The sequence below is a fragment of the Aotus nancymaae genome, unplaced genomic scaffold (genome assembly GCF_030222135.1).
Source record: "Aotus nancymaae isolate 86718 unplaced genomic scaffold, 86718_ANA_hifiasm-v0.15.2.pri h1tg000028l, whole genome shotgun sequence".
NCBI lineage: Eukaryota > Metazoa > Chordata > Mammalia > Primates > Aotidae > Aotus > Aotus nancymaae.
Genome location: NW_026988441.1, coordinates 34,405,504 through 34,466,451, shown reverse-complemented (window position 1 = coordinate 34,466,451; position 60,948 = coordinate 34,405,504). Strand labels below are relative to the sequence as shown.

The window sequence follows — 60,948 nt, the reverse complement described above, 5'->3', positions numbered from 1 at the left end:
GGCGGGAGGATCTCTGGAGCCCAGGAATTCAAGACTAGCAGGTTACTTGGGAGGCTGAACTGGGAGGACCATTTCAGCACAGGAGTTTGAGGCTGCAGTGAGCTGTTTGTGCCACTGCACTTCAGCCTGGGTGACAGAGAAAAACCCTGTCTCTAATAAATAAATAAATTAATCAATTAATTAAGAAAATAATTTCAGCTGGGCACTGAGCCTCACGCCTGTAATCCCAGCACTTTGGGGGCCAAGATGGGCAGATCACGAGGTCAGGAGTTCAAGACCATCCTGGCCAACACGGTGAAACCCAGTCTTTACTAAAAATATAAAAATTAGCTGGGTGTGGTAGTGTGCGCCTGTAGTCCCAGCTACTGGGAGGCTGAGGCAAGAGAATTGCTTGAACCAGGACTGGCAAAGTGGAGGCTGCAGTGAGCCGAGATTGTGCCATTGCACTCCAGCCTGGGTGACAGAGCAAGACTCTGTCTCAAAATAATAATTTCAAGACAATGACATCAGTACGTTAAATCTGGGAGTGTGGAACAGGTTGCAGATACATGAAGCTGGCCCTGGATACAGCTTAGAATAAGAAAAACTCCTGCCCTGGTGGAACAGAGGGTCTGGGGAGAGGGAGAATGTCAGGGGCAGTGAGAATTGAGAAGAAAAATAAAGGGGCCGAATGAGAGGTTGAGGGTAACAGTGCAGTGGGGAGGCATCTATCTCAGGGAAGGCTTCTGGAGGGACGAGACTTTGAGCAGGAGCCTGAAAGAGGTAAGGGAGTCAAGCAGAGTCATTCATTCACTCATTCATTCAAGAGATATTTGATGGCCAGGTGCGGCCCCAGCACTTTGGAAGGCTGAGGTGGGAGGATCACTGGAGCCCAGGTGTTCCAGCCCACCAGTCTGAGCAACATAGCGAGACCCTATCTCTACCAGAAAATTTTAAAATTAGGACAGGCGTGGTGGCTCACGCCTGTAATCCCAGCACTTTGGGAGGCTGAGGCGGGTGGATCACGAGGTCAGGAGTTTGAGACCAGCCTGTCAAGCATGGTCAAAACTCCGTCTCTACTAAAAATACAAAAAATTAGCCAGGCATGGTGGCGTGCGCCTGTAATCCCAGGTACTTGGGAGGCTGAGGCAGAAGAATTGCTTGAACCTGGGAGGCGAAAGTTGTAGTGAGCCGAGATCGTGCCACTGCACTCCAACCTGGGCAACAGAGCCAGACTCCATCTCAAAAAAAAAAGAAAAAGAAAAAGAAAAGAAAAATCAAGCTGGGTGCAGTGGCTCAAACCGGTAATCCCAGCACTTTGGGAGGCCAACGCAGGTGGATCACGAGGTTAATTGATCAAGACCATCCTGGCTAACACAGTGAAACCCTGTATCTACTAAAAATACAAAAAATTAGCTGGGTGTGGCGGCATGCACCTGTAGTCCCAGCTATAAGGGAGGCTGAGGCAGGAGAATCACTTGAACCTGGGAGGCGGAGGTTGCAGTGAACTGAGATTGCACCACTACACTCTAGCTTGGGTGACAAAGCAAGACTCCATCTCAAAAAAACTTTTTTTAAAAATGAAAGTAAGTTAACACAAAAATTAGAGTCAGGGCGATGGATATCTGAGGTCTGAATATTATCTAGGTGTTTGATGAACAGCAAAGAGGCTGGTGGCTTGGCCAGACACAGTGGCTCACGCCTGTAATCCCAGCACTTTGGGAGGTTGAGGTGGGAGGATCACCTGAGCCAAGGAGTTCCAGACCATCCTGGGCAACGTGGCAAGACCCCCTCTCTACAAAAAATTTAAAAATTAGCAGGCCATGGTGGTACTCGCCTGTGGTCCCAGTTACTTTGAAGACCGAAGCGAGAGGATCACTTGAGCCCAGGCGTTCAAGGCTGCCCTGAGCTATGAACGCATCACTGCACTCCAGCCTGGGCAACGGAGTGAGACCCTGTCTCAAAAACAAAACAAAAAAAACTTGGCAGGGCGCAGTGGCTCACACCTATAATCCCAGCACTTTGGGAGGCCAAGGCAGGTGGATCACAAGGTCAGGAGTTCGAGACCAGCCTGTACAACATGGTGAAAACCTGTCTTTACTAAAAATACAAAATTTCGCTGGGTGTGGCAGCACATGCCTGTAGTCCCAGCTACTTGGGAAGCTGAGGCAGGAGAATGGCTTGAACCTCAGAGGCAGAGGTTGCAGTGAGCCAAGATTGCACCACTGCACTCCAGTCTGGGCAACATAGGAGACTCCATCTAAAAAAAAAAAAAAGAAGAAGAGGAAAAAACTTAAAAACTTTATTGCTGCCTGGGGTTGGTGACTCACACCTCTAATCCCAGCACTTTGGGAGGCCGAGGCCAGTGGATTGCTTGAGCCCAAGAGTTCAAGACCAGCCTGACCAACATGCTGGAACCCGTTTCTATCAAAAAATCCAAAAATTAGCCAGGTGTGGTGGTGCATGCCTGTAGTTCCAGTTACTCTGGAGGCTGAAGAGGAGAATCGCTTGAACCCAGGAGGTGGAGGCTACAGTGAGCTGAGATCATGCCACTGCACTCCAGCCTGGGTGACAGAGTGAGACCCTGTCTCAAAAAACAAAAAAAAAAAACCCAAAAATTAAAAACAAAACAAAAAACAAAAACAAAGAAACTTTTATTGCTAAAAAAAAAAAAAAAAAAGGTAACTATCTCTGGGTGCAGTGGCTCACGCCTGTAATTCCAGCACTTTGGGAGGCCAAGGCGGGCGGATCACAAGGTCAGGTGATCGAGACCATCCTGGCTAACACAGTAAAACTCTGTCTCTACTAAAACTACAAAATATTAGCTGGGTGTGGTGTCAGGCGCCTGTAGTCCCAGCTACTCAGGAGGCTGAGGCAGGAGAATCTCTTGAACCTGGGAGGCAGAGGTTGCAGTAATCTTTTTGCTGGTGGAGGGACGTGCCTCAATGTTGATGGCTTCCAATTCATCAGGGTGGTGGTTGCTGAAGACTGGGGTGGTTGTGGCAATTTTTAAAAATAGGAAAACAGGCTGGGTGCGGTGACTCACACTTGTAATCCCAGCACTTTGGGAGGCCAAGGCAGGTGGATCACTTGAAGTCAGGAGTTCGAGGCCAGCCTGGTCAACACGGTAAAACCCTGTCTCTACTACAAATACAAAAATTAGCCTGGTGTGGTGGTGGGCACCTGTAATCCCAGCGACTTGAGAGGCTGAGGCAGAACTGCTTGAACCTGGGAGGCAGAGGTTGCAGTGAGCTGAGATGGTACCACTGCACTCCAGCCTGAGTGACAGAGCGAGACTTGTCTCAAAATAAATAAATAAATAAGATAATACTAATCATTCTTGAAAGTCAGATGTCCTCCTTGATCGATGGGCTGCAGAACGGATGCTGTGTTAGCAGGCATGAAAACCTCTCCTTGTACCTCTCCATCAGAGCTCTTGGGTGACCAGTTGCATTGACAATGAGCAGTCGTATTTTGAGATGAATCTTTTTTTCTGCGCGGGAAGTCTCAACTGTCAGCTTAAAATATTCAGTAAACAGATGTGCTGTCGTCAGGCTTTGTTGTTCTATTTATAGTGCAGAGGCCAAGCACACTCAACGTCATTCTTAAGGTCCCCAGGATTTTCAGAATAGTAAATGAGTGTTGGCTTCAACTGAAAGACACCAGCTGCATGAACCTTTAACAAGAGAGTCAGCCTGGCCTTTGAAGCTTTGAAGCCAGGCATTGACTTCTCTCTAGGGGGAAAGTCCTAGCTGGCATCTACTTCCAATAGAAGACGATTTTGTTGGGTGGGCGCCGTGGTTCACACCTGTAACCCTAGCACTTTGGGAGGCGGAGCCAGGAGGATTGCTTGAGCTCAGGAGTTTGAGACCAGCCTGGGCAACATGGCAAAACCCCTTCTCTATAAAAACACAAAAAATTAGCTGGGTGTGTGGTGCGAGCCTGTAATTCAACTACCCCGGAGGCTGAGGCACGAGAATCGCTTGACTTGGGAGGTGGAGGCTGCAGTGAGCTGAGATCGCACCACTGCACTCCTGCCTGGGCAACAGGCTCTTCCCATCCCCCTGACTGTCTCAAAAAAGAAAAAAAAACTATTTTGTCTACACTGAACAATTTGTGGTTGATTGTAGCCACCTACATTGGTGATTTTAGCTAAATCTTCTGGGTAACTTGCTGCAGCTGCTTTTTTTTTTTAACTTTTCTTATGAAAACACTTTTACAGCCAGGCACAGTGGCTCACACCTGTAATCCCAACGCTTTGAGAGGCTGAGGCAGACAGATCACGAGGTCAAGGGATTGAGACCATCCTGGCCAACATAGTGAAACCCTGTCTCTACTAAAAATACAAAAATTAGCTGGGCGTGGTGGCGCACACCTGTAGTCCCAGTTACTCGGGAGGCTGAGGCAGGAGAATAGCTTTAACCTGGGAGGCAGAGATTGCAGTGAGTCGAGATCATGCCACTGCACTCCAGCCTGGCTACAGAGCGAGACTCCATCTCAAAAAAAAAATTGCGATTTTTTAGGCTAGTCACAGTGTACCATGCCTGTAATCCCGGCAATTTGAGAGGTTGAGGTGGGAGGTTTGCTTGAGCCCAGGATTTTCAGACCAGCTTAGGCAACATAGTGAATCTCCATCTTTATTTAAAAAAACACAAAAATTAGCTGGGCATGGTGGTGTGTGCCTGTAATCCCAGCTACTAAGGAGGCTGAGGTGGGAGGATGGCTTTAGCCCAGGAGGTCGAGGCTGGGGGCCACGTGAATGGGTACCATTTCTTGCTCTGTTTGCTGGAGAATACAGGTTATAGTCAGAGTGGTGAGTGCTTTAATGGAGGTAGAAAACCTGCAGTGGGGGCCCAGAGTAAGGACTAGGGGAGTCTGGCTGAAAAATGGAGGTGACCTTTAAGCTATCTTTATACATTCATCCATTTGTTCAACAAATGTCTGTTGAGGGCCCACCAGTGCTAAAGGCTAGGTTGAAGAGATGATGTTTACATTCGTTTCCATTAAGTGACATTGATTTGAAGTGCTAGCTAAGGCAATAAGGGAAGAAAAAGAAGTAAGAACCAGACTGGGTGCAGTGGCTCATGCCTGTAATCCCAACACTTTGAGAGGCTGAGGTGAGAGGAGCGCTTCAGCCCAGGGGTTTGAGACCAGCCTGGACAACATGGCAAGACCCCATCTCTACAAAACAACAATAAAAATTAGCCAGGCATGATGCATGTGCCTGTCGTACCAGCTGCTACTCTAGAGGCTGAGGTGGGAGGATAGCTTGAGCCTGGGAGATAGAGACTGCAGTGAGCTGTGCAATGGTACCACTGCATTCCAGCCTGGACAACAGTGTGAGACCCTGTCTCAAAAAAAAAAAAAGAACCAGGCTGAGTGTGATGGCTCACATCTGTAATTCCAGCACTTTGAGTTTGAGTTTTAGTTTGAGCTCAGGAGTTCGAGATCAGCCTGGGCACCATAGAAAGACCCTCTTCTCTATTTAATAAACAAGAACAGGTGGGGTGCAGTGGCTCACACCTGTAATCCCAGCAATTTGGGAGGCTGAGGTGGGTGGATCACCTGAGGTCAGGAGTTCGAGACCAGCATGGCCAAGATGATGAAACTCTATCACTACTAAAAATACAAAAATTAGCTGGGCATGGTGGCGGGTACCTATAATCCCAGCTACTCGGGAGGCTGAGGCAGAGAATTGCTTGAACCCGGGAGGCGGAGATTGCAGTGAGTCAAGATCGCGCCCTGCACTCCAGCCTGGGCGACAGAGCAATACTCCATTTCAGAAAAAAAAAAAAAAAAAAATCAAACAAGTTTTCATGCCCTCCTGCAGCTAATATTCCAGTGTGAGGAGACACAAACCACCACACTCAGCTAATTTTTGTATTTTTAGTAGAGACGGGGTTTCACTATGTTGGCCAGGCTGGTCTTGAACTCCTGACCTCAGGTGATCCGCCCGCCTCGGCCTCCCAAAGTGCTGGGATTACAGGTGTGAGCCACCTCGCCCAGCCACAATAAATGTAATAAATAAATTACATAGTGTGGTATGAGGGGGGAAGATCGGGAAAGGGGAACCAGAAGTCCCGAGAGGTTGTATTATAATTTTAAATGGGGTGGGGTAAGAAAGAAAGAAATGCCTGAAAGGATGAGATATAAACAAAGTCCCAAAAGAGGTAAGGGACCTGTGGATTTTTTTTTTTTTCTTTTAGACAGAGTCTCCCTCTGTTGTCCAGGATGGAGTGCAGTGACCAGATCTTGGCTCCCTGAAACCACCACCTCCCGGGCCCAAGTGATTCTCCTGCCTAACCCTCCTGAGTAGCTAGAATTACAAGTGCCCGCCACCATGCCCGGCTAATTGTATTTTTAGTAGAGGTGGGATTTCACCATGTTGGCCAGGCTGGTCTCAAACTCCTGACCTCAGGTGATACACCTGCCTTGGCCTCCCAAAGTGCTGGGATCACAAGCCTGAGCCACTGCGCCTGGCCAACCTGCGGATATTTGAGGGAAGAGTTCCAGGTGGAGAGAATTGGAAGCGCAAAGGGCCTGAGGAACCAGCATGCTTGCTGTGTCCAGAAACAGCTAGACCAGTGTGGCCGGAGCTGAGGGCAGGTAGGTGACTGGGCATATCGGGCAGGACTGTGTGGGCCACGTTAGGACTCTGACTCTTCCTCTGAGTGAGGTAAGAACCATTGAGGGCTCTGGGTAGAGGAAGGTCATGATCTGAATCGAGTTCTAACAGGCTCCCACAGGGTCAGATGTTAGCATTTATTAAATATTTACTGAGTACCAGACACTATTCTGTTCAATATGGTTTGATCTCATTTCATTCTCACATGAACCCTATAGGGAATATCATTCCATTTCACAGAAGAGAAACTGAGGCTCAGAGGGTTTAAGACATTGACCCACGGCCACACAGCAATAATCTTCAGCGCCTGGGTGCCAAGGTAAAGTAAGCCAGCCTCTCCCTCCCCCAAGCATTTCAGACAAGGATCGGTGGCTGCAGAGCGCACCCGTCTTCGGGAACGGCGTCTGTGTCCCTGTCTGTCTGTTTCTATTTCCACACGTCCCTGTCTGTCTCCACGCGCCTCTGCCTGTGCGTCCCCCATCTGTGCCCAAGCCGCCGTCTCTCTGCGCCCGGCCCCCGCACATCGGAGCTATTTTGGGTTTAAGGCTTAAAAGCCCAACAGCTCGGAGGAGACGCTTCCTCCGGCCCCCGGCTCGGACCACGCGCCGCACGCGGCCAGCTCTGGGAGCTCCCAGTTTTTTCTGCGGGATCCCCGAGCCGGGGAAGCCCCCGCGGGAGGAAGGGTGGGGGCTGGGGCGACCCGGGCCCGGAGGCTCTAGGCCCCCCAGTGGCCAACCCGAGCATTGACGCCGTCAGGAGTCCAGCCGTGCGTCAGCTGTCGCCCTGGCAACGGGCGGGCGACGTCACCCATTGGTGGTGCGTCAGCCACCCGCTGACGTCATGCCCCAGGAGAGGCAATAGGCAAGGGGCGGGGGCGGGTTCTAGGCCCGGCCGGCAGGGGGAGCCGTGGGGCATTGATGGCAGATCCGTTTGGCTTGGTCCTGCAGGAGGCCCTGGCCCTGCCGACATGGCCCCCGCATCCCCAACGGCGCGCTAGGTTGGCAAAATGAAGAGGAGTCGCAGTGCCCTGACCGTGGCCGGGTCCGGGGACGAGGTGCGAGGGGAGGGGCTTGGGCTGGGGGCGGGGCTTCGCTCCCCTGGGAGACTATCGCCCTCTAGTGACTATGGCTATTTCCTGAACGTGGCTTCACTACTTCCAAGCAGCAAGGAATTTGGTCCCCTTGTGCCTCAGTTTACCCCCTTGATGCCATTTTTCTCCTGCTGCCCAGATTAAGAGGCTCTCAGCCGGCTCAGGGAAAAATGAGGAGAGGATTTTGGCGAGGAGATGGGAGGGGGCCATTGACATTAAGACCAAGAGGGGGCCTCTTAGACGTGGAGGGTGGGAAGAGACCCTAAAAAGGTGATGTGTTTGAGAGGTCTCACACGTGAGATAGAATGTAAAGATGTGACAAACCCAAAGGCTAGGGCATCGAGGCGGGACCCCACCAAAATTATGACTGAGAAGGGGCAGCCATAAGGATGGTTAGGGAACCCTCTGTGGGAGGGGTCAGCGAGTGGTTCACACAAGAAGGGCGCCTATACCCCCATTAGGTACTCCCTTAGATAGGTAGGGGTGTTCTTGGGGAGAGGGGCTCACAGCTTCCGAGCCAGGCCACGCCCCCATTCCACTTTGTCCCTCCCCAGAGACCGAGGGACACCCTCGAACCCGGCCGTGCCAGTATGCTGGGGGCCGACCTGCGTCGCCCTCGCCGCCGCCTCTCGTCCGGTCCTGGCCTGGGCTGGGCCCAACCTGAGCCCTCGGACCCTGGAGTCCCTCTGCCGCCACGGCCCACCACGCTGCCGCTGCTGATCCCACCGCGGATTTCCATCACCAGGGCAGAGAACGACAGGTAGGTAGGAGAGGGAGCAGAGTGGGAGGTGGGCTGGGGAGTCACCGTGCCAGCTGGGCTAGGTCCAGCCACCAGCGCTTCCCGATCTCCATGCTCCTGCGGTTTGCGAAACTAGCTGAAACTTGTCCTGTGGCGGGCTGTGACACCCCTCCCCCAAGGCACCCTTTGCGGGCTCTAGGAACCCTTTCTTTCATTGTCCAGCTGCCTGAGTCAGCAAGGGGCAGGACTGAGGAAAGAGGTGTCATGTCTCCAACCCCCAAGATGCCCCCATGTTCACAGAGCTGGAGCAGGTTGATCAGGCGGCTGTGCACCCGCCTCCGTGTCCCCTGCTGGGAGGATCAGGTTTCTTCCCCGCCTTGAAGGGGATGGTGGGGTCTTGTAAGGGGTCTGAACTGGCATTTTTCTTTCTCCTGGGGAGATGTGAGAAATATCTTTGAGCTCTGGGTTCACACAGCATCTCTTGCTGATCCTCATCTGGGGACCTACCAGGTACCCAACCAGTTTCCCAGGGTAATCAACCCCCCTCTTGGATCAAGAATGAGCAGTAAAGTCAGACAGCTGAGCTGGTCCTGGCTTCTGGCCGGCCCCTGCACCCTGCCCCCATGCCCTCCTCTGTTCTCTGCTCTCTGCAGTTCCAATCCACCCCCACCCCCATCTACTCAACTGGAGTGTTCTAGGGTCTCTGTTTCCGTCATGGTCCAATGGTTCATTTCCAGATAGGGAGAGCGAGTGACTGTCACTCGCCCCTTGAGCTGCTTAATTATACCTCCCCTTGCCCATCCCAGGAGCCTCAGGTCCAGTCGGTTTATCCCCCGCTCACCCCACTGCTCCTCGTTTCCTCTTTCTTCTACAACCCCAGCTGTGGCTTGACACCCCCACCCACCTCACATTACTCACCCACACCCCCTTCCAGATCTCTAACCAACGTTACAGCACCCCTCCCCCCCCAGAATTTGGCCCAGCCCAGGACTTTCAAATATGATCCGGGGAGAACTCGCAGCCCCTGCAAATTCCCTAGAAGCCGTTTGAGTGTGTACTGAGGGGGGTGTTCCTGAGAGAAGTGGGGGACACAGTGCTGGCCCCTGGGATACCCCGCGACTGCTGGAGGGGACCGGTTTTTGCTCGGCGTTCGCCCACGCCGGGAGCCCCCTCTGGCGGGGAGGAAAGTGGCTGTGGGGGTTGAAAAGACGGGCAGTCTTTTTTTTAATAAGGCGAAGGGCGAGGGGGTAGGGCGGTGGCAGACAGCATCGCCTGCCCTGGGGAGCCCGTGAGAGGGGGCGCACTGGGGCGGGGGCCTGGTCCTTGGGTCGCGCAGCAGAGCAGTTTCGCGTTTAAGCTCTTATGGGCGTGGTGGGGGCGGGACACGGGGGTGCGTGCACTCCCCCCGCCCAGCAGCCAGCCTTGGGGGGGTTGAGGGGGATGGGGGCGCACTCGGATCCCGCTCGCTCTCTGCTCGCTCGCTCGGCGCGGCGCTGGGGGAGGCGGGAGCGTGAGTCACGGCGACTCCCGATTTAGGTGCCGGAAGGGGGGCTCTGCCGGCGGGGGCCGCCGGGAGGAGGCTCGCCTGTTTACTCGCCTGAAAAGGGCACGGGGGTGCACTCCGCGGCTACCCGGGACCTTCCTCAGTTTACCTCCCGCAGAAGCGCTTTAGAAGAGGCAGCGATGTATAGAGCGGTGGGCGGGCAGCCGGGGTATCCGCCACAGGGTGTCCTCCTGGAGCCACAAGGGAATCAGTGGGACACACCCCAGAAACACCCCAAAGAGGCCCCAGGCCGACCACACACACATGCACACACACTAACATACATAGACGCCCTCGGACACTACAGTCAGACGACAGAGGCAGAATCGCGTGCACAACTCCGCAAGCACGCACAGACCACAAACGCATCCAAGCGCTTGAGAACACATTCACAGTCCCCAGGCCACCTGAAAAAAGACCCCGTAGGGATGCACATCATCCAAATAGGTAGCACATGTGCCCACACATCCTTCACCCACAGACACACACAGATATACACACAGCCAAATCCAGAGAAACGGGCAGACAACAGCAGCCAACCACGTGCGCACACACACTTCCAGCAGGCACTGAAAACACAGACAACCCTCGGAAGAGGCCACGTGCGCGCACATCCCGCCCCGGGCCCGCACCATCACTATCCTCCGACGCACAGACAGGAGATCCCACACACTCTGCCGCCGCCCGCTGCAGGCACCGCGCCGTTGGCACCGGGACCACTCCCCAAAAGCTCCCCCAGGCCAGGGGTAGCGGCGAGGACAAGCCAGCACCGGACTCCGCCCTCGCCATGATGGACCGACTGACTGACACTCTGGCAACCAGTCCGGTGTCTTCTTCCAGATCGGATTAACCGTTTAACTCCTTCGTGCCCGTGCGCGCCGCAGCCAAGCAGGGTGCTTTGGAGAGAGCGGAGTTCCAGCGCCCCCTCCCCGCCCGGAGCGGGGCTCTGCGTGGGCGGGAAGGGCCCCCCTCCTTAGGTGGCTGCCCCCCACTGGCCCGGACGAAGGAGGAGGGGGGCGGCGCTGACAGCCTCGGCGGGCGGAGGCCGGGGAGGGGCGGGACGGGGCGGGGGAGCCGGGGCTGGCGCCGAGCGGGGCGCGGAGCGCGGAGAGCGCCGCCCGGCACGGAGCACAGCTCCAAGCGCTGAGAGGAAGCCTCAGAGCCCGGCCCGGGGGCGATTGGCCCGCAGCGCCCCCGGGTCTGTCCCCGGGGCGCCATGGCCCTACTGCGGCCGGGCGCACCCGCGGGGCCCTGGGCTTGTTTGCTTGAGCGCAGCTGAGCGGGGTGTAGGTTGGAAAGGCCAGGCCCCCCGGGGCACAAGTGAGGGCCGGCGCCATGGAGCCCCCGACCGTCCCTTCAGAAAGAAGCCTGTCTCTGTCACTGCCCGGGCCCCGGGAGGGCCAGGCCACCCTGAAGCCTCCCCCCCAGCACCTGTGGCGGCAGCCTCGGACCCCCATCCGTATCCAGCAGCGTGGCTACTCCGACAGCGCGGAGCGCGCCGAGCCGGAGCGGCCGCCGCACCGGCCCATAGAGCGCGCCGATGCCATGGACACCAGCGACCGGCCCGGCCTGCGCACGACCCGCATGTCCTGGCCCTCGTCCTTCCATGGCACTGGTACCGGCAGCGGTGGCGCGGGCGGAGGCAGCAGCAGGCGGTAAGACTCCCCGCGGCGGTTGCGCGCGGAGCGGATGGGCGCGCAGGGAGGAGGCAACTCGAGCCGCCGGCCGCAGGGGGCGCTAGGATGCGGGTGGGGTCGGTGTGACTGGCGGGGGCGGAAGAGGGAGTTCAGCTGCGGGGGCATCCGGGACCTGGCCCCAGGTTGTGCGCGCTACGGGAGGCTTCCTGCTGAAGCCCATCTTGGGGTCCATTTAGGGGGCGCCATGCTGCTCGTGGTGTTAACAAAGTCTGGGTTGGGGAAGGGGGCTGCATCTTTAGGGGTCCGTATTCTTGGTGACAATACAGGACAGCGGCTAATCTGGGAACCACTTGGAGGGACCTTCCTGGGGGCACTATGCTGAGGGCTAGATTCGCAGTGTTGGGTACTCTTGGGGCACTCGGTAAGGGGGTGCCTGCTGGGACCAGGATCTTGAGTTTAGGCTGGGCTGCTCTCAGGTTCCTTCTAGGGGGTGGAGGACTCTATTGCAGGGATGTTAGCGGACTCTTCCTGCAGCAGCTGGGGTCAGAAATCCAGAGGGTGTCTCTTGGGGGAGCACTGTTTTGGGAGGCTTCTGTTAGGTTGGAGTTCTCCTCTCAGGGCAGGAGTGTTAGGGTTCAGTAGCTGCTCAGAGGCAGGAAACAGTGGAAGGGGGCACAGTCCCAGCGCAGAGGGAAGGAGTCCCGGACTGCAGAGGTGACAGTACAGTGAGGGTGTGCATGCTGAGCCTGGTCTCTTCCGAGGGTCTCTTCTGACAGTCCTGCGTTTGCTCCAGCGGTCTGGGTATGACCAGCTGTGGCTGCCTTAGTTGTGTGTTCTGCATGAGTTTCTGGGGTCTCGTGATGGTGACACAGTGACTATGTGCCCTCCAGGGACAGTGTAATCGTGACAGTGTGACAGGGCAGTGTGACTGTGTGCTTCTGGGACAGTGTTTGTGACAGTGACTGTGTGTGCTCCAGGAATGCTGTGACTGTCACAGGGTGACTATGGGGCCTCATGGGATGCTGTGACTGGGACAGTGACTGTGTCTGCTCCTAGGACAGTGATTGTGCAATGGTATTGGTGCTCTAGGGACAATGTGATTGTGTCAGTGTGCATTTCTGACATGCGGTGATTGTGGCACTAGGATGTCTACACTCGGGGAACACTGTGATCGAGTCAGTGGAACAGTCTGTGCTCCCTGGACGTTGTGATTGAAACACTGGCTGTGCGTTCCTCTTCGCCAGGTGCTCACGTCTGAGAGTTGGTGCTCTGACATGTGGTCTGTGTGTTCCCTCTGCCTGGTTTATCCTAAGAACTGGTGTCCTCTAACCACCTGGCGTTCTTAGTTACTGCTCCCACTCTGATGGTGCTCCAGGGTCTGATGGTGTGTGCTGCAGTGATGTGTGCAACTGACAGCTTTGCCCGTGTGCTCTACCTGATGCCCACGGATGCCCCACTGCTGGGGATATCACCAAGACGATCAGATTCGGGCTTCTTATCCCTGGAGCTTCTGAGTGAGGCCCCTCTAAGATGTAGCCCTACTCTTCCTAAGTAGCTCTTTGGGGGTCTTCAGCAGTCATTGAAGCCCTCCAGGCCACCCTGCCTCTGTTCTGGTCACCCCCAGCCTCAGGACCCTGCACCCTCGTCCCTACCAGGAAGCAAGTGTCTGGGGCCCAGCACACATGGGCTGATATTTCCCAAAGTGAACTGGAGAGAGGCTGAAGGAAGAGAAAGCTGGAATCAACAGAAAATGCTAAAAACAGGGGCAGGGAGCCAAACTGGCACAGGTCACTGTCCTAAGACACCAAGGGGCCGGGCGCGGTGGTTCACGCCTGTAATCTCAGCACTTTGGGAGGCCGAGGTGGGCGGATCACTTGAAGTCAAGAGTTCGAGACCAGCCTGATCAACATGGAGAAACCCTGTCTCTACTAAAAATACAAAATTAGCTAAGTGTGGTGCTGCATGCCTGTAATCCCAGCTACTCGGGAGGCTGAGGCAGGAGAATGAACCTAGGAGGCGGAGGTTGCGGTGAGCTGAGATCACACCATTGCACTCCAGCCTGGACAACAAGAGCAAAACTCTGTCTTATAAAAAAAAAAAAAAAAAAAAAAAGACACCAAGGGACAGGTGAAATGCAGTAGGATCCGGGCCCCATTCCTATGCAAGTCTCCAGGGACTCCTCCTCTGCTGGTCTCTGGGCACTGAGTCTTAGGGGACGTGACTGAGTGGTAATAATCATTATTATTTTAGTGGTATCCATTTTGCAATGGTTCACCCACTGGCTCCATGACAGGGACTTTTCCATGCATCCTCATCCCCAGTGCCCTGGGTATTGCAGCAGGGTATTCCTGCCGGCATATGGGGAAACTGAGGCCCAGAGACAAAAACCTTTTTCTTTCTTACCCAAGCTCACACAGCCAGGAGATAGCAGAGCTGTAATTGCAAGGCAGGTCCACTTGATTCCTGTGCATCTTTTTTTTTTTTTTTTTTTGAGACAGAGTTTCACTCTTGTTGCCCAGGCTGGAGTGCAATGGCGTGATCTCAGCTCACTGCAACCTCTGCCTCCTGGGTTCAAGTGATTCTCCTGCCTCAGCCTCCCAAGTAGCTGGGATTACAGGCCTGCACCACCACAACTGGCTAATTTTGTATTTTTAGTAGAGACAGGGTTTCACCATGTTGGTCAGGCTGGTCTTGAACTACTGACCTCAGGTGATCCACCCGCCTCGGCCTCCCAAAGTGCTAAGATTACAGGCATGAGCCACTGCGCCCAGCCTCCTGTGCATCTTTGTATAAGTCTCTTGCCCTCCCTGAGCCTCAATTTTCCAGTTTGTAAAGTGGAGCTGTTGTTGGCACTGCCGTGTGGGGGTCAGTTTGAGGGTTCTGTGAGCTTGGGGATGTGTGTAAAGGACTAAACATAAGTAGATCTTCACTCAGGGACCTGGACTAAGGCAGAGGGGCCTGAGTAGACCCCATTTCTCCAGGGTGACAAGGACAAACAGGAACCTTAACCACATCCCCACATAGACTGGGGTTTCTGTTTCACTGTGGGTCTGCGCAACCTTCAGTGTCTGTGCTGAGGTCCTCAGCTGGGACTGGTGGGTGGGTGTGGCTGGCGTCGGTTCCAGGGTCCTCCCCCACCCCCAGAGAGAAGGAGGAAGGTCTCTGATGGCAAACTCAATGCTCAGAATGAGCATTTCTTCAGAAAGGGGGTTTTACCAGGGCACACACAGGATTCAGTGCTCCCCACATTGGTGTCCATCCAGCTACCACAAAAAGAGTCCAGCCAGCTCCCCCATTTGGGTCAAAGGAATCCCCAGAGAGAGGGCACTGCCCCCCCACTATCCGAGATGTCATCCAAACCTCCCTTCCAGACCTGAGGATGTATGAGACGGCTGAGTCACGGCACAGCCACGATCTGTCAAGAGGCAGATGGAGAGGGAGGAAGAGGAGGACTTTGGTGATGGGGGGTGGGGAACTGTCTGAACCGGGGATGGGGCCAACATACAGGCCCCGCGTTCCCCTGCCCTGGGCCCTAAAACTCTCCCCATCAAGGTGGGGCCACAGCGTGGCCCCAGGAGCAGGTGGAGGCAGACAGCTAGGGTCTTTGGTCTCTAGTTTCTGTCTCCACTTGGGTCCTCGCCTCCCCCTTGTCCCTGACGGTCCCAAGTACCTGGATGTGGGTTGGGAGCGGGTCTTCCCGCGCGCCCTCTGCCGGACAACGGGGAAGGCACAGCCTAAGTGTGCGCTCCGAGCGCGGACCTGCCCCAGAGATGCCAGTCCCGGAGCAGAGCAAAGTCGCCGCCGCCGTCGCGGCACCCCGTATTATTATTTCATGTTTATTGAGCATCGTGGAGGGCAGGCGCCAGGCCGGCTGACCGCAGGCTGCGAGTGGGGTCCTCATCCTCCCGGGCTTGGGACCAGGCCGCTGTCCTCAGGTGCCACCCGCTGCCACGCGCTGCAGGGACTGCCGCCTGGAGGACAGGGAGGAACCAGGCTGAAAAGTTGCGTCCGTGGAGTTCCCGTCCCACCTCCGCTCGCTTGCCTGGCAGGCCGAGGAACCGTAGCATCCTTGGCTTTGCACGTTTGCCCGGGAAACAGAGACCATAGTACTTGCCCAAGGTCACACAGCGAGGAAGGGCAGAATAGGAGTTAAAAATCAGATCTCCTCCACTCCAGACTGCTCGGTGACATTCACATGGCCGCTGACTCGCTGTGTGACTTGGGGCCAGCGATTGTACCTCTCTGAGCCTTCGTTTCCTCATCAGTCAAGTCAGGCTGAAAAATAAGAACTGCCCACCCCCAGGGCTGTGGTGAGGCTGATATGTTTGACGTAGGCGCTGGGCAGCCGGGAGCTGGTGTTCTGAGAAAGTCCTTCCTCAAATGACATCAGCAGAGAGAAAGGGGGCATCCCCCAAACCGCAAACCCGGATGGTGGGGAGGGTGTCCATATTTTATTGGTAACAGATTGACTGCAGGTTCTTACGACTTTAGAGAAACTGGGGCTTTGGGCCTGGGAGAGCCACAGTCTGGCAGGGTGAGGACAGAATTTTGAGGGCATCTGAGCCCACTCTTCACTGTAGAGTATGAAGAGTTCAAATCTGCCCGGCTTGGGTTCATGCCTGTGCTCCCAGCACTTTGGGAAGCCGAGGCAGGTGGATCATTTGAGGTCAGGAGATCGAGACCAGCCTGGCCAACATGGTGAAACCCTATCTCTACTAAAAATACAAAAATTGGCCGGACGTGGTGGTGGGCGCCTGTGATCCCAGCTACTTGGGAGGCTGAGTCAGGAGAATCGCTTCAGCCTGGGAGGCTGAGGTTGGAGTGAGCCGAGGTCCAGCAACTGCACTTCAGTCCAGGTGAGAGAGTAAGACCCTGTCTTAAAAAAAAAAGGGGGCGGGGGGCTGGGCGTGGTGGCTCACGCCTGTAATCCCAGCACTTTAGGAGGCCGAGGCCGGTGGATCACTTGAGGCCAGAATTTCGAGACCAGCCTGGCCGACACAATGCAAAACCCTGTCTCTACTAAAAATACAAAAATTAACTGGACACACACCTGCAATCCAAGCTACTTGGGAGGCTGAGATGGGAGGATTGCATGAACCCAGGAAGCAGAGGTTGCAGTGAGCTGAGATCACACCACTGCGTCCACCCTGGGTGACAGAGCGAGACTATATATAAAAAAAAAAAATAGTAAGTAAAGCTGTATGATAATTTAAGATGATCACACAGGATATGAAAAAAAAGAGGGATCCTGAGGTCAGGGAAGACCTCTCTGAGGAGGTGACATTTGAACAGCGACCCAAATAAAATGAGGGAGGATGCTATGTGGGCGTCTGATGGAAAAGGGTGCCAACCAGAGGGAAGAGTCAGTGCAGAGGTCCTATGGTGGGAATGTGTCTGATACGTTGGAGGCAAGTGTGCCTGAGGCAGAGAGCGAGGAGGGAGTGGAAGAAAAGGAGGCAGGGAGGTGACAGGCAGCTCATGTAAGGCCTACTAGATCATGAGGCCATGATCAAGGTTGGCTTTAGGCCTCAGTTTACATCTGGCTTCCTAGGAAGGGAACTCATCCATGAAGGGCTTGTGTAGCCTCATGGCTAAAATTCCTGTCTCTGAAGCCAACAAGCTGGGTCCATAATCCAACTCTGATCTTCCTAGGCTGGGAGACCTTGGCCAAGTCACTTCTTCTCTCTGGGCCTCAGCTTCCCCTCCTTTGAAATGGGCCTAGTAAGAACCATATTCCTAAGGGCTGATGTGATGAATTGGCAGAACAATTCAGGGAAGCTAAGGGCATTGAAGCCTTAGCTGGTCAGTGAACAGAACTGCAACTCTGGGACGGGTACAGCGGCTCATGCCCAGCACACTATGGGAGGCTGAGAGGGGGCAAATCACTTGAGCCTGGGAGGTGGAGGTTGCAGTGAACCACTATCATGTCACTGCACTGCAGCCTGGGTGACAGAGTGAGACCCTGTCTTTAAAAAAAAAAACAATAGGGACAATAATATCAACTGGGGCCAGGTGCGGTGGCTCATGCCTATAATCCCACACTTTGAGATGTCAAAGTGGAAAGATCCCTTGAAGCCAGGAGTTTGAGACCAGACTGGGCAACATACAAAGTCCCCATTTCTACAAAAGTTTTAAAATTAGGCAGGTGTTATAGCACGCACCTGTAGTCTCAGCTACTTGGGGGGCTGACGTCAGAGGATGACTTGAACCAGGAGGTCGAGGTTGCAGTGAGCTATGATCATGCCACTGTACTCCAGCCTGGGTGACAGACTGACACCCTGCCAAAACAAAAATACAAAAAAAAAAAAAAAAAATAGTATCACCTGGTAGGTATTTGATATCTATTTTGTAAGGATTAAATGAGATCATAAGACCAGGTTAGGTGGCTCATGCCTGTAATCCCAGTACTTTGGGAGGCCAAGGCAGGCGGATTGCTTGAGCCCAGGAGTTCAAGACCATTCTGGGTAACATGGGAAAGCCCCATCTCTAGAAAAAATACACACACACACACACATACACACAGGCTGGGCGTAGTGGCTCATGCCTGTAATCCTAGCACTTTGGGAGGCCAAGGTGGGCGGATCACCTGAGGTCTGGAGTTCCAGCCTGGCCAACATGACAAAACCCCATCTCTACTAAAAATATAAAACTGAGCTAGGTGTGGTGGCAGGTGCCTATAATCCCAGCTACTCAGGAGCCTGAGGCAGGAGAATTCTTTGAACCCGGGAGGCAGAGGTTGCAGTGACCTGAGATCGCATCATTGCACTTCAGCCTGGGCGACAAGAGTGAAACTGCCACCCAAAACAAACAAACAAACAAAAATAAGCCGAGCATGGTGGCGCACATGCTACTCAGCTACTCAGCTACTCAGGAAGCTGAAGTTGAAGGATCACTTGACTCCAGGAGGCTGTGACTGCAGTGAGCTATGATTATGCCACTGCACTACAGCCTGGATAACAGAGTGAGATCCTGTCTCAAAAAGAGGGAGAGACAGAGAGAGAGAGATCGATCATAGCTAGAGGCACTGGCGCACAGGAGGCTTTCTAAAGGGTTAGTTGCTATCATCACCATCATCGTCATTATCATCATCATCTGTAACCTCTGGCTAGTATAGTGGCTTGTGTATTATAAGTCCTAAGTAAATGTTTGTCAAATAATAACTGTAACTCATATTAAGTAAGTGCTTACTAGGTTCAGACACTTTTTTGAGCCTTTTATGTGTCCATCCATGGGGTGAGTGGTAGTATTATACCCATTTTACAACTGGAGAAACTGAGGCTCAATGAAATAAAGTGACTAGCCCAAGATGAAATGGCTAAGAAGTGCCAGAGGCCACACGGAAGCCCGGTGAGGACCAGGGCCCATGGCATCAGAGCCAGTGCTAGAGAAAGACAAATACTTCACAGAGGTGAACTCAGGAAATAGAGAATCACGGCTGGGTGCCATGGCTCACACAGGTTGATCACTTGAGGAGTTCGAGACCAGCCTGGCCAACATGGTGAAACCCCTATTTCTATTAAAAATACAAAAAAGTTAGCTAGGCATTGTGGCACACACCTGTAATCCCAGCTACTCGGGAGGCTGAGGCACAAGAATCCTTTGAACCTCAGAACCAGAGGTTGCAGTGAGCCAAGATTGTGCTACTGCACTCCAGTCTGGGTGACAGTTCAAGACTGTCTCAAAAAAAAAAAAAAAAAAAAGGAAGCCAGGTGTAGTGGCTCACACCTGTAATCCCAACACTTTGGGAGGCTGAGGTGGGTGGATCCCAAGGTCAGAACATCGAGACCATCCTGGCTAACAGTGAAACCCCATCTCTACTAAAAATACAAAAAATTAGACAGGTGTGGTGGCACGTGCCTGTGGTCCCAGTTACTCAGGAGGCTGAGGCAGGAAAATCGCTTGAACCTGGAAGGCGGAGGTTGCAGTAAGCTGAGATCATGCCACTGCACTCCAGCCTGGGCGACAGAGTGAGACTCTATCTCAAAAAAAAAAAAAAAAAAAAAAGGAAAGGAAAGAAAAGAAAAGAAATAAAATAGAGATTCACCTCTTTTTTTCTTGTTTTCTTGAGACAGGGTCTCACTGTCTCAAAGATGGTGCAGTGGCACCATCATAACTCACTGCAATCTCAACCTCTTGGCTCAGGTGATCCTCCCACCTCAACCTCCAGAGTAGCCTGGACCACAGGCTCATGCCATTATGCCCGGCTAATTTTTGTAATTTTTTGTAGAGATGAGGGTCTCACCATGTTGCCCAGGCTGGTCTGGAACTCCTAGGCTCAAGTGATTCTTCTGCCTTTGCGTCCCAAAGTGCTGGGATTACAGGCATGAGCCACCACGCCCAGTTTCTAAGGGTGTTTTAAGAGTTTTAAGAAACATCTCAGGAACTGTGGGTGGCATTCTAGGTTATCCACAAGGACTGTGGGTACATCTTGGGAGTCTGTCCTAGGGTTTGAGACTGTCTTAGGAGCTGGAGAGGAATCTATCTATTTGTGCCCCTGGGGTCTGTTGGGGCACACTAGATTTTGGTGGCATCTCCATGATTACTGGGGCATCCCCTGAGTCTGATGGCGCTCCTGAGGTTGTCTTAGGGTCTCAGCACTTGTAGGGGCATCTCAGGGATGCTATAGAGCCATTCAGGGATTACAGGACATCAGAGGGACTGTGGAGGTGTTCCTGGGGTCTGTGAAAGACTCTAGGATTTGGGGGGACCTATATTTGGTCTATGAAAATGGCCCTCTGGGTGTGGGGGATGCTGGGGGTGCTCTGGGAGGGTCTATGCACAATGGGATGATGAGAGTCGGGGATGATGGGGGGCCCTGGAGGAATCTGAGGAACTGTGGCGGGGGGCCTGGGATCTGAAGGGTCCCCCTGGCCCTCAGAGCACCACTGGCAGGGAGTTTGTAGGAGCACCCCCAGAGATTCAGAGGTGTTCCTGGCATTTGTGGGTGCACCCTGGATTCTTGGGGTCCTGGGGCTTTGGCATGTCTCAGAAACATTGAAGACACTGGTAGGATATGGGGACATCTGGGGAGCTATAGGAGTGCCCCAGGGTCTATGAGGCCATCTCAGAACACCTCTAAGTTGTGTTGAGAAGCCCAGGGATTTGGGGGGTACCCCTAGACTTCTTGTGTGTGGATGTCTCAGGGACAGTGAGGGTGCTGCTTAGCATTCTGAGGGACTGTGGGGCTGCTCCTGAGCTTGAGGGACCTGTCAACTCCACGGGGAGTTTGCAGGAGTGTCCCCAGAGATTTGGAGGTGTCCCTGATGTTTGTGGGGACGCGACCGGCGATTGTGAGGACATCAGAGCCAATGCGGGGCGGCCTTGGGGTCTGCGGGGAATGCAGGGGAGTCCCCGCCGAAGCCTTGCGGGCGCCCCAGACCCGCCCCGCCCTGGGGGCGGCCCCAGCGCGAAGCCGGAAGGGCCGAGGCGACGGGGCGGGGTGGGGCCCGCGGGCCCGGGGCTGGGCGGGCGGCCTTTGTGGGCCTCGCAGGGTGGGCGGCGCAGCTCCCCAGCGCCCGCCGAGGCGGGGCTGCCCCGCGGCCATGGCGGGGCCGCGCGGCCTAGGCCGCATCCCGGAGCTGCAGCTGGTGGCCTTCCCGGCGGTGGTGGCGGCAGAGGATGAGGCGTTCCTGCCCGAGCCCCTGGCCCCGCGCGCGTCCCGCCGCCCGCGTTCACCGCCCTCCTCGCCCGTTTTCTTCGCCAACCCGTCCCCAACTTTCCGCAGGCGCCTTCGACTTCTCCGCAGCTTCCAGGATTTGGGCCGCCACGCATGGGCTGGGGCTGGGTAAGTGCAGCACTAGTGGCTGTGGGTTCGAGTCACCCCTGGCCACCGCCGGGGTCTGCGGTTCTTGGCTCGCTCTCTCCAGCCTCACTTTCCTCTTCTGTCACGTAGCGGAAATCAAAGTCATCTTTGCCCGCCAGGGTTGCCGTGGAGACCTCTGATAGGGCATGCATTAGACGTTTAATAAATGTTGCATCCCTCCCACTTCCTGTGCAAACCTGAAGCTGTGGTCACGCTTTGGAGGAGTGAGGGCGAGTTGCTGTCCAGGTCTTGTGTTCATCCTGGGGTCATGTGTTCAGTTCTGTTAGCCTCAGTCTACGGGCCTGTGAAATGGGGACAGCCGTGCCCTCTGGGGGTGGCCTTGCGGTGAGGCTCGGTGTCATTGCTTGCACCGGGCCACGGAGGGCAAATGGAAGTTCCCTTCTGGGCAGACGGGCGGTGGGCTGTGGGGGCGGGAAGTCTGGGGGTGACAGGCCCCGAGGCCACATCCGGTCTGGCTTTCTAATGTCGGTGTATCTTGGAGGCAGAGGTTGGCAGCCCGGAGTTGGGCACGGGCGCTTCTCAGGGTCCTCTGCCTTTCCGTCTTCCACCTACTTTCTCTGTGCACTTGAGGCACAGACTGAAGGAGGGCATGGCGGGGCCGGACCCGGCCCAGCGACTGGCCCTGGGAACAAAATGGGGCGGGGACAGAAGAGGAGGAGGGGCTGGGGCCTTTGGGAGCCCCGCGTGGGGTCCGCAGGATGTGTGTAGGGAAATTGTTGCCTCTCTCCGGGTCTCTCTCTCTCTACGTCCTGAGTCTCTGTCTCCACTTCTGTCTCAGATTCTGTCTCTGTTTTGTCTCACTTCTCCACAGCTGCACCTTCCCCTCCCCTGGGTTTATGTCACCCGGGGGCGCACGGCGATCAGAGACCTCGCGGGCCCAGCTCCACGTCAGGGCAGGGAGGGGGGGAAAAGGCGGGGCCGGAGGCGGTGGCAGGAGGGCGGGCCCGGAGCCGGGAAACTGGAGCCCCGGGGCACCCCAGAGGCCTGGGAGGGAGGGGACGGGGGGAGGGGGGCGAGGGGGAGTGTGCGCCCAGTTCCGCAGGACCCCTGCAGGGGAAGACGTACAGAGTGCCTGTGCGCCCCCCCTCCCCCGTGCAGACGCGGGAACGCCTGACCCCCCAAGTTTGTCCCAGGGGGAGGTCACCAGAGTAGTGGAGGCGGTGCCGGCAGTGGAGGCCGCAGACACCTTGGGCCTGGCCAGCAGTGCGCGCCTCACCGCCCTGCCGCCGTCCCCATGCGAGCCCAGACGACGACGCTTGGCTCGCATGCGCTCCGGTGCAGCGCCCCGGGGCCGACCCCGGCCCCCTGCCCTGGCACTGCCCCCCACGGGCCCCGAGTCCCTGACCCACTTCTCCTTCAGCGATGAGGACACCCGTCGGCACCCTCTGGGCAGAACTGTCAGGTGGGTGGCCCATGGCCAGTCAGTCCTTTTAATACCGGAGGGCACTGGCTGTGCTGGGGGTTGGGGGTGGGGTGCTGAGTCTACTTGGGGGAGTCCTCTAAGTGGCGTCCAGGATCTGGCTGGGGCCCTACCGCCTTTCCTGTCCCCAAAGGCCCGGGGTGCTGCTGAGGGCCTCTTGAAGGTGGCAGCCCCCAAAGTGGGTGCTAGGTCCTTTCTCCATTCCTGCCTATCTAAGGTAGGACCCGGCACCCTCTTTGTGCCCCTAAACCAGGGCTTCCAGCATTCACTTTGGCTGCAAATACGGGTGTCCAGCGTCACCTGGGCTCCACTCCCAGGCCACTGGCCTAGAACCAGGTCCCTAAGTCCCTGCCTGGCTCAGTGTCTCCAGCCTTACCTTCCCCACCCCCTCTCCTGCTGGGGCGGCCAGGCTGAAAACTAAGCTGGGATGGGGGTGGGGAGGGCAGATTCTGGGAGCCTGGAGGGTGTTGAGAATCTGGACTGAGCTGGGCCTGTGGGTGGTCTTTAAGTTCTCAGAATTCTCGGGGGTTCCTAGCCTTGTTCTTGCTCTCTCCTGCTCCATGGTCTCTAACACACACACACACACACACACACACACACACACACACACACGGCCACACATGGGGCAATCCGGGTCACCTGGTGTTTACTGTATTAAATGTGGGTCTCCTGGCCGCACCAGGAGGACCCTGCAGTTGACTCATGGCCATACACAGGTGGCACACAGACCACAGCAACCCTGGCCCACCCCTTGCACATCTGTGTCTACACTGCGTTCCCCCACAGTGAGGGGTGAGAGTGAGACACACTCTCGCCAAAATACACACCCAGAGCTCACGCATGTTCCTGCAAGCTGGACTCCCACCTGCACCAGATACACACAGGAACGCACCTCATGCCCACACAGGGGTCAGGGACTGTCACAGTATTAGTGCGACAGTCTCATGAAGTCACCCAGACTCAGAAATACACAGAGATGCAGACAGACACCCATGAACACCCAGCCCCTGCTCACACACGCAGACGTGCGATGCCACAGAGATGTCTATGTGCAGTGCCCGGGGCACACAGACCTTCCCCTCCCCCAGACTCTTACATACCCCATCCCTTCTTGCAAACTCAGCCCCCCAGACAGCTGTGTCACCTGGCACCATGTGCCTGCCTGGGAGACATACACCAGCACCCGCCTTCAACCTCTGTGTGACCTTCACAAAGCAAATGCCAGGTCTTTCCATAAAGGCTGCCTGGCACCACCTACAAGTGAGTCAGGTGGAAAAGCTCAGGGAGCAGCGTAGACACCAGGCCTGCCTGCTGTGTGTACCCCGTGGGAAGACTCTCGACGCAACTTTGTAGCTCAGCTGCTCGGGTTCAAATCCACGTTCTAGTCTTGGTGTAGTGGCTCACGCCTGTAATCCCAACACTTAGGGAGGCTGAGGCAGGAGAATGTTTTTGGCTTGAGCCCAGGAGTTCGAGACCAACCTGGGCAACATGGCAAAACCCCAGTCTCTACAAAATAAATAAATTTTAAAAGAAATCCATTCTCTACTACTAATAACCATGGTATTCATCCTTTCTGAGCCTGAGTTTCTTTCCTTTTTTTTTTTGAGACAGGGTCTCACTGTGTCACCCAGGCTGGAGCTCTGTGGAAAAATCTTGCCTCACTGCAACCTCTGCCTCTCAGGTTCAAGCAATTCTCGTGCTTCAGCCTCCCAAATAGGTGGGATTACAGGTGTACGCCACCATGGCCCAGCTAATTTTTTTGTATTTTTAGTAGAGATGAGGTATCTCTATGGTGGCCAGGCTGATCTCGAACTCCTGGGCCCAAGTGATCCACCTGCCTCAGTCTCCCAAAGTGCTGGGGTTACAGGCGTGAGCCACTGCACCCAGCCTCAGTTTCTTTGTCTGGAAAATGGATCGTGAATGCATGTTATAGTATAGCACAATGCCTAGTGTGTGGCCTTCACTTAAGTGGTTTTTTTTTGAGACGGAGTCTCACTCTGTCACCCAGGCTGGAGTGCCGTGTCACGATCTCGGCTCACTGCGACTTCTGCCTCTTGGGTTCAAGCAATTCTCATGCCTCAGCCTCCCGAGTAGCTGGGATTGCAGGTGCCCAACACCATGCCTGGCTAATTTTTGTATTTTTAGTAGAGATGGGGTTTCTCCATGTTGGTCAGGCTGGTCTTGAACTCCTGACCTCAAGTGCTCTGCCTGCCTCTGCCTCCTACCAAAGTGCTGGGATTAGAGGTGTGAGCCACTGTGCCCGGCCTTCCTTTTTTTTTTTTTTTTTTAAGACAAAGTCCCCATCTATCACCTAGGCTAGGGTGCAGTGGTACCATCTCTGCTCACTGCAATCTCTGCTTCCCAGGCTCAAGCGATCCTCCAACAGGCATGAGCCACTGAGCCTGGCCATAGTTCCTGTTATTATAATCTGTACCAATGTGTTTCTTTCCCCTGCCCCCCTCCCAACTTGTTTGTTTCCCATCAGTCCCTGCAGTAGCCATCCCCAAGGCCTAGACTGTCCCTGGACTGCACAGTCCTCAACAGGCCCAATTTCATGCTCCCCAGAGCCCTGGTGGGCAGGCCTAGGGGCCGCTTAGAGGGGGAATCAGGTAGCAACTTCATATGAGAGCATCACCTGGTGAAACCCCGTCTCTACTAAAAATGCAAAAATTAGCTGGGCATGAGGGTGGATGCCTGTAATCCCAGCTATTCAGGCGGCTGAGGCAGGAGAATCGCTTGAACCCAGGAGGCAGAGGTTGCAGTGAGCTGAGATTGTGCCACTGCACTCCAGCCCAGGTGACAGAGCGAGACTGTGTCTCAGAAAAAAAAAAAAAGCGTCAACAAATGGTCAGCCTGAGGCCAGGTGCAGTGGTCACGCCTATAATCCCAGCACTTTGGGAGGGTGAGACTTTGGGAGGCAGATTTCTTGAGTCTAGGAGTTCAAGACCAGCTTGGGCAACATGGTGAAACCCTGTCTCTGCTAAAAAAAAATAAAAAAACTAGCTGGGTGTGGTGGTGTGCGCCTGTGGTCCCAGCTATTCGGGAGGCTGAGGTGGGAGGATACCTTGAGCCTGGGAGGTGGAGGCTGCAGTGAGCCATGATTGCATGGCTGCACTGCAGCCTGGGTGACAGAGCAAGACCCTGTATCAACACACACACCACACACACACACACACACACACACACACACACACACCCCACACACAAATGATTAGCCTTCCTAAGGGGGAGTCTTAGCAGGTCATTTCACCTCCAGTGGAGTGTCTGGGCATGTGGCTGTGATGTAAGGCTGCCAGCTACCCCTGTTTCTGGGTTCCAGCCTTGGAGCCCATGGAGATGTCGCTGGAGTGGCCTCTGGCCTAACTTTGGTCCACCCTGAGCAGTCAGTGGCAAGCCAGGGAGGGTGACTGTCCATGGCTCAGGGGTCTGATTCTGGGGCATAGCAGGCCCTGGCTCTCCCGATCCCCACTATCTCTGAGGCAGCAGTTCTGTAGTCCTGTCTCCTCCCCTCTGTCCTTTCACAGCCCAGGGGACATCGGCTCCTGAAGCACAAACAGCACAAACAGCAGGGCCCCAGGGAGCGTCCTCTTCCCATCCAGGCCTCTGGGCTCCTGATGACGTGAGCTGAGTCCCTTGGGGCTGGTGGATCTGCTGGGATGCTAGCAGGGTACCCGGTTGGGAACAGGGTCTCACCTTCCTAAACTGCGGCTTAAATTCCTGGGCCGGGGAGTTGGAGGTGAGGCATCCTCTATGTGTAGCTATGTTCTTCTCCCCTTCTCTGGAGCTGAAAAAAATCTACCCTGGGCCTTAGAGACAGCACATGGTTCTCAGACAGTGAAGCCACCAACCCCTTGTCTCCTTAGGCATGGGAATGTTAAGAGGACCTACTATATGTTAATTTATAGAGTGGGTTGGAGCCCTCTAAGGGTTAATGTGTATAAACCACTTTCATAGTGCCAGGCACACAGCAAGCACTCAATATAATGTCTTGTTATTATTACTTTATGCCTGAAAGGATCTAATCTGGCATCCAGGACACAGCAGGTGCTCAATAAATGGACATCATCGGCCAGGTGTGGTGACTCATGCCTGTAATCCTAGCACTTTGGGAGGTCGAGGTGGGTGGATCTCAAGGTCAGGAGTTCAAGACCAGCCTGGCCAAGACAGTGAAACCCCGTCTCTACTAAAAATACAAAATTAGCAGGGCATGGTGGTGTGTGCCTGTAATCCCAGCTACATGGGAGGCTGAGGCAGAGAATTGCTTCAACCTGGGAGGCGGAAGTTGCAATGAGTCAAGATTGCACCATTGCACTCCAGCCTGGGCAACACAGTGAAACTGCATCTCAAAAATAAAAATAAAAAAATAAATGAACATTATCGGCTGGGTGCGGTGGCTCAAGCCTATAATCCCAGCACTTTCGGAGGCTGAGGCAGGTAGATCACCTGAGGTCAAGAGATCGAGACCATCCTGGTCAACATGGTGAAACCCATTTCTGCTAAAAGTACGAAAATTAACCGGGCGTGGTGGCATGCACCTGTAGCCCCAGCTACTTGAGAGACTAAGGCAAGAGAATTGCTTGAGCCTGGGAGGCAGAGGTTGCAGTGAGCTGAGATCACATCACTGCACTCTAGCCTATATGACAGAGCGATAGTCTGTCTCAAAAATAAATAAATAAATAAATAAATGGACATTATCATCAAAGGCTCAAGCTGATGATCTATGAGTATCTCACCTTAAGAGTGTTTTTTTTGTTTTATGTTTTTTGAGATGGAGTCTTGCTCTGTCGCCCAGGCTAGAATGCAGTGGTGTGATCTTGGCTCACTGCAACCTCTGCCTCCCAGATTTAATTCAAGCAATTCTCTTGCCTCAGCCTCCCAAGTAGCTGGGATTACAGGTGCATGCGACCATGCCCTAATTTTTGTATCTTTAGTAGAGACGGGATTTTACCATGTTGGTCAGGCTAGTCTCAATCTCCTGACCTTGTGATCAGCCTGCCTTGGCCTCCCAAAGTGCTGGGATTACAGGCATGAGCCACCATGCCCAGCCAAGAGTGTTTTTTAAAATTTACTTGAAAAAATTAACGTATAGTAAAACCTACCCCTTTAAGTTTACATTCTATGAAGTTCTTTGTTTGTGGTAAAATATACATCACAAGATTTACCATTTTACCCATTGTTTTCATTTTTTTTTTTTTAGATAGGGTCTCACTGTATTAATCCAGGCTGGAGTATAGTGGCACGATCTCAGCTCACTGCAAACTCTGCCTCCTGGGTTCAAGTGATTCTTGTGCCTCAGCCTCCCGAATAGCTGGGATTACAGGCATGCACCACCACACCCAGCTAATTTTTGTATTTTTAGTAGAGACAGAGTTTCACCATGTTGGCCAGGATGGTCTCCAACTCCTGACCTCGTGATCCACCCGCCTCAGCCTCCCAAAGTGCTGGGATTACAGGCGTGAGCCACCACGCCCAGCCAGGACTTTTTAATGTTCTCAGACTGAAACTTTAAGCACAAACACAGCATTTCTGTATCTCCCCAGCCCCTGGCGCCTACTCTTCTTTGTCTCTGAGTTTAAGTACTCCAGGGATTCATATAAGTGGAATTTCCTGTGCACTATTTCACCATTTATCTTTTTCTGACTGGCTTATTTCACTGAGCATAAGGTTTTCAAGGTTCATCCATGGTGCAGCCTGTGTCAGAATTTTCTTCCTTTTTTTTTTTTTTTTTTTTTTGAGACGGAGTTTTGCTCTTGTTGCCCAGGCTGAAGTACAATGGCGTGATATCGGCTCACCACGACCTCCACCTCCCAGGTTCAAGCAATTCTCCTGCTTCGGTGTCCTGAGTAGCTGGGATTACAGGCATGCACCACCACACCCGGCTAATTTTGTAATTTTAGTAGAGATGGGGTTTCTCCATGTTGGTCAGGCTGGTCTCAAACCCCCGACCTCAGGTGATCTGCCTGCCTCAGCCTCCCAAAGTGCTGGGATTACAGGTGTGAGCCACCTCGCTCAGCCATTTTTCCCTTTTAAAGGCGGAATTATATTTCATTGAATGGATGTAACACATTTTATTGATTCATTCATCTGTTGATGGACACATCGGTCGCTTTTACCTTTTGGCCATTATGAATTATGCCGCTGTGAACACGGGTGTCCATGTATCTGTTTGAGATCCCTGCTTTCAATACTTTTGGGGATAGACGTAAGAATGTGATTGCTGGGTTGTATGGTAATTCTATATGTTTGTTTGTTTTAAGGGTTTTTTGTTTGTTTCTTTTTTGAGACAGAGTCTTGCTCTGTCGGCTAGGGTCGAGTGCAGTGGCACAATCTCAGCTCAATGCAACCTCCATCTCCCAGGCCCAAGCAATTCTCCTGCCTCAGCCTCCCGAGTAGCTGGGACTACAGGCACATGCCACCACACCTGGCTAATTTTTGTATTTTTTTTTTTTTTTATGGAACGCTTCACGAATTTGCGTGTCATCCTTGCGCAGGGGCCATGCTAATCTTCTCTGTATCGTTCCAATTTTAGTATATGTGTTGCCGAAGCGAGCACTAATTTTTGTATTTTTAGTAGAGATAGGGTTTCACCATGTTGGCCAAGCTGGTCTCAAACTCCTGACCTCGTGATCCGCCTGCCTCAGCCTCCCAAAGTGCTGGGATTACAGGCGTGAGCCACTGCCCCTGGCCTACAGACATTTTTGATTGGTGTTACAGTTGTTCTCTCAACACCAGGTAGGAATGGATTGTTTCTGAGTTGAGAGGAATCGGAGCAGCAGAGAGACCTACTCAGCAGAGCAGAGAGTGCAGCAGGTGGGAGAGAAGGTGATGTCACCTCAGGGATGCGAAGAGTCCAGGCCCTCAACAAGGCGTCTCTCTAGAGCTCCAATCTGAGGCCCAGGAGGCAGGTCAGAGACTGACAGATGGGTGGATGGAGGTAGGAGTGCCCCCTGGCTGCATAGTCCCTTCTCTTGGAGTGAAGAGACCAGCTGTCTGGAAGGGAGAGCAATTGGGAAACAGGACACGGGTAAAGGCCAGTTATGGCCGGGCGCAGTGGCTCACACCTGTAATCCCAGCACTTTGGGAGGCCCAGGTGGGCGGATCACAAAGTCAGGAGATTGAGACCAGCCTGGCCAATATGGTGAAACCCCGTCTCTACTAAAAAATACAAAAATTAGCTGGGTGTGGTGGCACGCACCTGTAATCTCAGCTACTCGGGAGGCTGAGGCAGGAGAATTGCTTGAACCTGCGAGGGTTTTTTTTTTTTTGAGCCAGGGTTTCACTCTGTCACCCAGGCTAGTGTGCAGTGGTGCGATCTTGGCTCACTGCAATCTCTGCCTCACAGGTTTAAGTGATTCTCCCACCTCAGCCTCCCTAGTAGCTGGGATTACAGGCGTGAACCACCATGCCTGGCTAATTTTTTTGTTGTATTTTTTGGTTGAGATGGGGTTTTACCATGATGCCCAGGCTGGTTTCAAACTTCTAGACTAGAGTGATCTGTCCACCTCGGCCTCCCAAAGTGCTGGAATTACAGGCATGAGCCACTGCGCCTGGCCTATTTATTTTTGAAACAAGATCTCCCTTTGTCGTCCAGGCTGGAGTGCAGTGGTGTGATTACAGCTTACTATAGCCTCAAACTTCCCAGGTTCAAGTGATCCTCCAGCCTTAGCCTCCCAGTATCTGGGACTACAGGCACACACTGCCATGCCTGGCTAATTAAAAAAGGTTTTTAAAGAGATGGGGTCTCCCTATATTGCCCAGGCTGGCAGCAAGCTCCTGGCCTCAAGCCATCCTCCCACCTCGGCCTCCCAAATCACCGGGATTCTAGACATGGCCAGAATAGTGCCTGTTGATACACAAAAGTCTTTCATTTTGATGAAGTCCACTTGTTATTGTTGCTTTGGTGTCAAAGCCCAGAAATCATTGTCAAATCTAAGGTTGTGAAGCTGCTAAGAGTTTTATAGTTTTGGCTCTTATGTTTAGGTATTTGATTCATCTTGAGTTAATTATTTTTTATTTTTCTGAAAGGGAGTCTTGCTCTGTCGCCCAGGCTGGAGTACAGTGGCACCATCTTGGCTCACTGCAACCTCCACCTCCTGGGTTCAAGCGATTCTCTTGCCTCAGCCTACCGAGGAGCTGGGATTACAGGTGCCCATCACCACACTCAGCTAATTTTTGTATTTCAGTAGACATAGGGTTTCACTATGTAGGTCAAACTGGTCTCGAACTCCTGACCTCAAGTGAACCACCTGCCATGGCCTCACAAAGTGCTAGGATTTATAGGTGTGAGCCACACTGCCTGGCCTTGAGTTAATTTTTGTATGCAGCTCCTTCAGTTTTCCCAGCACCATCGTTTTGAAAAGACAGTTCTTTCTCCATTGAATAGTCTTTGGGGTTAGACTGGTGGGTAGATTTCAGGCTCTGCTCTGACTGGGTGCAAGTGGAGAGGGAGAGAGGATAGGAGCCCCCTGCTCCCCTCTTTAGGTCAGCTTGTGGAGAGTCAGCATAAGACTTTTCTTAGTCTCTTGACTAAGAGATAAGTTTGAAATCTGCTAGGCCTGCCAAGCGCCCGTAATCCCAGTACTTTGGGAGTCTGAGGTGGGTGGATCACTTGAGGCCAGGAGTTTGAGACCAGCCTGGCCAGCATGGTGAAACCCTGTCTCTACTAAAACTACAAAAAATTAGCCGGGCTTGATGGTGGGCGCCTGTAGTCCTAGCTACCCGGGAGGCTGAGGCAGGAGAATTAATTGCTTGAACCCTGGAGGCAGAAGTTGCAGTGAAGCACGGTCACGCCACTGCACTCCAGCTTAGGCAACAGAGTGAGACCCTGTCTCAAAAACAAAACAAAGCAAAACAAAAATGTAAGAAGACAAGCTTCCAGTCAGGCATAGTGGCTCTTGTCTGTAATCTCAGCATTTTGGGAGGCCAAAGTGGGAGGATCTCTTAAGCTAGGAGTTACAGACTATCCTTGACAACATAGGGAGACCCCATTACTATAAAAAATGCAAAAATTTGCCAGGCATGGTGGCACGTACCTCTAATCACAGCTACTTGGGCGGCTGAGGCAGGAGAATCCCTTGAACCCAGGAGGCAGAAGTTGCAATGAGCCAAGATCGCGCCACTCTACTCCAGCCTGGGTGACAGAGTGAGGCTCCCTCCTAAAATATAAATAAATAAGGCCGAGTGTGGTGGCTTATACCTGTAATCCCAGCACTTTGGGAGGCTGAGGCGGGTGGATCACAAGATCAGGAGATCAAGACCATCCTGGCCAACATGGTGAAACCATCTCTACTAAAAATATAAAAAATCAGCTGGGTGTGGTGGCGCACGCCTGTAGTCCCAGCTACTCAGGAGGCTAAGGCAGGAGAATCTCTTGAACCCAGGAGGTGGAGGTTGCTGTGAGCCGAGATCACACCACTGTACTCCAGCCTGGCACCTGGCAACAGAGCGAGATTCTGTCTCAATAAATAAATAAATGAATAAATGCAAAATTAGATCGGCATGGTGGCAGGTGCCTGTAATCACAGCTACTTGGAAGGCTGAGGCAGGAGAATCACTTGAACCTGGGAGGCAGAGGTTGCAGTGAGCCAAGATGGCCCCATTGCACTCCAGCCTGGGCAAAACCTCATCTCAAAAAAAAAAAAAGTGTTAAGGTTGAAATTTGAAATTTTGGCTGAGTTGATCAGGGGAGGTTTCTCTGTGGTGGTGACATTTGAGCAGAGGCCTGAAGGAGGGAAGGAGGAGCCGCTGCCAATCTGGGCTGGAGAAACAGCCTGTGCAAAGGCACTGAGGCAGGACTGTGTCTGAGTTTTTTTTTTTTTTTTTTTTTTTTTTAGATGGAGTCTACCTCTGTTGCCTAGGCTGGAGTGCAGTGGCGAGATCTCAGCCCACTGCAACCTCCGACTCCTGGGCTTAAGTGATTCTCCTCCCTCAGCCTCCCAAGTAGCTGGGATTTCAGGCACCTACCACTATGCCTGGCTAATTTTTGTATTTTTAGTAGAGACGGAGTTTTACCATGTTGGCCAGGCTGGTGGAGATCTCCTGACCTCCAGTGATCCACCTGCCTCAGCCTCCTAAAGTGCTGGCCTGTGTCTCAGATTTTTAGGGAACAGTGAGGAAGCCATTATGGCTGGAGTGGAATGAATGTGGGGGAATGGGGAAGCATGGGACAGGACCTGTGAGCTGCAGTGAGGACTTTGGATTTTGCCGAGTAAGGTGGGATCCATAGAAGGTTCTGAGCAGAGGGAGGACTGGACCTCATTTAGGTGTTCCCAAGCTCCCCCTGGTGGCCGTTGAAGGAAGACTGGGCTTGAAAACAGGAGGAGGGACCAGGGCAGAGGTGAATGCAGCCAGTCCTGGCTGGGAATGAGGGGAGCTGGCCAAGGAGTGGGTGAGAAGTAGACACATTCTGAATAAGTGTTGGCAGCAAGGCTGATTTGAGGTGCAAAGGAAAGAGTGAATGATCCCACACATTTTGGCCCTGGTGTCCCCAGCACAGCAGTGGGGACGGGTGCACCCCGGTGCTCAACAAGTGTTCCATCTTTGCACTTCTGTGTCTCCCATCACTTTTAGGATGTCTGTGTTTCTTTTTTCTTTCTTTTTTTCTTTTTTTTTTTTTTTTTTAGAAAAAAACACAGAGCTTTATTATTCTCAACACCAGCAGCAGCGGTCTCCATAGGACAGGGGAGTGAGTTCTGTTGACCGATAGGGATAGGTGGCTCCTACTTGCCGGTGATGAGCGGGTTCCGCAGGATCACGATGACTGAGTCCCTGCGCAGGAACATCTTGGAGATGTAGCGGTCTTCGTTGACTGGCTTGGACTTCTTGCCCTTGCCGCTCTTGGGTACCTCCGTCCACATCTCCTTCACGTTCTCCAGCACCATGCTGCAGCGCCTGTCGAAGGCCTTCACGTGGCCCAGGAGTTTCCTATTGTTGCGGCAATTGAGCACTTGGGTGTTGTTCTTGACGGACTGAGTGAGCACAGAGATTGGCCCCGTGTTAAATTTCTGCTCCTCTCACGTCTGCAGCTCCTCTGGGGTCATCTCACTCTTGGGCTTGTTGAGGAGGCTCATGTTGGTCACTAAGCTCTCGATTCACTCCCATTTCCTCCGCGTTGCTGCCGCCTCCTATCTGTCTTTCCTTAACATCCTCCACTTGGCCAGGCGTGGTGGCTCACATCTGTAATCCCAGCAGTTTGGGAGGCTGAGGCAGGTGGATCACATGAGGCCAGGAGTTTAAGACCACCCTGGCCAGCATGGTGAAATCCTGACTCGACTAAAAATACAAAAATTAGCCAGGCATGGTAGGGTGCATGTCTGTAATCCCAGCTACTCAGGAGGCTGAGGCACAAGAATCATTTGAATCCAGGAGGCGGAGGTTGCAGTGAGCCGACATCATACTGCACTACTCCAGCCTGGGCCACAGAGAGAGACCATGTATAAAAAAAAAAAAAAAAATTCTCCACCTGAATCTCTGCCAGGAATTTCCTTGGTTTCTTCTTTCTTCTTCTTTTTTTCTTTTTGAGATGGAGTCTTGCTGTGTCGCCCAGGCTGGAGTGCAGTGCTGCAATCTCAGCTCACTGCAACCTCCACTTCCAGGGTTCAAGCAATTCTCCTGCCTCAGCCTCTCAAGTAACTGGGATTACAGGCACGCACCACCATGCCCAGCTAATTTTTTGTATTTTTAGTAGAGATGGGGTTTCATCACGTTGGCCAAGCTGGTCTCGAACTCCTGACCTCAAGTGATCCACCCACCTTAGCCTCTCAAAGGGTTGGGATTACAGGCGTTACAGATGTGAGCCACCTCGCCTGGCCTCCTCATTCCTCTTGACCTCCTTAACACCGTTTCAGCCTCCTGACCCCTCTTCTCGCCCATCCCCTGCAGCTTCGATGCAGAGAATGGGCCGACACCATCTCCCGGCCGAAGCCCCCTGGACTCGCAGGCGAGCCCAGGACTTGTGCTCCATGCTGGGGCGGCCACCAGCCAGCGTCGGGAATCCTTCCTGTACCGCTCAGACAGTGACTATGACATGTCACCCAAGACCATGTCCCGGAACTCATCGGTCACCAGCGAGGCGTGAGCATGCCCCTCCCCACATCCCAGTTCCCCCAGGCCTGGTCCTGCTGCAAGCTGCCCTTCCCAGCAAGGAGTAGGGGGCACTCACCCCCATCCTGCTCAGCAACCCCCAACCTGTCCTCCCCATTGAAGGGTAAGCACCCCCTGTCCCTTCTCTAAAGGCCTCAGTTCTTTTTTCTTTTTTTTGAGACGGAGTCTCACTCTGTCGCCCAGGCTGGAATACAGTGGCACGATCTCAGCTCACTGCAACCTCCGCCTCCTGGGTTCAAGCGATTCTCCTGCCTCAGTTTCCCAAATAGCTGGGACTATAGGCGCCCACCACCCACATGGGCTAATTTTGTATTTTTAGTAGAGATGGGGTTTTGCCAGGCTGGCCAGGCTGGTCTCAAATTCCTGAACTCAGGTGATCTGCTCACCTTGGCCTCCCAAACTGCTGGGATTACAGGCGTGAGCCACCGTGCCCGGCCTCAGTTCTTTTATAAAAAAATATATTAAAATAGTGGAGGCTGGGCACAGTGGCTCACACCTGTAATCTCGGCACTTTGGGAGGCCAAGGTGGGTAGGTTTTTCCAGGCCAGGAGTTTGAGATTAGCCTGGCTAACATGGCGAAACCCTGTCTCTACTAAAAATACAAAAATTAGGAGGGGGCGGGGAGGTAAAATAAATAAATAAATAAATAAATACGAAAATTAGTGGGGCGAGGTGGCACGTGCCTGTAATCCCAGTTTCTTGGGAGGTTGAGGCAGGAGAATTGCTTGAACCAGGGAGGCGGAGGTTACAGTGAGCCGAGTTCACACCACTGCACTCCAGACTGGGTGACAGAGCAAGACTCTGTCTAAAAAAAACAAAAAAACAAAAAAAAGCCGTTTTCACCTCTCGTCTCTCTCCCTTTCACCACTTTCTCTCTTCCCCTCCGACCCATCTGAGCCACACTCCTTAACTGCCATTTCTTCCATGATCAGCCCTGGACACATGTCCACCCTTATGCAGTATAAGTGTCCTCTCCCTGGGCCCCACAAAGCCCCCTCCCTCCTTCTCAGCCTCCCTGGGTCCAGCCTCACAGAGCATCCACCCCAGAGAGTTGCTTCTCTGCCGACCCTGACCTGCCTCTGTCCTCAATCACAGGCACGCTGAAGACCTCATCGTAACACCATTTGCTCAGGTGAGACCCCCTCCCCAAATGGTTAAGGAGAAAAGAGGCTCCAACATTCCACCATACTTGGGGGCAGGGCCCAGCCCTGCTGCCGGTCTAGGGGGACCCCCCTCCTCACTGCCACTTCCCATCCCAGGTGCTGGCCAGCCTCCGGAGCGTCCGTAGCAACTTCTCACTCCTGACCAATGTGCCCGTTCCCAGTAACAAGTAAGTGAAGGCTGAGCTGCAATAGCTGTGATCATAAGGGGACGCTTTCCCGCTTTCTGCTCTCAGCCCTGCTGTGTGACCTCGGGCAGGCAGGTGACCTCTCTGAACCTCTGTTCAGACAACAGCTCCCAGAGAGCCAGAGAACCATCGTAGCTCAAGCACCTAAGACACAGGTTTTGTTCTTTTGTTTTCGTTTTTTCTTGAGATGAGGTCTTACTCTGTCACCCAGGCTGCAGTGCAGTGGCACGATCTCAGCTCCCTGCAACCTCTGCCTCCCGGATTCAAGTGATCCTCCTGCCTCAGCCTCCTGGGTAGCTAGGATTACATGCATGCGCTACCATACCCGACTAATTTTTATATTTTTAGAAGAGATGGGGTTTCACCATGTTGGCCAGGCTGGTCTCCAACTCCTGACCTCAGGTGATCCACCCTCCTCGGCCTCCCAAAGTGCTGGGATTCCAGGTGTGAGCCACTGTGCCCTGCCCAGAGGTTTTTATAAATATTTGGGGGTCTGGATGCATGGTGGTAAGGCCACAGCCACAGTCCCCAGGGCCACCCTGGGCCTTGACACCAAGTTGCTGGGCAGATGGCATTCCATGCGGCTTCTGTTGCCCCTCTGTAAAGTGGTGATCACAGGCAAGCATGCCAGCTCATACCTGTAATCCCAGCACGTTGGGAGACCAAGGCAGTAGGATCACTTGAATCTAGGAGTTCGAGACCAGCTTGGGGGAAACAAAGTGAGACCCTCTCTCTACAAAAAAAAAAAAAAAAAAAAATTTAGCCCAGCATGGTGGCATGTGCCTGTGGTTCCCATTTACACAGTAGGCTGAGACAGATGGATCATTTGAGCCTAGGAGATTGAGGCTGCCGTGAGCTGTGTTCCCACCACTGCACTCCAGCCTGGTGACAGAGCAAGACCCTGGCTCAAAAATAAATAGAATAATAAAGTGGGGATGACAATAATGCCTCCCTTAGATAACTGCTGTGAGGAGAGATGATGTCTAGAATGTGCTAGAATATCATCCTACACATAGTAAGTGCTCAATACACAGGAGTGGTTCTTATTTTGTTTTAGGGCAAGAGGTGTGGCTGAGAGCTGCCAGTCCTTCTGGGGGTAGGGGACATAGACATCCTTGGGGCTTGGAGGATTTGTAGGGAGTTAGTCAGGAGAGACCTTCGAAACCCAGGACCTGACCTTAAGGCAGATCAGCCACGTGGTCTTGAAGAAGCTGTTTCACCTCCTTGAGCCTCAGTTTCCACATCTGTAATGGATTTTTCTGGGACTCATTGAGGCTGCAGGCAGAGTACACGGCAGCATCCCTAAGACAGAGTAAGCATTCAGAAAAATGATAATTGGCTGGGCGAAGTGGCTCACACTTGTAATCCCAGCATTGCAGGGAGGCCGAGATGGGCGGATCGCCTGAGGTCAGGAGTTCGAGACCAGCCTGCCCAACATGGAGAAATCCTGTCTCTACTAAAAATACAAAGTTATCCAGGTGTGATGGGGCATGCCTGTAATCCCAGCTACGCGGGAGGCTGAGACAGGACAATCGCTTGAACCCAGGAGGCGGAGGTTGCGGTGAGCCGAGATCATGCTATTGCACTCCAGCCTGGGCAACAAGAGCGAGACAAAAAAAACAGAAAAATGAAAATTGGCACTGTTCATGGAAAGGGGGAGGGTGGGACCTGGTGAGGGGACCCAGGCTGATGTTGCAGCCCCATTTTTTTTGCAGGCGGTCTCCGCTGGGCGGCCCCACCCCTGTCTGCAAGGCCACGCTGTCAGGTAGCTAAGCCCAGAGGGGTGGGAAGGGTCCCCTCTTGCTGCCCCAGTGGGGGTCCCTCAGCCCCTTCCCCACCCAGAAGTCCATTCATCTGGTGAACCCTGTCACCGCGGGCTGAGGCCTCTGGGCTTCTGCCTATAGACCTTCTTAGTCACTATCCTGGCTGCTCCTTCCTTAGAAGAAACGTGTCAACAGTTGGCCCGGGAGACGCTGGAGGAGCTGGACTGGTGTCTGGAGCAGCTGGAGACCATGCAGACCTATCGCTCTGTCAGCGAGATGGCCTCGCACAAGGTGCGCGGGTGGTGGGCGGAACCACTGGGTGCAGCCGGTGGGGGCGGGGCCAGTGGGTGGAGCCAACCACTGGATGGGACCAGTGGGCGCGGCCTGCGGATGGAGCCAGCCACTAGGCTGGACCTGTGGGCAGAGATAGCTACTGGGCGTGGCTGATTAGGGCAGGGCCAATCTCTGGATGGGGCTGGTGGGGATCGGCCTTATGGGTGCAGCCAACCACTAGGTTGGGCCTGTAGGCGAGGCCAACTATTGGGCATGGCTCATGAGGGCGGGGTCAATCTCTGGGTAGGGGCTATGGGATGGGGTCAGTCCCTGGGTGAGGTCAGTCTCTGGGTGGGGCCAATCCTTGGGCGGCAGCTTCAAGCCTTGAAGCTCCTGTAGATTCCGACTTTCCCCAGGGCTGGAGGAGCCTAGTGTGTGTTGGGGGGTGTGTCTGCCGGGTTGTACAGATGTCAGTAGGTGACCGATTCCGTTGGGGGGTTTTATGCTTTTATGGTCTGTGGGGGTGTATCTGTGGCTGTGGGTCTGTGTAGCTGCTGGTCTATTGGCTACGCATCTGCAGTGCTGGTGTTTTGGGAGTGGACTCTAAGGAGTGGCACGCCATTGTGTACCTGTGGAAGGTGTATGGGTGTGCACGGTGATTATGCAGGGCTGTAGGTATGTGGGGCTGTACCAGAGGGATGCGCATGTCTGCAGAGGAGAGTTGGACCAGATGGGAATCTGAGTGTGTAGCTCTGTGTGTTTGTGAATGTGTGTGTGTTTGCAGGGCTGCAGGGGTGAGTGCACGGCCCCCATGTACAGTTGTGCAGACTGTGCACTGCACAACCCCAGGGGACACCATTCAGAAAACAGGCAGTATGTGTGAGTGATGCGTGTGAGTGATGCTTCCTGGAGTTGGAGAGAGTGGTAGCAGCCCTTGTGGGTGGGTGTGTATCAAGACATGATCTGGAGGTGGGAGTGTCTTTGTTGGGGGGGGTGCTTACATTGGTGGGTGGAGGCTTGTATGGGAACATACCAGTCCGAGGACGATTGTGTCCCTGAGGGTGGGCCAAGCATCTGAAATGTGGCTGTGTCTCTGGGTGTGGGTCTAAGGGTGTTTCTGCGTGAGTGAATGGTGTGTGAGTGAGTGTGTGTGTGTGTGAATTTTTGCATCTGTGAGTGTATATGCTTATGGATTTGTCAGGGTATGTTTGTGTCCAAGGGCAATGGGTATTCGCAATGGTTGAAAAGTGTGTCTGTGGGTGTGCCTAGTGTGTGTCTGTAAGTGTGGCTGGCATCAGCGTCTGTCCCTAGATGTGGGTCTGTGCCCTTGGATGGGGCGTGTCTGGAGGCATCTGCTATATGCTCAGCTGTGGACCTATAAATGTGTTGGACATCTGAGTTGTCACTGCCTCGGGTGTGTGTGTATGCTAAGTAAGTGTACAACACATTTGGGTATCTGTGTGTATTCGAATGTCAAGTGCCTGGATGTGTGTGGGTGTCCCTGGAAGGTGTGTCTCAGGGTGTTTGTACGTCTGTGAGTGTACAGTGGGTGTGTGTTTCTGTCTCTGGGTTTGTCCATGGAAGGGATGAGTCCTCACAGGGACAGCCCACCTGGGTCTGGCTGAGGCCCGTGGGGCTCTGATGCCCCTTTAATGCCCCCCCACCCCCAGCACCACCTGACATCCCATGCAGCCTGCCAGTGCTGCAGTGAGCACACACGCACGCACACGGGTGCACACAAGGAGCTCTGCAGCCTCCTCCTCCTGGGACCCTTGCCCTCCTCCCTCCCATGGGCACGGACCCCCCACCGCCTCCACCCACCGCTGCGTGGGGGCCTACTGGGGCCCAGGGCTGGCGGACCATGTAACCAGGGCTGCCGCCGGGAGCGCGGAGGGGAAGGGAGCCCCCAGCCCTGCTGGGCCGGCCCAGGCCCCTCCGCGGCTCCCCCTTCCACTACCCACCTGCCCGGCACCCCCTCCCGGGTGGTCGTCAACCCTGGGACTCCCCAAGCCCAGCCTCTGTGTGCAGCAGCCCCAGGTGGGCTAAGTCTCCAAGATGCCCTTGGTGGATTTCTTCTGCGAGACCTGCTCCAAGCCGTGGCTGGTGGGCTGGTGGGACCAGGTAGGAGAGTGCAGGGTAGTGGGTGTGCAGGCATCCCGGCCAGCTGGGCCCCTGGTGTGGGCTTGTGTGTGTAGCTGTGCACGTGTGTGGCCTGGAGATGAAGCCTTGTGACAGTCTCTGTGTGTGGCCAGGGCTGGGCGTGGATGGCGGGTGACTGGGGGTGTGTGACTCTCCCTGGGGGGGGACTGTGGGTCCCTCACTGGGTGTGACTGTGTCAGTGCCTGGATGTGTGTGTGTGTCTGCCTGACTGTAGGTTTGTTTGCCTGGGTCACCGTGTGGCCCCGTCTGAGATCATCTGGCTTGGACCATGGTGTCGTGTGTTGGGCTGTGTGTCTGAGCCCAGAGCTGCCTGATATTTCGGGGACATGTGACCCCAAATGTCAGTGACTACCTTATTTTGCATACCCTTTGATCTGTGTGTCTGGGCTGTGTGACGCTGTGTAGGACTGAAAGCCTATGACTGTGTGTGTGGTTATGTGAGATTTTGTGGGTCCATCTTGTGTGGATGTGTGTCTCTGTACTCAGGGTCTCTGGGTGGCACCGGGAGGAGGGTGTGCCCTGTCCCAGCATGAGCCATGCAGGCTCACCCCTCCTGCCAAGTGTCCCTTGTGCCTCCCTAGACAGAGTCTGCTCTTGCTTTTGGGGTGCTGTGGCAGAGCTTGGGGGTGGGGCGCCAATGCCCTTTCTCCTCTGTGTACAATGTCACAGCAGAGGCCTGTGCAGAGTAACATGGGGGGACCAGGAGGGGCCTCCAAGCCAGGTTTTGGGTATATTCCGTTCATCTGTACATCTGTCTACCTCTCTGGGGTTGGGGGAGAGGGGGCTATGATGGCAACACCCCTCCCCCTCCCCTGAATGATCAAACTGGGATTTCCTTAGCTCACCATTCTCCCCTGCCCTGGCCAAAGCTTTTTATACCCCAGAGTTTGGGTACTATGTTCCCTTTTCCCAAACTGAGCTGCGGGCCAGGACCCAGGACCCCCAGGAATGGGGTCCGTGTCTGGGAAGACTTGCATCAGGTGCAGCTCTGGGAAGGCAGGGGTTAAGGGGCCTTCGCTTGCCCCCCTTTTCCCCAGCCCAGCAGCTGGTTGGAAGGGGAGTTGCTAAGGAGACTCCCATCGCCATGGCAACGGGATTCTCCTGCTTCCCCATTGGCTCCCTGTTAGGCAGGAGCCCCTCCCTTCCACAGGTGCCCCTCTGGCTCCTCCTTGGGGGGAATGGGGAGGGGAGCCCCTCTTTCCTCAGGCAGGAAGGGTTGTGCTGATCATGACTCCCCAAACCTGGGGACCTCCATCCAGAGCTGGGAGGAGAGGAAGGGCTGACCCCACCCCCCTAGTAGCCTCACAGGGGCTCTGTTGGCTGAGCAGAAAAATAGGAGTAGGAGGGACTCATGGGGTCTTCAGGCATTCTCGGGAAAGACTGACACCCTCCCCACCACTGTGCTTCCCCCATCATTTCTTCCTTGTTGACTCCTTCACCTTAGTTCAAGAGGATGTTGAACCGTGAACTCACACACCTGTCAGAAATGAGCAGGTCAGGAAACCAGGTCTCAGAGTACATTTCCACAACATTCCTGGGTGAGTGAGGGGCAGCAGGTGGGATTGGTGGGGGGGACCCCTGGGGTAGAGAGGGGGCTGCCCCTGACCTTGGGTCCTGTTGCTCACGTTTTTCCAGGGACTCTGACCCTCAACTCCCCAAAGGTCAAAGTCACTCTATCCAAGTGCCCCTCACTCCTGATGCCCCCAAACTCTGTGAAACCCCCAACTTCTATAGAACCCAACATTTGAAATCATCTGTGAACTTAAAACCCTTCTAAACTTTAAAAAGCCTCCAGGGGCTAGGCATGGTGTCTCATGCCTGTAATCTCAAAACTTTGGGAGGCAGAGGCTGGCAGATCACTTGAGATCAGGAGTTTGAGACCTGCCTGGATAGCATGGTGAAACCTGGTCTCTACTAAAAATAAAAAAATTGGCTGGGCGCAGTGGCTCATGCCTGTGATCCCAACACTTTGGGAGGCCGAGGTAGGTGGATCACCTGAGGTCTGGAGTTCAAGACAAGCCTGGCCAACATGGTGAGACCCCATCTCTACTAAAAATACAAAAAATTAGCTGAGTGTGGTGGTGTGTGCCTGTAATCCCAGCTATTCGGGAGGCTGAGGCAGGAGAATTGCATGAACCCGGGGGGGGGCGAAGGTTGCAGTGAGCCGAGACCTCGCCATTGCACTCTGGCCTGGGAAATAGAGTAGGACTCCGTCTCAAAAACAAACAAACAAACAAGACAAGCAAACAAAAAACCTCTGTGTCTTAAGTGCTGACTTGAATCCAGGAGGCAGAGGTTGCAGTGAGCCGAGATCTCACCACTGCACTCCAGCCTGGGTGACATAGCCAGACTCTGTCTCAAAAGATAAGAAAAGCCGGGCGCGGTGGCTCACGCCTGTAATCCCAGCACTTTGGGAGGCCGAGGCGGGTGGATCACGAGGTCAAGAGATCGAGACCATCCTGGTCAACATGGTGAAACCCTGTCTCTACTGAAAATACAAAAATTAGCTGGGCATGGTAGCACGTGCCTGTAATCCCAGCTACTCAGGAGGCTGAGGCAGGAGAATTGCCTGAACCCAGGAGGCAGAGGTTGCAGTGAGCCGAGATCGCGCCATTGCACTCCAGCCTGGGTAACAAGAGCGAAACTCCGTCTCCAAAAAAAAAAAGATAAGAAAAAAAAAACCTCCAAGCTGAAAAGCCTCCTGAACTGAGTAGAACCCCACATTCAATAGACTTTCCAAACTTGGATTGTCTTCCCTCCAAACTCAGTAGACCCCCCAAATTCAAGAGAGATGCCCGAAGTCAGTAGAGTGCTCAAACGTAAGGGAAGTGCTGTGCTTCCAAGTCCATAAAGGCCCCCAAACTTTAGCAAACCTCCAAACTGAAAAACCCCCAAATTCAGTAGGATCCCCAAAGTTGGTATGACTCCCCCAATTCAGTAGACTCCCAAAATGTGAGAACCCTAATCTCTAGAAGGTTCTCAAGCTTAAGAACCTCTAAGAGGCAGAAAGAGGCGGCTCATGCCTGTAATCCCAGCACTTTGGGAAGCTGAGGCAAGAAGATTGCTTGAGCCCAGGAGTTCAAGACCAGCCTGGGCAACATAGTGAGACCCTGTCTCTACAAACAAATAAAAAAACTAGTTGGGCATGGTGGCATGTGCCTGTGGTCCCAGCTACTTGGGAGTCTAGGCAGGAGGATTACCTGAGGCCAGGAGGAACAGGCTGCAGTGAGACATGATTGCTTCACTGCCCTCCAGCCTGGGTGACAGAGCTGAGATCCTGTCTCAAAAAAACAAACAAAAACCTGTAAGATTCCTAATTCAGTGGAACCCCAAATGCACCAGAATACTCCAGATTCATTAGAACCCTTAAGCTCACGGGTACCTCAAAACCCTCTAGCTGAAGATGTCCCCCCAAACTCAGGATAATTTTATCCTTACAGTTTGTCATCATACCCCAAAGGCCCCCAAATTCAGGAGCTGCCCAGACAAGCTCAAGAAAAGTGTTGGGGCCGGGTATGATGGCTCACGCCTGTAATTCCAGCACTTTGGAAAACCGAGGTGAACGGATCACTTGAGGTCAGGAGTTCAAGATCAGCCTGGCCAAAATGGTGAAACCCTGTCTCTACTAAAATACAAAAATTTGCTGGCATGGTGGCACACACCTGTAATCCCAGCTACTTGGGAGGTTGAGGAAGGAAAATCATTGAACCCGGGAGGCAGAGGCTGCAGTGAACCAGAGATCTTGCCACTGCACTCCAGAACGGGAGTGACAGAACGGGACTCTGTCTCAAAAAAAAAAAAAAGTGTTGGGAATTTCCAGTGCTCCCATCAGTGAGGGTGGGGTGTGTCTTTGTGTTCTGAGAATCCAGCCAATGGGAGCATAGCATGCAAATGACCCCGATTAGGCCGGGTCATTGACTAGCTAGCTCAGTCAATGGGTGGCCTTGGCTGAGCTCTGGAAGCCCCTGAAAGCTCAGGAAAAGGGCTCCTGGGGCTGTCCCCCAGGCAGGCTGTGCCGAGATGGGCAGGGGGGCGGGGATGTGGAGCCAGAGACCGCCCTTCCCTTTCTCTTCCTGGTGATGTCCCCCGCCCCATCAGCACACTTGGCCCACATGCCAGAAGGGTTGAGCCTTCCCGGTAGGCGGTAGAGGGCTGAGGGATTAGGGAGCCTCCAGGGGTGGAGGGACTGTTCACACTTGTTCCCGACCCCATCTTCTGCAGACAAACAGAATGAAGTGGAGATCCCATCACCCACGATGAAGGAACGAGAAAAACAGCAAGTGCCAAGACCAAGACCCTCCCAGCCGCCCCCGCCCCCTGTACCACACTTACAGCCCATGTCCCAAATCACAGGGGTGAAAAAGTTGATGCATAGTAACAGCCTGAACAACTCTAACATTCCCCGATTTGGGGTGAAGACTGATCAAGAAGAGCTCCTGGCCCAAGTGGGTGGGGGTTCAGTAGGGGCAGGGCTGGAGGGGATGGTCTCCTGGGACCCCGAAAAAACTGGGCATTGGGTTATGTCTTAAGCCAAGTTTCCTAGAAGCAGAGCCTGAGATGAGGATTTGAGCCCATCTTGAGGCAAGCATGCTGGCTCTTTGTACCTCTGTATCATCCATTGCCTGGGGGCTGTCCCCAGGGGTAGATGTATCACCTCTTCTGTGTAGCTCCTGTTAGGGTTAGAGTCTTCTAGAAAAGCGGCCAGCCGTGAGCCTTAGCAGGCAACACTTCGAGCTGCAGAGGAATTGGTGTACAGACCAGTGACACTGATCCAGACTGCGCCCCCATAGTGTCCACAACAGTCCAGACCTGGGTTTCACTCCTAGCTCTTCCAGGGGACAGTGGAAGTGATTAATCTTTGGTGGCTCACTCAGCTGAGACTTATTGTAACCCTCTTTGAGCCACCTCCTCCAGTGAATCTTCCATTCAGTCACCTGACAGTTATTTATTTATTTATTTTGAGACGGAGTCTCGCTCCGTTGCCCAGGCTGGAGTGCAATGGCGTGCTCTCGGCTCACCGCAACCTCCACCTCCTGGGTTCAAGCGATTCTCCTGCCTCAGCTTTCCAAAGTGCTGGGATTACAGGTGTGAGCCACCACACCCGGCTTAATTTTTGTATTTTTAGTAGAAATGGGGTTTCACCATATTAACCAGCCTGGTCTTGAACTCCTGGCCTCAAGTGATCCACCCACCTCAGCCTCCCAAAGTGCTGGGATTACAGGTGTGAGCCACCACACCCAGCCAACTGTTGTTTATTAAGCAGCTACTATGTGCTAGCCCTTTTTTGGATTCTGGAGCAACATGGAAAATAAGCCCCTCTTCTTTTCTCCCTTGGGGCTTGTGAACAGCTTAGCTAAGAAACAGCTGTGCTAGGGCCAGTTGTGCTGGGTTTCCATCCTGGCTTTGCCACTTATGAGCTGCACGATCTTGGAGAAGTCACATCGCTTCTCTGAGGCTTGGTTCCTTCACCTGCCAAATGAGATCAAGTGCTAAGAGCAATACTTGGCAGACCATAAGTGCTCAAAAGACAGTGGCTATGATTGCTTTTGTTATTTTGCAGCCCAGTAGGACGAGGGCAGTACATTCTGTACTGTTGAACCTGTCACCTACTGGGTGAGCACTAATGGTGCTTCCCTTCAGACCAAGGCTCAAACTCCTAGGAAATGTTCTCCAGAGCCCTGGGCCTTACAGGCTCCTGACCTCTGGCCTCCGTCTCCACCAGGAACTGGAGAACCTGAACAAATGGGGCCTGAACATCTTTTGTGTGTCGGATTACGCCGGAGGGCGCTCTCTCACCTGCATCATGTACATGATATTCCAGGTGATGGGGACAGCCGGGAGTGGGCCCGGGTGAGAGGGGCTCAGAGCTGGGCGTTGGGGGCCGGCGGAGGTCACCACCCTGCCCCTGCCTGCTTCAGGAGCGGGACCTGCTGAAGAAATTCCGCATCCCTGTGGACACGATGGTAACATACATGCTGACGCTGGAGGATCACTACCACGCTGACGTAGCCTACCACAACAGCCTGCATGCAGCCGACGTGCTGCAGTCCACCCACGTACTGCTGGCCACGCCTGCCCTAGATGTTAGTGTCTGTCCTGTCTCCAGGTCCCCGTCTCTCTTTGTGACTGTCTCTTCAGACTTCTGTGTGTCTCTCTGACCCCGTGTCTCTGACTTCTATCTCTTTTTGCCCCCATTTCTCTCCTTTTTTTTTTTTTTTGAGACAGAATTTCGCTCTTGTTACCCAGGCTGGAGTGCACTGGCGTGATCTCGACTCACTGCAACCTCTGCCTCCTGGGTTCAAGCAATTCTCCTGCCTCAGCCTTTGCAAGTACCTGGGACTACAGGCACGCGCCACCATGCCCAGCTAATTTTTGTAGTTTTTTAGTAGAGATGGGGTTTCACCGTGTTGACCAGGACAGTCTCGATCTCTTGACCTCGTGATCCACCTGCTTCGGCCTCCCAAAGTGCTGGGATTATAGGCGTGAGCCACCACACCTGGCCCCTCTCCTTTTTTTTTTTTTTTTTTTTTTTGAGAGGGAGTCTCACTCTGCTGCCCAGGTTGGAGTGCAGTGGCACAATCTCTGCAACCTTCACCTCTCAGGTTCTAGTGATTCTTCTGCCTCAGCCTGGAGCTACTGGTGCCTACCACCACACCCAGCTAATTTTTTTTTTTTTTTTTTTTGAGACAGGGTCTCATTCTGTTACCTAGGCTGGAGTATAGTGGCACGATCTTGGCTCACTGCAACCTCCGCCTCCCAGGTTCAAGCAATTCTCCTGCCTCAGCCTCCTGGGTAGCTGGGATTACAGGTGCACGCCACCATGCCTGGCTAATTTTTGTATTTTTAGTAGAGACAGGGTTTCACCATGTTGGTCAGGCTGGTCTTGAACTCCTGACCTCGTGATCTGCCTGCCTCTGCCTCCCAAAGTGCTGGGATGATAGGCATGAGCCACCATGCTCAGCCCCATTCTTCTCTTTAATCCTCATCTTTCCGTCCTAACTCCAACCCCCTAATCTTCCTTGTATCCCCCCGTCATCCTTTACCCTATCTCTTTTATCTCCATCATTCTTCTTTTTAAAAATCTCATTTATTTAAAAAAAAATGTTTTAGGCTGGGTGCGATGGCTCACACCTGTAATCCCAGCACTTTGGGAGGCCAAGGCAGGTGGATTACCTGAGGTCAGGAGTTCAAGACCAGCCTGGCTAACAGGGTGAAACGCTGTCTCTACTAAAAATACAAAAAATAGCTGGGTGTGGTGGCACATGCCTGTAATCCCAGCTACTTGGGAGGCTGAGGCAGGAGAATCGCTGGAACCCAGGAGGTGGAGGTTGCAGTGAGCCAAGATCACACCACTGCACTCCAGCCTGCAAGACAGGCTGGAAAAAAAAAGGTTTAGGAAGTATAGTACATATACACCATAGAATACTATGCAGCCTAAAAAGGAACAAGATCCTGTCCTTTGCAGGGACATGGATGGAGCTGGAAGCTGTTATCCTCAGCAAACTAACGCAGGAATAGAAAACCAAACACCACATGTTCTCACTTATAAGTGGGAGCTGAACAATGAGAACACATGGACACAGGGAAGGGAACAACACACACTGGGGCCTGTCTGAGGCCAGAGGGGAGGGAGAGCATCAGGATAAATAGCTACTGTATGCAGGGCTTAACCCCTAGGTGATGGGTTGATAGGTGTAGCAAACCAACATGGCACACCTATGTAACAAACCTGCACGTCCTGCACATGTATCTCGTAACTTAAAATTAAATTTAAAACATTTTTGGGCTGGGCAGGATGGCCTCGAACTTCTGGCCTTAGAGTCCTAGACTCAAGCGATCCTCCCGCCTCAGCCTCCTAAGCAGCTGAGACTACAGGCACTCACTGCCATGCATGGCTTCAACTCTGTTATTCTAACGTCTGTCTCTCTGCTCCCAGGCAGTGTTCACGGACCTGGAGATTCTCGCTGCCCTCTTCGCAGCTGCCATCCACGATGTGGATCACCCTGGGGTCTCCAACCAGTTCCTCATCAACACCAGTGAGTGGCCCTCGCCAGGGGCGGGGCTGGCTGAGTTGGAGGCGGGGCTGGCTGAGTTGGAGGCGGGGCTGGAGGCGGGGCTGGCTGGGCTGGAGGCGGGGCCGGCCAGGCTGGGGAACAGCTGGCTGGGCTGTAGGCGGGGTTGGCCGAGCTGGGGAGGGGTTAGCTAGTTGCGGGTGGAGCTGGCCCTCCTGCGGCTGGGGCTGCACACGTGGGCCCTCCCCTGACCTCCGGGCCGGGCTGCAGATTCGGAGCTGGCACTCATGTACAACGATGAGTCGGTGCTCGAGAATCACCACCTGGCCGTGGGTTTCAAGCTGCTGCAGGAGGACAACTGCGACATCTTCCAGAACCTCAGCAAGCGCCAGCGGCAGAGCCTACGCAAGATGGTCATCGACATGGTGGGCGGGGCTGGGGCGGGTCGGAGCGGGAAAGGAAGCCTTGGAGTTGAGGGCTTTGGGAGGAATGGGTCCGAGTCCCAGAGGAACCCTCAACCTGTACAGAGCGGGAGGCTTCTACCTGGTGAAAACTTCAGAGGCCTGGGTCAGTCTGGGGGGCGGGCGTCAGCGGCCCCAGTGACGCCACCTTGCCCTGCAGGTGCTGGCCACGGACATGTCCAAGCACATGACCCTCCTGGCTGACCTGAAGACCATGGTGGAGACCAAGAAAGTGACCAGCTCGGGGGTCCTCCTGCTGGATAACTATTCTGACCGCATCCAGGTGCCCCCATGCCCCATCATCGAAGGAGGCAGGACACTCCCTCCACCACACCTTTAGGTCTGGGTAGCTAGCTGCCCCTTCCTCGGCCTCTTTCTTCAATGGGGCCCATCTTCCTATCTCTTTCTTTTTATAAAATTTATTTTTATTTACTTTGTATGATTAAAGGAGAGCTGGGGTCTCTCTTTGTCGCCCAGGCTGGTCTCAAACTCCTGAGCTGAAGTGATCCCCTCGTCTTGGCCTTGCAAAGTGCTGGGATAGCTGGCATGAGCCACCGCATCTGACCTCTTTCTTTCTGTCTGTCCCTTCCTCATCTTCACTTTCCCATCCCATCTCTTCTTCCCATCTCCCGCACCATTCCCTCCCATTTCTCCCAATTCCTCCTTTCTTCTCATCAACTCCTTCCAGGTCCCCTGTCCCTCTCCTTCACCATCTTCTCTTCCCTCACCCGCCTCTTGTCACCCCCCCATATTTTCTCCATCTCCCGCACACCTCTCCCTGCTACCTCCTCTATTCTTTCTTGTCCCCACCTCCTCTCCCCACTCCCCACTCCCCACACCCTCCCCAGGTGGGAGCTAAGAAAGCCTGAGAGTTAGGTTTGGTGGCTCACACCTATAATCTCAACTACTACGGGCCGGGCGCGGTGGCTCATGCCTGTAATCCCAGCACTTTGGGAGGCCGAGGCAGGTGGATCATGAGGTCAAGAGATCGAGACCATCCTGGTCAACATGGTGAAACCCTGTCTCTACTAAAAATACAAAAAATTAGCTGGGCACTGTGGCGCGTGCCTGTAATCCCAGCTACTCAGGAGGCTGAGGCAGGAGAATTGCCTGAACCCAGGAGGCAGAGGTTGCGGTGAGCCAAGATCGCACCATTGCACTCCAGCCTGGGTAACAAGAGCGAAACTCCATCTAAAAAAAAAAAAAAAAAAAATCTCAACTACTGAGCCTGAGGCAGGAGGACTGTTTGAGGCCAGTAGTTTGAGTCCAGCTAGAGCGACCTTGCAAGGTCCCATTTCTTTCTTTCTTTCTTTCTTTCTTTCTTCTTTCTTTCTTTTCTTTCTTAGACCTGGTTTCTCTCTGTTACCCAGCCTGGAGTGGAGGGATCTCGGATCTCTGCAACCTCTGCCTCCTGGGCTCAAGCAATTCTCCTGCTTCAGCCTCTGGAGTAGCTGGGATTGCAGGCACCCACCACCAGACCTGGCTGATTTTTGTATTTTTAGTAGAGATGGGGTTTCGCTATGTTAGCAAGGCTGATCTTGAACGCCTGACCTCACGTGATTTACCCACCTCGGCTTCCCAAAGTGCTGGAATTACAGGCTTGAGCCACTGTGCCAGGAGGCCCCATTTCTTTTTTTTTTTTCTCCTGAGACAGAGTCTTGCTCTGTTGCCCAGGCTGGAGTGCAGTGGTGCAATCTCGCCTCACTGCAACCTCTGCCTCCTGAGTTCAAGCAATTCTCCTACCTTAGCCTCTGGAGTAGCTGAGAATATAGGAATGTGCCACCAGGCTGAGCTAATTTTTGTATTTTAAGTAGAGACAGGGTTTCACCATGTTAGCCAGGCTGGTCTTGAACTCCTGACCTCATGATCCACCTGCCTTGGCCTTTCAAAGTGCTGGCATTACAGGCATGCACCTCCGCCTGGCCCCATTTCTTTCTTTTTTTCTTTTTTTGAGATGAAGTCTTGCTTTGTCACCCAGGCCCCCATTTCTTAAGAAAGAAAGAATGCCTGAGGTCTCAGCCTGGGACACAGGCACAAGCTCTGAAGGTTCCCCTGTCCACTGACCCCCTGCAGGTCCTCCGGAACATGGTCCACTGTGCAGACCTCAGCAACCCCACCAAGCCACTGGAGCTGTACCGCCAGTGGACAGACCGAATCATGGCCGAGTTCTTCCAGCAGGGTGACCGCGAGCGGGAGCGTGGCATGGAAATCAGCCCCATGTGCGACAAGCACACAGCCTCCGTGGAGAAGTCTCAGGTACAGGCTCAGGGCATTGACAGATGGATGCGGACAGGGCAGGTCTCCCCAGCCCATCTTGGCCTGAAGTTTGGAGGTCCAGGAGCCCCTCCTGCGCCTCTCCACAATGCCAAGTTTTCCTGTTTGTTTTTCTTTCCTTTTTTTAATTTGAGACGGAATTTCACTCTGTTGCCCAGGCTGGAGTGCAATGGTGCGATCTCAGCTCACTGCAACCTCCACCTCCCGGGTTCAGGTGATTCTCCTGCCTCAGCCTTCGAGTAGCTGGAATTACAGGCTCGTGCCACTGTACTTGGCTAATTTTTGCCGTCTGATCTTGAACTCCTGACCTCATGATCCACCCACCTCAGCCTCCCAAAGAGCTGGGATTACAGGCATGAGCCACCTTGCCCTACCCTTCTCCAGTTTATATCCTCCCTGGTGAAACCCAACCATCTGAGTTTGATGACTTGGCTCTTCCAGACCTGGGTTTCTAGGCCTCACCAAATGTTGACATTTGGGTGGATTTTTTTGTTTGTTTGTTTGAGATGGAGTTTTGCTCTTGTTGCCCAGGCTGGAGTGCAATGGCATGATCTTGGCTCTCCGCAACCTCTGCCTCCTAGATTCAAGTGATTCTCCTGGCTCAACCTCCCAAGTAACTGGGATTACAAGCATGTGCCACCATGCCCGGCTAATTTATTTTCTTTTCTTTCTTTCTTTCTTAATTTTTGAGATGGAGTCTCACTCTGTCGCCCAGGCTGGAGTGCAGTGGCAAGATCTCATCTCATGCAACCTCTACCTCCCAGGTTCAAGTGATTCTCCTGCCTCAGCCTCCCAAGTATCTGGTACTACAGGCATGTGCCACCATGCCTGGCTAATTTTTTGTATTTTTAGTACAGACAGGGTTTCACTGTGTTAACCAGGATGGTCTCGATCTCCTAATCTCATGATCCACCCACCTTGTCCTCCCAAAGTGCTGAGATTACAGGCATGAGCCACCATGCCTAGCCTAATTTTGTATTTTTAGTAGAGACGGAGTTTCTCCATGTTGGTCAGGCTGGTCTTGAACTCCCCACCTCAGATGATCCGCCCACGTTGGCCTCCAAAAAATGCTGGGATTACAGGCATGAGCCACCAGGCACGGCAGGGTGGATTATTTTTTGTGCTAGGAGCTGCCCTGGGTATTATAGGGTTTTTAGCAGAATCTCTGGTCTCCACCCACTAGATGCCAGAAGCATCACCCCCACTCATTTGTAAAGACCAAAAATGTCTCCAGACATTGCCTGATGTCCCCTGGGAGCGCAGAATCACTCTCTCACACACACACCCGTGGAAAACCAATTTTATACTCTTTATAATGTAGTTATTATGTTTATGGGCAACTTCACAGCAATAGTTTGTGGATTGAGCTTTTTTTTTTGAGACAGAGTCTTGCTCTTTTGCAGTGGCCCAATCTCAGCTCACTGCAACCTCCACCTCCTGGGTTCAATCAATTCTGCCTCAGCTTCCCGAATAGCTGGAATTGGATTTAGCTTATTAAAAAATAGGCCAGGTGCGGTGGTTCACACCTGTAATCCCAGCACTTTGGAAGGCTGACGCAGGTGGATCACTTGAGGTCAGGAGTTTGAGACCAGCCTGGGTGAACATGGCGAAACCGTGTCTCTACTAGAAATACAAAAATTAGCTAGGCGTGGTGCGGGTGCCTGTAATCTCAGCTACTCTGGAGGCTGAAGCAGGAAAATCATTTGAACCCAGGAGGCGGAGGTTGCAGTGAGCTGAGATCATACCACTGCACTTCAGCCTGGGCAACAGAGCAAGACTCAGTGTCAATAAAAAAAGAAAATGGCTGGGTCAAATGACATAAACATGGTTTTCTTTTTATTATTTATTTTGAGACAGTCTTGCTCTTTCCCCCCAGGCTGGAGTGTAGTGGCACCATCTCCTTGGTTCACTGCAACCTCCACCTCCCAGGTTCAAATGATTTCCAGCTAATTTTTGTATTTTTAGTAGAAACGCTATTTCACCATGCTGGCCAGGCTGGTCTCGAACTCCTGACCTCAAATGATCCGCCTGCCTCGGCCTCCCAAAGTGCTGGGACTACAGGCGTGAGCCATCGCGTCTGGCCCATGAGCATGTTTTTCATTTCATTAGCTCCCGCAACGTGGTGGTACCATCCACCCTGTAGACCACCCGTTCTTACGTTCTTCCCCTTTACCAGGTGGGTTTTATTGACTACATCGTGCACCCATTGTGGGAGACCTGGGCGGACCTCGTCCACCCAGATGCCCAGGAGATCCTGGACACGTTGGAGGACAACCGGGACTGGTACTACAGTGCCATCCGGCAGAGCCCATCGCCGCCACCCGAGGGGGAGTCAAGGGGGCTTGGCCACCCACCCCCGCCTGACAAATTTCAGTTTGAGCTGACGCTGGAGGAGGAAGAAGAGGAAGAAACATCAGTGGCCCAGGAGGCATTGACCTCGCAGGGATTGTCGGCAGCCGAGGGCGCTCTGGATGCAACCATGGCCACATCCCCAGCCAAGGAGTCATTGGAAGTCATGGCACAGGACACGCCCCTGGAGGCGGAGCTGGAGGAAGTGGATTTGACGCAGCAGGCAGAGTCCACGGGCAGTGCACCTGTGGCTCGGGATGAGTTCTCATCCCGGGAGGAATCCGTGGTTGCTGTAAGCCATGGCAGTCCCTCTGCCCTGTCTCTTCAAAGCCCCCTTCTCCCTGCCTGGAGGACCCTGTCTGTTTCAGAGGACGCCCCGGGCCTCCCGGGCCTCCCCTCCACGGCGGCCGAGGTGGAGGCCCAACGAGAGCACCAGGCTGCCAAGAGGGCTTGCAGTGCCTGCGCGGGGACATCTGGGGAGGAAACAGCACTCCCAGCTCCTGGTGGGTGGGGGTCAGGTGGAGACCCTACCTGATCCTCATACCTCCGTCCCTGTTCCCCTCCGCTCTTCCTCTCCTCCCCCCATCACCTCCTCTGCTGCCTCAAAGACTCTTGGCCCTCCTGAGAAAAAAGAAAACAGAAAAGTGGGGTTTTTTTTCTCTTTTCTTTTTTTCCCCTTTCCCCCCCGCCCCCACCCACGGGGACTTTTTTTGGAGGTGGGGGCTGGGGAACGAGGGGCTGAGGTCCCAGAAGGGATTTTATTTTTTTGAATTTTAATTGTAACATTTTTAGAAAAAGAACAAAAAAAAAAAAAAAAAAAAGAAACACAGCAACTGTAGATGCTCCTGTTCCTGGTTCCCTCTTTCCACCTCCAAACCCCTCCCCTCCCCTCATTGCCCCCCAAGTTCCAGGCTTAGTCTTCCAACCGCCTGGGCATCTCTACCTGGGCCCAGGCAGGCATGGGGTCTTCTTCTGGGCTTTTCTTCTGAATTTTAGAGGGTTTCTGGAACCCGGTCAGGAATAGCCATTCTAGGTGGGGCTGGGGCTGGGTGAGGGGCAGTCACTGTGGGAGGTCCCAGCTCCAGCCCCCCTCTGGTTTGCTGCCTCCTTTCACCCCTAAAAAAAGTCTTCCGCCTGATTTTGCACAATCCCGGCAATCCTGGCTAGGGAGTCAGGGAGCCAGGGAGTTAGTTGTTCACTTAGGATTCAGGGGGTGATGTGGAAGGGGGCGTGCACACCGCCAGCCTCAGGCCTGGGATTTGAGGGGGGTCCTAGACCTCCTCCACTCTCCATCCCCTCTCCCTTCCACTTTGGGTTCACTTTGAATTTTCTCCATTTTGGGGGGCGGTGGCTCTGATTCACACCCAGCTCCCCCCACTACCCCACTTCTAGCTGCTTCTCCTCTTGTTTCTGCCTTAATGATTCCCACAGCCACAGCAGAAGGGGTTGCAGTGGCTTCTGCCTGCACCTTGGGGTGAGGCAGGGCCAGGCGCCCAGAACCCCCATCCTGCCCACACCCACCTTTCCAGTGTCCTCCAGATCCCACCTTCCACACTCTGACCACAGCCCCCATCCTTTTGCCCTAGGAGGAAGCAATAATGGTGTATACCCTCATTCTCAGTCCTGGGCAACCCTTCCTTCCACCCCGGCACCAAAATAATTTCTCCTCCTTCCCTACCTTGCCAGGCCTCTCCCTCTCCCCCAGCTAGTCCCTGAGCAATATGGCAGACAGATACAAGGCCATTTTTCTCCAAGCCATGGGAGACTGTTTGAAAGGAAAGACCCCCTCTCTCCCTCCTCCCTCGCCCCTCAGCCTGGTTCTGCAGCTGGGCTGATCTCTTTCATCACCTGCCCCCCACCCAGTTCTGAGCACACGGTACTGTAGCCCCCAGTTCCTCCCTAGCCTTCCATCCGTCTGTCCACCCCAGGGGGAAGTAACCCCCCACACGCACTCCCTTGATGCTGTCTGTACAGGGTTCATATTTTGTAGCGAAAGTTGTTTCTGTCCCAGCCGGCGATCGGAGTGGGCCTTTTCTTTCTTTTCTTTTTGTTCATTCTTTTTTTTTTTTTTTTTTTGTACATACTGTAAGGTTGGTTTGTAAATTATTCTACAGAGGCAAAAAGGGAAAATAAAAACTTGTCCTTCCCTGGCTGATCCAGTCAGGAAGGTAGGGAAGGGGGCCTCCCATTGGGAGAGTCTCCGTTCCTGCTGTATTATACAAACTGTACCATAGTCCCGGGAAAAGGGTGGACTCACCGCTGTTGTTTTATGGGAAGTCGTGTCATCCTAGAGGTGGGGGCTGGGTAAAGCCTGTCCCCTCCCCCTTCCCCAGGAGCCACGGGGTGACCGGCGAGACAGACCCCACCCCCAAGCAGGGCTCCTCTCCCCAGGGTGGGCACAGGACCTCTGTAAGCTGCTTGTGTCTTGTCCACTTTGACGATCAGTCATTTGGTCCATTGATCAATAATCAATCTTCGATCTTGTCTCCAATTAAAACGAGGCTTTCACTGATTTTCCTGGTTGATGTGGCTTCATTCCCCATGTTATCAGTTGAGGCGTCTCCCCCGCTGCACCATCTGCCTGGGTTGGGGAGGGAGTTTCTGTCCCTACTCCTTCTCCAGCAGATGGAATTGTGAAGTAGAGCTCAGCCAAAGACAGTCCCCAAGTCTGAGTCGGGTTAAATTCAAACCATGCAGGGTATATATATATATATATATATATTTTTTTTTGAGACGGAGTCCCACTCTGTCGCTCAGGCTGGAGTGCAGTGGCCCAACCTTGGCTCACTGCAACCTCTGCCTCCCGGGTTCAAGCGATTCTCCTGCCTCAGCCTCCCAAGTAGCTGAGATTATAGGCGCCTGCCACCACACCCAGCTAGTTTTTTGTATTTTTAGTAGAGATGGGGTTTCACTGAGAGCGGTGTCGCGTGCCTGTAGTCCCAGCTACTCTGGAGGCTGAGGTGGGAGGATTGCTTGAGCCCAGGATTTCTGGGCTATAGTGTGCTATGCCGATCGGGTGTCCTCGCTAAGTTCAGCATCAATATGGTGACCTCCCGGGAACGGGGGACCACCAGGTTGCCTAAGGAAGGGTGAACCGGCCCAGGTTGGAAACGGAGCAGGTCAAAACTCCCATGCTGATCAGTAGTGGGATCGTGCCTGTGAATAGCCACTGCACTCCAGCCTGGGTAACAGAAGGAAATTTCGTCTCTACAGAAAAAAAAAAAAAAAGAAGAGAAAGATGAGGTTTCACCATGTTAGCCAGGCGGGTCTCGAACTCCTGACCTCAGGTGATCCACCTGCCTTGGCCTCCCAAAGTGCTGGGATTACAGGCGTGAGCCACCTCGCCTGGCCCCAAGCAGTATTTAAAAGGCAAAAGACTACCCAGCACAGAGGCTCACGCCTGTAATCCCAGCATGTTAAGAGGCTGAAGTGGGAGGACCACTTGAACTTGAGCCCAGGAGTTCAAGACGAGCCTGGGCAACATAGTGAGACCCTGTCTCTATTACAAATTTTAAAAATTAGGCCAGGTGCGGTGGCTCATGCCTTTAATCCCAGCACTTTGGGAGGCCGAGGCAGGCAGATCATGAGGTCAAGAGATTGAGACCATCCTGGCCAACATGGTGAAATCCCATCTCTACTAAAAAAATACAAAATTTATCTGGATGTGGTGGCATGCGCCTGTAGTCCCAGCTACTCGGGAGGCTGAAGCAGGAGAATTGCTTAAACTCAGGTGGCGGAGATTGCAGTGAGCTGAGATTGCGCCACTGCACTCCAGCCTGGCGCCTGGCGACAGAGCAAGACTATGTCTAAAAAAATAAAATAAATTCAAAAAATAAATTAGCCAGTGGCGGTGGCCCACGCCTGTGGTCCCAGGCACTTGGGAGGCTAAAGCAGGAGAATCGCTTGAACCTGGGAGGTAGAGGCTGCAGTGAGCCATGCTCATGCCACTGCACTACAGCCTGGGTGACGAAGTGAGACCTTGTCTCTAAGTCAAAAGAAGCCTTGCTTCTGCCACTTGGAGCATGTCTGATAGAACTCAGGTTTTCTGATACCTAATCCTGGAAACATTGAGAGAGCCTGATGGATGGTGCCTCTGCCCTCTAGCTAGCTACCAGGCCAGATTCTGCCAAGCAGATATTAACCTTAACAGCCACAGAAGAATTTACACCTATAAGTTCCATGAATTTCCAGCATTTTTTTCATGTTGGTGATGCAATTTTTCATAGTACATTAAAAAAAGACTATACTGCTCACGTCTGTAATCCCAGCACTTTGGTAGACCTTCTGGACTCGAGTGATCTTCCTGCCTCAGCCTCCCGTGTAGCTGGGACCACAGGTGGGCACCACCATACCCGGCTAATTCATTTTTTATTTTGTAGAGACAGAGTCTGGCTTTGTTGCTCAGGCTGATCTCAAACTCCTGGGCTTAAGCAATCCTCCCACCTTGGCCTCCTAAAGTGCTGGGATTACAGGGGTGAACCACACCCAGCCCTATTAGGCCTATTAACAAGCTCCTGGTTTCACCAATGGAAGGTTTCTGATATTCATTATACTAATGAGCAAAACTTCTGGATATAGATAAAGATATGGATAGTGGAAATGTTCGTGATATAGACCTTGATTAGAATACTGGCGGCCTTGGCTGGGTGTGGTGGCTCACACATTTAATCCCAGTCCTTTGGGAGGCCAAAGCAGGTCTGATCTCCTTCAAGATCACCTGAAGTCAGGAGTTCGAGACCAGCCTGACCAACATGGTGAAACCCCATCTCTGCTAAAAACACAAAAATTAGCCAGGCGTGGTGGCACACACTGTGTAGTCCCAGCTACTGGGGAAGTTGAGACAGGTGAATCGCTTGAATCCAGGAGCTAGAGGTTGCAGTGAGCGGAGATCGCACCACTGCACTCTAGACTGGGCGACTGAGTGAGACTCCGTCTAAAAAAAAAGAACACTGGCTGCCTCTGGTACTTAAACGAGGATACACATGAATTCATAGTGCTTGAGTAGGTAGACACAAGGGGGCACTAGACCTATATATTTATACCATGCATGTTCTGAAACAAGGGCATCTAGTCTGGGTCCAGGGAAAGTCCACCTGCCTACTCTGCCATTTGTTTCTAGTCCAGGGACTCTGAGATTTTTTTTTTTTTTTTGAGACGGAGTCTCGCTCTGTCACCAGGCTGGAATGCAGTGACATGTGGCACAATCTCGACTCACCGCAACCTCCGCCTCCTGGGTTCAAGCAATCCTCCTGCTTCAGCCTCCCAAGTAGCTGAGATTACAGGCACGCACCACCACACCTGGCTAATTTTTGTATTTTTAAATAGAGATGGGGTTTCACCATGTCAGTCAGGCTGGTCTCAAACTCCTCACCTTGTGATCCACCTGCCTTGGCCTCCCAAAATGCTGGGATCACAGGCGTGAGCCATCGCACCTGGCCTCAGTGAAACTTTCTGTGGTAATGAGAATATTCTGTATCTGTGCTATCCAACAAGTCAGCTACTAGTCCACATGTGGCTATTGTGCCCTTGAAATGTGGCAAGTTTTAGTTTTGAGCCGCAGTGGCGGCCAGGGGCTACTGTATTAGACTTAAGTTATAAAACTTCAGCCAGAGTTAATGGAAAGGATTTAGGTTATACAAGGAGTTGTTTGACAACAGCTGTAAAGAGTCACAGTAGATACAGCCTAGAAAACTGGGAGAGGAGAAGCAGAGCTCAAAAACTAGGTAGAAGTTTTCAGGGAATCTGAACTTTGTGCAAGAAGCAAAAAAGAGACACAGAAATTTTCCCCAGGGGCTTTCAAAGGGAGGCAGAGTCGAGGAAAGGGCTTTGGGCTGAGGGTCAGGAGGTGACAGCACCAATTCTAGCCTGCAGTGAACTATGGGTGACCCTAGGTGAGACTTCTTCCAGGCCTCAGTTTCCCCAAGTGTAAAAGGGTGGGCTGGTGCAGTGGCTCACGCCTGTAATCCAGCACTTTGGGAGGCCGAGGTGGGCAGATCGCTTGAGGTCAGGAGTTCCAGACCAGCCCAACCAACATGGTGAAACGCCAACTCCACTAAAAATACAAAAAGCTTCACTGGATGTGGTGGCACATGTCTGTAGTCCCAGCTACTCAGGAGGCTGAGGCAGGAGAATCGTTTGAACCTGGGAGGCAGAGGTTGTAGTGAGCTGAGATCATGCCACTGCACTCCAGCCTGGGTGACAAAGTGAGACTCTATCTCAAGAAAGAAAAAAAAAAAAAAAAAAAAAGGCCAGGCGTGGTGGATCACGCCTGTAATCCCAGCACTTCGGGAGACCGAGGTGGGTGGATCACCTGAGGTCAGGAGTTGAAGACCAGCCTGACTGACATGGTGAAACCCCGTTTCTGCTAAAAATACAAAAATTAGCCGGGCATGGCGGCGGGCATCTGTAATCCCAGCTACTTGGGAGACTGAGGCAGAAGAATCGCTGGAACCCCGGGGAAGTGGAGGTTGCAATGCACTGAGATCGCACCACTGCACTCCAGCCTGGGACAGACCGAAAATGTGGGTCAAAAATGGTAGTGACATGTGACCGTCAGCTGGCTCTTTAAAATTCTCCGGGGCGGGGAGTTCACCTTTCTCCAGGCAAAGGTGAACCAGGGCAGTGGGGCACAGCACGGAGGTCACGTAATCTGAAGGAGGCCAGGCGGATCTAGGGAAGGGGTGGAGTCGGCCCATTCTCTGATATTGACGTCAAGGCTTACAGGCTTCCCTGTAGTGATCTTGGGCAAATGGCTCCGCCTCTTCCAGCCTTTAGAGGGCTCTGTCCCGTGCTAAGCTTTTTAAGAAGATTATCTCATTGACTCTCCAGCTGTTCTTGAGATATGGACTATCACTGGTTCCGTTTTGCAGTTGAAGAAACCGAGGGCTGGCGTGAGATTGCACAATATGGAGAAAATTTGAGGAAACAAGATGAGGACCTCACCTCACCCAGTGCCTGTTCAACAGTGACAGCCTTCCCCATACTTTTATTTCAGGTGCACGAAATCTTGAGATGTGGGTAACATTTCTCTCTAACAGCATAAAAACATGACAGTGCAGGCCAGGCGAGGTGGCTCACGCCTGTAATCCCAGCACATTGGGAGGCCAAGGCAGGTGGATCACCTGAGGTCAGGAGTTTGAGACCAGCCTGACTAACAAAGTGAAACCCCATCTCCACTAAAAATACAAAAATTAGCCGGGTGTGGTGGTGCATGCCAGTAATTCCAGCTACTTGGGAGGCTGAGGCAGGAGAATTGATTGAATCCGGGAGGTGGAGGTTGCAGTGAGCTGAGATCGTGCCACTGCACTCCAGCCTGAGCAACAGAGCAAAACTCCATCTCAAAAAGAAAGT

General features: G+C 53.3%; 1 protein-coding gene, 1 non-coding gene and 1 pseudogene across 7 annotated transcripts; 1 reads left to right on the top strand and 2 right to left on the bottom strand.

The window, feature by feature from the left end:
• The first annotated feature begins 11,273 nt into the window (after positions 1–11,273).
• On the top strand, positions 11,274–54,423 carry PDE4A (phosphodiesterase 4A). 6 transcript variants are annotated; one of them, XM_064381883.1, is made up of 15 exons: positions 11,274–11,631; positions 34,737–34,928; positions 36,054–36,090; positions 36,218–36,288; positions 38,022–38,071; positions 38,248–38,360; positions 41,947–42,040; positions 44,724–44,947; positions 46,225–46,323; positions 46,421–46,585; positions 48,439–48,538; positions 48,785–48,939; positions 49,136–49,258; positions 51,049–51,231; positions 53,426–54,423. In XM_064381883.1, the coding sequence occupies exons 1-15, from the start codon at positions 11,312–11,314 to the stop codon at positions 54,131–54,133; spliced, it is 2,634 nt and encodes an 877-aa protein (XP_064237953.1). In that variant the 5' UTR covers positions 11,274–11,311; the 3' UTR covers positions 54,134–54,423. The 6 variants fall into 6 exon arrangements, with proteins under 6 accessions (XP_064237953.1, XP_064237952.1, XP_021532328.2 ...); XM_064381882.1 differs by lacking the exon at positions 11,274–11,631 and adding an exon at positions 15,652–16,469; XM_021676653.2 differs by lacking the exon at positions 11,274–11,631 and adding an exon at positions 21,156–21,397.
• Positions 29,303–29,409, bottom strand: LOC135276840 (U6 spliceosomal RNA). The gene has a single exon (XR_010344398.1). It is a non-coding gene; the product is annotated as a U6 spliceosomal RNA (small nuclear RNA).
• On the bottom strand, positions 33,575–33,925 carry LOC135276796 (small nuclear ribonucleoprotein Sm D2-like; annotated as a pseudogene).
• Positions 54,424–60,948: the final 6,525 nt, after the last annotated feature.

What these genes read in the sequence shown, in the direction of transcription:
- PDE4A (XM_064381883.1), top strand. Translation starts at nt 11,312, where the DNA reads ATGGAGCCCCCGACCGTCCCTTCAGAAAGAAGCCTGTCTCTGTCACTG. An exon ending in CATTTCCACAACATTCCTGG is followed by an intron (nt 42,041 to 44,723) that starts GTGAGTGAGGGG and finishes CATCTTCTGCAG; the next exon opens with ACAAACAGAATGAAGTGGAG. An exon ending in CCTCCGTGGAGAAGTCTCAG is followed by an intron (nt 51,232 to 53,425) that starts GTACAGGCTCAG and finishes CCCCTTTACCAG; the next exon opens with GTGGGTTTTATTGACTACAT.